Genomic DNA, 60,123 nt, shown 5'->3' on the forward strand with positions numbered 1-60,123 from the left:
CGGGCATTTTTAACTACTGCAATACTATTACAGTTTTTGAAAATACTGATTAACTATAGTGATATATATACCACCGTGTTTTTCTGGGTATTTTGGGAAAAATTCAATTTGCCAAACTGGGAAACTTTTAGTGCAAACGGGTAATAAATTGGGAAATGTTTTTAACCCAACCACACTCATCAAATGATTATAAGCTTTACGAAACTGTGACAGCATGGTCGAGATTGTGTTCTTTTTGATAAAGCATTACTGCAACATAGATTGATCACTTTCGGAATCCTCAGATGTGATAACACCACATATGAAGCACATCCGAGGTATTCCGACTGGGATTTGGTGCGAAAACTTCATAAAAAACGAAACTGGGAATTTTTTTTCTGGATTTAAAAAGTCGTCATAAAATTTTGGAAACTTTCAAGTTTTTGGGAAAAAATAATGCTTAAACGAATTGGGAATGGGATTGTTTGGCGCACTCAATTATATAGGCAGGAAAAACACTGAACCATCACTATAGCATTGCAATTTACTAATGGAAACTTACCAGAGATTAACGTGGCAATTCACTGTTTGTTCATTTTTATTTACTTAAAAAGTGCTTTGATGCTAACAAATTAAAGTACCAGTATGTTGTTTTGTTTTTTAAGAATCTGAAATGTCCCCTACTCAGCAACTGGTGACCAGTATTTAATTTTAAAGAGATGGACAGGGTGCATGATTTAAAACAAAACTGAACATTGTTTGATGCAAATTGGCTACAAAGAAGTCCGAGGAACAAGAACATTGAAAATTTAGCTATACACAGTAACTATGACCTTTATATGTATGGCAATCTAGAAAAAATATCTAATAGAAATCTAAGGTCAATACGTAGGTCGTAGTGACCTACTTTGGTACACGACATTGCCTCACCTAGGTCAAGCCATACCCTAAATTAATGAAGTTCCAACAAGTTTAAGAAATTGAACCCATTTTTTTATGTAGGTCAAAGTTCAAAATACCTTATAAACAAGATTCAAACACCAAAATACCTAGTATAATCAAAATGCCAGTCTAAGAAACAAAATTAACTAGTAGCAATAAAAATATATCTACCTGATGGTCTGGGGTCAGTTGGCTTTGACATTGGCCTCAGGACGGCAGGGCCTAATGTCCATCCTGAAAAAAATAATACACTTGATTAATCTCTAATCTAAGTAAAATCTAAATCTTTCATTATGACAATTTATATATACAATCTGTTATTTTCTAATCTTAAAATGATTACTTTCTAAAAATATGGGGTTAAAGTAAAAACGTAAAATTGTAGCAAACTGAAAATCGAAATAGAATAGTACAATAAACAAATAGCCCTGTAATCATTTTATAAATAAAAAGCTCTATAACCCTTTTATTTTAACAAATGACCTTAGACTGTACTAGTAATTGCTTCAAGAAAGAGTACTGAACCAAAATATCCCTTTATAAATTGATAATACAAATTTATGACCCTACAGATTTATCCAAGATGATATTTTGAAACAAAATAATTAAAATACCTACCAGTACCATTGACAGACTTCCGCCCCGTCATGGACCTGCAAAAATTAAAGACCAATTAGTGATGTTAAGAATTACAATTGAATAGCTTGTCATCAGACTAAATTAACCCAACTTGTAATTCATAATTTGTAAATAAAAATATACCGTATTTGTGCAGGGCGCGGGTAATTGACAGTGGGGGTGCCCTTATTAAGATTAGTTATTCTGAAGTTTTATGAAACAAACTATACCTTATAGCAGAATACGCAAGGCTGTGGAAACGATAAAATATTTAAAAAAAAATTTTTTTGAATATAAAAATATTCCAGATGAAAACATCTATTCATTATCATATATTAAGCTTAAAACATCACTTGAATATTCCTGTAAACTTGTAAACCATGACAGCTGATCTTTAGACCAGAGAACGTGTTCCACCATTCATGTTCAAATGGAATTCTTTGTTTTCTATTTATAGACAGGTGATTTTCCAGATCATATCAGACGTTTTCTTTGACCCAATAACTGATTTACAATGTATTTTTACTAGCTTTCTGTCCTGTACAAGTTATTTATCAACAAGAATACTTTTACTTCAAATAAAGATGGGAAGTTATTATTTGTGTGTTTAGTTTCAGTTGCTCTTTGCACCGACATGTCATCTGTAGAAATACACAAAACGTGGCGAAAACTTGTATTAATGTTACTTATTTTGCTGAAGAAAATTGAACACGAAGTCGCAAAATTTTTTACATGAATTATTATTTTTGAACACCATTTTGACACTTCAGTCGAAAGAGTTATTTCCTTGAAAAAGGTAGGGGTGCCCTTATTAGGTCAAAGTACGGTATAGATATATATCGCTGCTATAACAAAACATGTCAACAGTCTGCTTCGAGTATTTATAAGCTCGATTTTCATTGTGATTTTTGGCTTTTTTGCTTTTTTTTTAAGTAACAAAACTATACCACAATTGAGGTTTGACAGTCAAGTTTGTGCATTATACGAAAGTTGGTGGTTTTCCCCAGTGTGATTCTAATATGCAACTACATTTGTAGCTATAGGTTTCTCTACGCATGCGCAAGTTGGCCAATACCCTTATTTTTATATGGTATTATGTCTCAATTGACAGTCAGAACTTCAAACGCCTGTGAATTAAGACGATTCATCATATTTTCAAGTTGCTACTTCGACAGTTGCATGCTTTCGGCAAATTTTTTTTGGCGGGAAAATATAAAAAAAAATTTCAAGTAATTTAAGTCCATCGTACTAGGCGTCAACATGCCTACGTGCTTTTTTCGTTTGGTACGAGTTAAGCTTGGTCAATAGAATGGGTCATATAGGGAAAATATGCAGACACTTAAGACAAGTGCCGGGAACACACATATTCAACTACTCGGCATTCATACGCTTTCTGAGAAAACGACTTATTGAAATGAATGATAACAATGTGTGAATTCAGTTAATTAATGGCTAATAGACATGTTTAACAGAGAAAATGTCGATCAAAGTATCTTACCGAAACGATAGGTCTTTCTCGCTTGACGGTGGCGGGAATACTGACTTGGCTCTGTGAAAACCCGTGCAGTATTTTGGACGCTTGGTGAATTGGGGCACCTCGAGGGGAAATAACCTCCAATAACGTATACCATCAGAAGTGACTTGCTATTACAAGGAGCACAAACTGTCCTTCACCGAGGAGAAAACGCAGTTTTAATAGCAAAAAATCATTCTATTTTAACACCAAAAGCCACTAAGATTATAATATATATATATGGTCGATCGACCAAAGTCGTTACAGACTCTCCCGTCCGGCCCCTATAGTTGTTCCAAACCACATTCGGATTATCCTCGGGTTGGCTATACCTACCCAAGGAGTTCTAGATGGCTCAAACCAGTCCGTCGTTAGTACTAGTCCTGCCTGCCCAGAGTGGTTCAAACCGTTACTATATATAACGTAATTTTTGTGTCCGTCACCGTGGAACAATTACCTAATGTTCCTGTTAACTATAATTTTCCTTTTAGTTCAAGACTGATACAAATTTAGATAAATATTCAACGTTGTCATCGCTATGGCTTGTCAACCGTTGCATTATTCAGTAATTTAGTATTTAAACTCAATGTGTTTTCATTTATATTGTATATTTCCCATTTGTATTCAGTATGTTTAAATTTGCATTGTATATTATTTGTATTCTATATTTCATCAATTTCATCAATTCATCCATTTGTCGTTGCTATTCGGTATACAGGTTTAAGTTTTTTAATGTCACAAAAAAAGACTTTGACGTCACTTTTCCGTCGTCGGCGGCAACATATCAGATTTGAGTTTAGCACCGTTACCCAAAACGTATGCTTTGTAAGTCTGACTTCAAACAAATGTTTAGATCTATATATTTAGATCACGTATATTGTAGTCACCGTGTACAACCCCCACCCCGGGGCTGGCACAGTAAGCCACGGAAGTGAATGAAAACGAAGTCTGGTAAGAACAAGTTTCTATATCGCTCCTGGATGATACTTGTCCAACTTTCAATACAGCGCACGGACCCCACAGATGTTTTGAACGCCCATGTCTGTGACTGAATATGGCATGCTATTTCAAACACTTCGACATTGCTTCGCCAGTCGGAGCAAATTCCGAGATTTCAGTTTTGAAATGCGATTTTTTTTTCTGATAGCAATGCAATGTATATTGATAATCTGATTGATGTTAGGCTTATCCAACACTCAAAGAGTTTATTTTCAAATAGCCCTCAGTTGAGTCAGTTGAGGTAAGGCGTGTGTCATGATCATATACCAAACCTAGATCCTTTTGGCCTGATTTTTTTATATTTCACCCATCGGAGGAAGACAGGAGATCCAGAGAGATCTCAGTACCCTCCATTTAATGATTTTAATCGGTCCTATGAAGTACAAGACACGCGTGTCAATGTATAGTTATCACGTAGTAGATATGGGTCTATTTGTCATTCGTATGATTGGTTGGATCTACAAACGGGAATTTGGGCTAGTATATCATGATCACATAATGAAAGAATTTGCCCCTTGTGTTTCAAGGTATTGGCGACGAGTACATTTTTTTTTTCTGTAGGACTCAGTATGTCGAATTCTACAATTATACATTCCAAACTAGATCACTGTACATATTCCTGTCGGATAAAAATCAAAGATCTAAGTTTAAAGTATTTCTTGTGCAATTGTAATCGTGTTGTATTGTATATTGTATACATGTCACGAGAGTATACGACATTTCTTTGTATAACCTTCAATGTGTGGGTTTATAATTCAAAGTGCTGTTAATAAAGGCTCCAATACGGCTATCTTTACGAATACATTTTATTATATATACGACGTTTAAAAAAACAGTACCAACAGAACGGTGACAGCAACCTGAAACATAAAGAACAATATCTGACCGACACTATACAGACGCGTGTAAACGCTTTCACGGATATTTAAATAACCTATTTAATACTTTATTTAATACTTCAGGTCAGAAATTTATAGGTAATGCTGGATTTTTTTTTGGTCAGGGTTCTGGAGGTCAAAATTTCGGAAAATGAAATGATTAAAGCAAATTTTGATATTTTGGGAATAAGATTTTTCAATAAGGGTGTCGGGGGGGGGGGGGGGGGGGTCAACTCCTATCCAGGTTGTTGTTGTTGTTAGGCAAAGGCGTTTATTTAAGGCTTATTAAAAAAAAAATCTCATCCGCTAGTGAATGAGAGTTTCAGAATTTCTCCTCTGCCACAAGGCAGTTCACATAAGTAGCTGAAGAGATTTATTATTAATAGTTTAACAATCAGGAGTACACTTTGCTCACTACGACATACATCTTATGTGTCTCGTGTAATTTTGGTCAGATTTGTGAAATAAATCACAGGCGACTGCATCTAGTTAATATTTATAGAAAAAATTCCGTATACATGTAAATAAAACAATACGGATCTATATTCTTGTTTTGTAATGTCTCAGTATGTTTGTACACCTAATTTCTTTTGAGCGTTTTCAATTTTAGAGAAACACATTAAATCTCAGGGGTATTAATCAATTTAATAGTGGATTGATAAGCTTCATTAAAAACATAGTCACTTCTAGATAATTGATAATGATACAGTATCATCGCTGAAATTTGAAAGAAATTCGCATGGTACACTGTTGGAGTTACTCCCCTTTACACGTATCCGCGATACGATTGCAACACAGGCATCTGCCAATCGCAACATCTCGGTGAAATTTCCGGCAACACTCGGAAATCTACTCCTTCCGAGTGTTGCCGGAAATTTCACCGAGATGTTGCGATTGAGGCGTTTGCATCTGATTGGCATTTATAGAAAAACATCAGTCCTTACTCCAGGGGCTAATATTTTTTTCTATAACAGTAACAAGATGCAGACACCTATGATTGAAAGTCCAGGGAATGAAAACGGTTGTATTTCAAGTGTAAATCGTTGTGCCGACTGTACCATTTTTATAGACAACCCGGTTGCGAATGCTCACTCAACTGAAAGTCAAAACGGTGCAGTGCCAAGAGAGACATTGGAAAGAAGAAAGTTATTTAGGAACTTGAGAGAAAGACTTCAAAAATGTAATCGCCTCTAACGGTCATGCAATGGCGGTAGCAAGTACAGTTCCTATACCCTACCTACATGCCAGAGAAATATTTGTTGTTGCACGAGACTATTCAAATTAGAACGGGCGTAGGATAACGGTTTCAACGATAATCTTTGTTTTCATACATAATCATTATCACAGGCGCTTGCATAGAAAATGCGATTTTCATTTTTTTATATGACGGTGGTATGTGTACTCTGTAAAGTACAAGGTTGGCAACTCCGCCACGAGCGAAACGGCACCCCATCTCACTTCAATTGACTAAAAACACATTTATTCAAACTGACACGGCGCATACTACACTACCGTCATCTAGAAACATTCATCTTTAACCTACCGTGTCACTCAATACGAATTGTTACATCCAAAACACAATATCCGTGAAAACATCGCCGAATTCCTCCAACAAAACACCATTTTTCAAACTGCTCCCTCAGCCTATCCAGATTCTTCATTTACATACAGGGTTGAAAGGTCATGCGATTTTATAATCGACTGTCACCAGGTGCATTGTTTTGGGTCATCTCGACATACTTTGTTTTACAGGTTCATGTACAGGACTTTGTTTGCGAGATCACTGACTAATTAGATAGCACGTGTTAATGCCAGTGATGAGATCGTCCCTTCCTTTTCTTCAACTGCATAATTTCGGTAGTTGTTGAACTTCGTTTTGAAATCGAAAGATTGCATGTAACGGTGTTCAATAACTTGCTCAAGACAGGGCCGGGGCATTATACGTATACCATGAACTAGCAGTATATCTGTAAACACATTGAAACTTATCTTGGTTGGCAAAGATGCAAGAGGTTGTGGCTCTAAAAGCTAGAATTAGAGGCAATGGGTTTTTTTTGTGCAAGATCTAGACCACATTTCATTTATTTTATCTTATTGGGTTTATTTGGTATGGCAACGTTATGACTAATCAGCTAGGCCTAATAAAAATAGAATGATGTCTAAAAACTACTATGGATACATCTTCGCTAGCCAAGGGTTACTCTACGGTAAGATCCATTTCAATGTAGCTTAGTGTAGAGTAACCCTTGGTTAGCGAAGATGCTGGCACATATACATGTATGGTATCGAACGTTCTGGCGACGGCAAATTGTTGGGAAATATCTCCGTTTTAGAGAAAGAAATTCTTATCTGCAGTTGAAGACATCGTACATATATTGTAAATCAAATCAAAGGTAGGTCAGACGTGTCGGGACCAGACGTGTCGGGGTCAGACGTGTCGGGGTCAGACGTGTCGGGGCCAGACGTGCCGGGGTCAGACGTGTCGGGGTCAGACGTGTCGGGGTCATTGCAGACAATAAAGAGTTACAAAAAGTCAATACATGTAAAAGCACCGATGATATATATACATAACATGTATTCTGTACGAGTACATGTAGGACAGACATAACCTGTTGTGTTATAACGTTTATGTGAAATTCATGTTTGAAATAGAGAATGGCGATCAAATAATCTACTGGCTAATTATACTTGTTAAACAGAGATCAAGTCTTCATCATTGTGTAATAATCGTCCATTTTGAGTGTAAATTGTGAAGTTTTCGCTTTATTTTGATTATAACTACATCTGCGATTTAGACACGATTCACACCAGAGTAACAGTACAATTATACGATTGCAGATGATAAAATAAGTTTAAATATTAAGTGAATTATTCGGTGAAAAGTTATTAAACTTGTGGTAAGAGAGCTTAAATCAGTACCTGGTACTATGTCGCTCCGACATTAACTCTATACAGTAGTTAAATGACATCATTCTTTAATTTCAATACCAAGACATATATACGGTATGCAATATGCATGACTACCTAATGTAAATCTTCGACCCTTAGTTCACACACACGAGATCCTAGCAATACCAATTCCATGGGTATTTTGTTGGACACCAAATGTAACAGATGATACGATTAGCAAATCAATACAGGAAAATGATAAGCTGATGGCCGGGATAAACAAAATTTTTGTAAATTTGACATTGTTATGCTTAGATGCACAGGCAAACATATTAGACTACAGTTATTTTATTTTTTATTTTTTTAAGACAAAATAAATGTGAAAAAATAACTTTTTTCTTCAAAACGTTGCGCATTTGTAATTCAAACATAGTTTCAAATTATTCTTATCGATTGTTGATAAACTTTTATTTCTGATGGCTTCATATTGCAATTTTTTTTCTAAATTGTACTAGTCAGGCTACTTGATCCAGTTTGGTTGTCTGTATTTCTGGTTTTGTTTTTTTGGGGGGTTTTTTTTTAGTGAAAAGAAGTTTTCATTACAGCAAGAATGTGTCATAATCAAATTATGTGATAATAATTAAGTTCTAATAATGCAAACAAGCGAATATTATCTATGTTTTTTTTTCTAAACAAAGTTGGGAAATACATGCACGAGGTAAGGTCACTTATAGGTGGAAGGCCAATTTCGACCGCAGCATGATTACGAAACTGCGGCTACGCATACAAACATAGCTTTAGCGCAAGCGGAAGCGGTATTTCTGATTTTGTTGAAGTTGACAACCAACGTGAACGTGCAGTTATGAGTCTAGCACTAAGGTAACAGTTTGATAAGATGTCTTTTGCTGCAAATATTTTAATGCATCAAGCTCAGATATATCTGATTTAACTTAATATAGCAATTCCACTGGCATTTAATGCGTAATACCATTCAAAATTTGACTTTTATCGAATGCAAGTTTTCGTTTCACTTTCGACATGTTTAAACAAGTTTGTCAAGAAATGTTTACATATTTAACATCTCGCGTGCCTCCAAGGCAAAGCTTTCCATTTGTTTATTTACTTGTATTGTTTATTGCAAAAACATCAAAATACATTCTGGAAAGAATGTGACAGAATAAAAGGGCTTAAGGCGACCAAACTTTAACAGAAAATATAGGCCTGACAATAATTTAAAAAGATGCACTGTTTAAAACAAACCATCGAATGTCATGGGCCTTTTGATATCATGTAAATTGTATCTCGTTAAATGAATAACATTTGAAAAGTTGAATTTGGCATACAAAAATGGAGGAATGTTGAAAATATGAGAATGATCTCAGCTTATTTATTCATTCTTTGTTTAAAAGAAATATTGAAGCATGTGTGGCAGATATATTTATTGGGTTTGTATATTAGTGATTTTCATACTATCCTCTTCTTGCTTCATGCAGAGACGTATATACCCCTGATATACAAGTCTCTGCTTCATGTAAGGGATAATTTTTCTTGAGCTTGATCGGTAGAGCCTTTGTCTTTCTAGCCCTTTCCTCTGACCCTGACATTTTGCGGGGGCTAGAAACTTGGGCTACATGACATGTATAGTCCACCAGCAAGCAGACCAGATACTAATCCTATAAAGATTCTGACAACAGAATCACTTTTAAAGCTGCCTTGTGATGATCAGTGAGCATATGTATGTAACGCTAGTAAAAATTATATCTTACCTTTTAATTAATATATCCCTTTATGTGTATATACATGTCAGATTGAAGGGAATGGGGAGAAATGTTCTCACACACTTGAGAAGGGTCAGAAAAAATGCTCGTTTTCTGTATGTACGAAGTTCTGACCACTTCAAGTGTAAGCTATAGGAGACAAAAGGTTTTGTTGGAGTTATGTTAATGTGGCGTGTGTGTCCCCTTATAACTTCACAATTGAGGACTTTCCCATATTAAGTTTTATCGGTAGAATGGCAGACTGGCAAACCAAGGGTCATGGTTCAATTCCTCGAGAAGGCACCCTGCTAATTAGTATTATACATATACTATAAGTATATATTGTTCATGTTCATGTAAGTAAAGGATTTTTGTCCTGCACCAGAAATAATTCTAACAAATCTATATGATAACGATGTATACCATATACTGTTTCATACCCATATGTCCCTATGTTCAAAGGTACATAAATTTGTTTGAATTCTTTTCTATTTTTTTCTGACTTACAGAGCTGAGTTTGCACTGGAAAAGGGTAAGAAGAAAAAGAAGAGGGAGCTAGCTGAGGAACAGAAACAGGAAATCCGAGAGGCATTTGACTTGTTTGATACAGACAAAGACCGTGCCATTGATTACCATGAACTCAAGGTAAGGTTTTGTAGGGTTCAGTACTGGGTGATAGAGTTTTTCATGATTACCTGTACAGTACATGTGATTTTCCATTTGTATATCAGAAACTTGTTCATATCTTCTTTTTTATTTTCTATCAAGATATTTATATACCAATAAAAGCTAAGTTACTACATGTAGTCTGTACTTAAAAAAAAAATCCTGCTCTTTTGAAGTGAGGATTTAAGACTGCAGTTTTTGAACTTAGATTATCTTTCCTAATAATTGTACTTGTCAGAATGAATCTCTTGAACAAGTTTAATTAATATTTGATAATTCAATTATTACAAAGAGTGCTAAATTTTATCACATAACTGATATCTATGAGGGAAAAAAAAAAAAAAAAGATTTATGGATTTGGATACAAAATAATACATTTTTATCTACTATAGAGACACTATTGTGTTGTATTTTTTATTCATGACATCACAAAACAATAGTATTATTCCACAAAACGAGTCATAGGATATTGATGATCTTTGGCCTATTACATGTACAAGATTTACCTGGTGGACCAGACAAGTTACATTTGATAATACCATATTTATCCCAAATAAGCCTCTGTCCACAAATAAATCCCCATTCTCTCATCGGTTTTGAAATTGAAAGGTAAATGTGGTTCAAAAATATGTCTTCTCTAAAAGTTTAATAATACTATGATACTCCTGCATGGAACCTCTGAACTCAAGACGGACATTTCTGTATCACCCTCAGCATTTATTTTTTTCTGTCTTTCATGCTCATCCAGAGTTATCTTCCCTAACTACACTTCATTCTTTCTGTGACACTCCTTTAGGTGTCACCCCACTAGTAATACTATGATATTGTTTGTTTTTAAGTTTTTTATAAATAAATTATACACAGAAGGACCTCTTTGCTTGTTTGTTAGTATATAGTATATATGGATTGGACAATGTGGTAGAGAGAAGGTGTGGTGTCTATTTTGAATAGCATACCAAGTTGCTCTGATGGCGTTACGTAAACCATAAAATTGAGTGATTGGAGGGTAAAAATTGTGTTTGGCACAAAATATGTCGTACGATTGAATTAGACTACCATTCTCATCTAGTAGATCATATACATAAAAAATATCTCTATCTGGTCATCTCTTGAAGTAAATAGGTTTGTTATCTACCTTTATGTTATTATTGTACCATAGGTGTTGATATATGTTGTCATCTTCATCGACACAATTTGAAAAGATGTATAGATCAGAAAGTACCTCCTTCCAAAAAATATCTTTAATTACATTTGCCTTTTTATTTAAAAATTCTTTTCCGAATTTAAATATGGAGTTAATATTACTACCAATAATGCTTTCGAAGATGGCTTTAAAAACAAACAATAAATACATTACAAAATGGTCAGAAGAACTGAATTTGGTAGAAGATACAGTATGGTGGAAAAAAATAAACATAATCCCTTTTAAATCCACTATAGACTGTAAATTAAGATGGTTTCAATATAGAATAATACACAGGATTATAAGTACAAACAAATATCTACATATGATAAACCTAAAGGACTCTCCATTATGTACTTTTTGTAACCGTCATACAGAAACTATAGTCCACATTTTTTGGGAATGTAGACTAGTAGCAATCTTCTGGGAAGATTTCAAAGTATGGCTATATGATAATACTTTAACTAATTTACAATTACATGTTACTGATGTAATCTTGGGAAAGTTACATAAAGATCAAGAAGTCAAATATCTCAATACGTTAGTATTAATAGCAAAATTCCATATTTATAAACAAAAAATTAAAAATTGTCTCCCCTGTATTAATGGATTCATAAAAGAACTAGATATTTATCTAAAAACAGAGGAGGTAATTTACAAAAACAACATGGAGTATGATAGTTTTGTGAAAAAACGGTCCATATAAGTGAATAATTTTTCAGATTTTCTTCACACAACATATCAAAACATGTACTTAAAAGTAAGTCAAAAGTTTTTCTTTTTTTGTACCTTTATACACAATATATTGTAAAATGAGTGAAAGCGGGAGTGGAAGGTCGTTTGTTTGTCTCTGTATTCCAAAAAAACAACCAATCCTTTTCTTTTTCTCTATTCATCACTTAATACGTATTGTACATCTTACTGCTGTAATGATATGTCTGTATTATTATACCATGTAATATAATGTACCTGTATGTATAATATATGTAAAAGGATGAATAAAAAAGATTTCAAAACTGAAAAAAATACTATGATATTTTACAATAGGGATGTCGAGGGGTCTTATCTAGGATAGATACGATGATTTTTTACACTTAGGGTGATGCTTGTTTCAGGATAAATATGGTAACATTAATGTATTTGATTGTAGATGTGTCAGAAATGATTTTTTATTAACCAGCTTTGTTTTAACAGGTTGCTATGAGGGCACTAGGGTTTGATGTGAAGAAAGCAGATGTCCTGAAAATTCTACGCGATTATGATAGAGAGGGTACAGGCAAAATTTCCTTTGAAGATTTCAATGAAGTCAGTAAGTACAACTTGGTATATTAAAACAATCATTGAGGTCACTCGGTACATGAAATATAATTGTAAAGTTAAGACCTGGGCTGATAGGGTTCTCCCGAACTTCTGGAAAACTCAGAAGGGGACAGTAGGGATGGTATTCGTCGCTAACCCTGATAACCTTAAATTTGTTTTGTCACAGTGACGGATATGATGCTGGAGAGAGATCCGCAAGAGGAAGTACTGAAAGCATTCAAACTGTTTGATGATGATTCGTCTGGGAAGATCAGCCTCCGTAACCTCCGCAGAGTAGCTAGGTAATAACTAACACAATTGGTACCATCATTTGTTAGTCCCTGAGGAAGAGTCCTGGCCAATATATCCAGTCAAACAGTCATCCCATGCTGATGATTTCATCCAAGTATATTTATCACACTTAAGATGGCATATTTTACCTGATTTAAAACAACAGATCAACCTAACTTCTGGTGACTTAGACTTACTTGACTTAGGACAATAGATTTATCTTACATTATGTTAACTTGGCTAAGGATGACAGATCTACATGTACCAGACCAACTAAGGACAGATATATTACCTGAATTAAGGGTGACAGATTTATCTGACTTAAGGATGGCAGATTTACCTGACTTAAGGATGGCAGATTTACCTGACTTTAGGAGAACGGATTTACCTGACTTAGGGTGACAAATTTACCTGACTTAATGGTGACAAATTTACCTGACTTAGGACAATATTTTTACTCGACCTGAGTAAAGACAGGTTACAATTACCTGACTTATAGTTATAATTGTTTTCTGTTGTTTTACAGAGAGTTGGGAGAAAACATGACGGATGAGGAATTACGAGCTATGATTGATGAGTTTGATAGAGACGCAGATGGTGAAAGTAAGTTGTCATACATGTATAAAAAAGATTTTATCTAAGTATTGTTTATATCCTGCTGTTTATTTCAAAACAGGAAATATTAAAATGTTCATCTTTGAAGTGAGGTTTCAATCCCTAACCATCAGTGTTAAAGTTTCTCAGGAAGCTGACAAGTTTTAAATTCCATCTATATTGTACATGTATTTCCATTTCGTACGAAGTGGAAGAATAATGTGGATCTTTTTTATCATCAAAGTGTACAAATGTTACGTATATAGATTTGATTTCTCAAGTTGATTCAAGATACATTGGTAATAATACTTATCTTGTAGTAATTAATGCTTGTGAAATAGAATAGTGATAGATTTTATTCTTTTTTTTTGCTGTCAGGTCTTGTCTGTTAATCTGTTTCTCCCTCGTTTTTACAATATGTAGGTATACATGTTAATCTGTTTCTCCCTCGTTTTTATAGTCTGTAGGCATACATGTTAATCTGTTTCTCCCTCGTTTTTATAGTCTGTAGGTATACATGTTAATCTGTTTCTCCCTCGTTTTTACAATATGTAGGTATACATGTTAATCTGTTTCTCCCTCGTTTTTAAAATATGTAGGTATACATGTTAATCTGTTTCTCCCTCGTTTTTATGGTCTGTAGGTATTCATGTTAATCTGTTTCTCCCTCGTTTTTATAGTCTGTAGGTATACATGTTAATCTGTTTCTCCCTCGTTTTTACAATATGTAGGTATACATGTTAATCTGTTTCTCCCTCGTTTTTACAATATGTAGGTATACATGTTAATCTGTTTCTCCCTCGTTTTTATGGTCTGTAGGTATACATGTTAATCTGTTTCTCCCTCGTTTTTATAGTCTGTAGGTATACATGTTAATCTGTTTCTCCCTCGTTTTTACAATATGTAGGTATACATGTTAATCTGTTTCTCCCTCGTTTTTACAGTCTGTAGGTATACATGTTAATCTGTTTCTCCCTCGTTTTTATGGTCTGTAGGTATACATGTTAATCTGTTTCTCCCTCGTTTTTATGGTCTGTAGGTATACATGTTAATCTGTTTCTCCCTCGTTTTTATAGTCTGTAGGTATACATGTTAATCTGTTTCTCCCTCGTTTTTACAATATGTAGGTATACATGTTAATCTGTTTCTCCCTCGTTTTTACAATATGTAGGTATACATGTAATCAATGCAGTTTTGTTGTTTTATGGCCATGTAACAGGAAGATAATTCGCTAAAATATTTTTTATTATTTTGCAGTCAATGAGGATGAATTCATTGCCATTATGACCGGGGATACGTGAAAACCTACACAGTTTGGCCTACTATCAATATTTATTCAGTATATTGTGTGAAGAAATGGACCAAGAAATATTCAAAATGACAACAATTAAGATGTTTTATGATTGTTTAGGAGCATGAACAAACTGTATTGATCAGGGTATATGTGCATGTCTATTGAGAATACCACCTATTTATGTAGTTGATCAGTAAAACATTTAACAGATCTGATTTGATTATTCAGTGTAAGCCAACCTCCTACTTTTTAAATCAAAGTTTTAAGGTATCGCTCCCTGGGCTTATTTCACAATGGATATGTACGAATGATGAATTTGTATTGAAGCACAAAATATGTTGTTGTTTTTTGGCGGGGGGGGGGGGGGGGGGGGGGGGACCATCTAAGTCTTGTAAATGTTTACTTCTCAGGTTGATTGGCTCAGATTCTGTGATGTGCAGTTTAATTTCCAACACTTGCCTATTGCAAATAATTGATTTTATTATCTTTATTTGCATATTTACTCCCAGAACAAAATCATGGATATGATGAACTGGTATAAAAACATCGTCAAGAATTTGATATTTTAAACTGTGTATGTTTTATATATTATGTATTTCTCATTTCCAGCTGGTTGTCAATGCTCTTACACGTATATATATATACTAGATGTGCCTTGGTAACAGAATATTTACGATTTTGCCAACATTTTTCATGCCTGTTTCATGCAAGTACATGTTATCTCCTTTCTGAGTCCATACACATACATGTTAACTCATTTCTGAGTCCATACAAGTACATGTTAACTCATTTCTGAGTCCATACAAGTACATGTTAACTCATTTCTGAGTCCATACAAGTACATGTTAACTCATTTCTGAGTCCATACAAGTACATGTTAACTCATTTCTGAGTCCATACACGTACATGTTAACTCATTTCTTAGTTCATACAAGTACATGTTAACTCATTTTTTAGTTCATACAAGTATGTTAAGTATTTACATTCATGTTCAGGTGTGAGTCCGTATTATACAAGGTATGAGTGTCAGTGTGTTGTAGTATGAAAGGAACTGAAAGTTTGTTTGAAACTTGAAAGATGCGACAAGTTTTTGCATCCTCTGAGACCCACAGGGATGTGGCACGACTATCCAGCCCACCATCCATATAATGTATTATATACAATATATATGTATGGACTGTGTCTGTGGGCTGGGAGTTTGTGCCAAGCCCCTGTGCTGTGACTTTGTTTACGTTTTAGTGGATGAGGACGCTTTTTAGATGATGGCGAGTGTCAAGTGTGATTTTACGTATACAAAATGAAGGTAAATCTGTAGAAGAAATTACGTACTTGTCTGTACGTATTTAAGTAGATACATTGGTATATCTTACTGTAGTTTCTGTGATTTGATTCAGAATCAATAGATTTTTTATGTTCAATATATCAAATATCACTTTATCTCTAAAAATTGTGATTATTGTAAATACGTTTAAATGTCAAAATAAAATTTTTGAACTGAAATTTGTTTTCACTTCAATACAGTAGACACATGAATGCCACCATTCGTTCATAAGACATTTGTGCCATATACACTGTATATAATGGAGAGTTATCTAATAGCTCTAGATAATAGACGGACAGTTTCTGACAGATTTTATTTGTTAGCTTGGTTTACAGCCCTTTAATTAGCCAGGGTCATTTGAAGGCGGGGTCACCTTGTAGTAGTTGGTGACTACTTCACTGGACAATATAAGGGAGGCCTGTCGCATGCCATCCAGAGAAATTAGTGTAAAGTGATTTGCCCAATGACAACCATGACAGCACAGACAGGTCCGTTTATAAGTTTTCACAGAAACACAAACGGACACATTTAGGGAGGGTCAAATCATGCACCACGGATCTTCACTTGAGGTTATATATATGTGGCCATCACTCTAACCAGCTGAGCTATCGCAGCTCCTTCTGACAGCTGGTCATTGTCAGGAAGATTTGTAGGCAGGGTATGAATATTTGTTATAAGATATACAGCAATGTCTCCAATTCGTTCAAAAAATATTTTCATGAAATGATCCAATTTTCTACATTAACCAAAATGATAAAATTGGGGGATGGAGGGGGTTTGAGGAATAATTGAATTAGAGAAGGGAGGGATAGGATGGGGTGAAGGGAGTGCACTCCTTCTACATATTAACATGGGGATAGGGGTCAACATATTGGATTCCAACACATTTGGGCTCTAGCGTCAATGACAAGTTTTTTCTTATTTGATGCAATGTTCAGCTATTGCTGTATGCATTACAAAGTTGGGTTTTTTTTCTTAAGAGGTGCTCTTAAGTCTCAAGCGAGATTATTTGGAGCCTTAAACATTGAACTATTACCATGAATGCCATGTGTCTAAAGTCTTAAGAAAAGCTACACTGACTCAGGAAATACACAAAGTTAATGTTTAATTAGCTTACCATCATCAGATGGTGGGTACTGGGTATTTCAAATCACCTTGTGTCAGTGGTCCGTCTGTCCATTGTCCGTCTTCAGTTCTTTTCGTGATTTCTTAAGGACTGGTTGGATCTTTCTCAAATTGCGTATTAAGATTCCCCTTGGCCCCTAATTATGATGTGTATATTGCACAGCATCAACATCATGCTTCACATTACGCTTCACATTACGCTTCACATTGCTACGTGAAGTTTTTGTCATTGGTTATGTTTAATTTATATCATTTAACACCAACAGAGGTATTTTTTTGGTATTTCAACACCAGTAACTGACTAAGGGATGTCACCTCGCATGCTTAATTTGTAAATAATATTTCGTACCTTGGCCTTAAGAATTTAGTATTTATAAGTATGATTTTTTTTTCAAATTAAGTATGCAATTGTATTGCAATAATTAACTCGTATATTTTAATGTAACATTTTGATTAAAAACATGATCATGTCCACAAATACAAATATGGTCACTTGTCAGAAAAAAAAAATGTATACCGTTTCCTAAAACATCATAACATATTCGGGTCAACATGAAAATTGGAAGTACAGCGTAGTAAATTTGCCATAATCCTTAACTGTTAGCGACCCAGGCTCTCTTGGCACAATGAACATTTGTTACCACTTTTCGTGATGGACCTTCATCAAATTCATGTAGATTCCACTTGTCCCTAGTTGTGCCCTTTTAATTTTGGGTGGTAATCTTTTATTTTTAGCCCACTGTCGACAGATGTTTGGCTGTTCGTCCGTGGCATCACTCCCTCTGTCGTCCGTTCTTGGCGTCACTCCATCTGTCGTCCGTCCGTGGCGTCAATCCGTCTGTCGTCCGTCCGTGGCATCACTCTGTCTGTCGTCCGTCCGTGGCAGCACTCTGTCTGTCGTCCGTTCATTGCGTCACTCCCTCTGTCGTCCGTCCGTGGGGTCAATCCGTCTGTCGTCCGTCCGTGGGGTCACTCCGTCCGTGGCGTCAATCCGTCTGTCGTCCGTCCGTGGGGTCAATCCGTCTGTCGTCCGTCCGTGGGGTAACTCCGCCTGTCGTCCGTCCGTGGCGTCAATCCGTCTGTCGTCCGTCCGTGGGGTCAATCCGTCTGTCGTCCGTCCGTGGGGTCACTCCGTCTGTCGTCCGTCTGTGGCGTCAATCCGTCTGTCGTCCGTCCGTAAACAATCCTTGTTATTTCGGTTTCTCAGAGATTAATGGATCGTTCTCAAATTCCATAACAAGGTGGCCGAAAGGCGCGGAAACGATGTATCCCATTCCCCACCGTGTGACAGTGCGAAACAAAAATCGCTTAAGTGTTTTGGGCGAAACTTTATTTCATTATTCATGAAATAGGCGAGCTATATATGCTACTTTCGGAATGTCTCAGTTAAAATTTAAATGAAGCATAACATTATTTCTATCTATTTGCAAAACTTTTTTCAAGATATACTGCAGCCAGTGATAATGTATTTTCTGTCATCTGTTAATATATGTCGACACCCGCTGGATACAAGGGTACATTTGTACATGTAATCAGATGTCCCGAACAGGTGAGAATGAATGTGGAATTTCAGAATTAGATAATGATCAGAAACGCATGTTAGCGTGGCCAGAAAAAAAATACACACATGTTTTTAAAAATCACCGCTAAACAAATAGTTATTAGAAATACATGAATACGCTTGAACATCTCGGAAGAGCGACCGTCTTTTGCTTCATCAACAACATGCATGTTAACCTTCAGAAACGAAATAAACCGGTCTACATTTTAACTTGTTCATAGGTAACAAAATATATATTTGGTCGAAAATAAAGATTTATTTTGAAAATATTATTTGACATATTTACGGGCCACTTGGTCCATGTTCCAAAACATCAACAAATCGTGTATCCTTGCCTTCTGAGTTAATCGCCCTGCAGGCGTAGTGTCCGTAGTTATGTTCGGTCACAGGACCTATAGTTATGTCGGCACCGTTGTTCGACACTACGACATTTGTTGGTGATACATCGCCAATTGCCTGGATAAATAAAATAATACGTGTCAAGCGCCTGTGTAAATGAAATAATTTGTATGAAGTACATCGTAAATAAAATAGTCTGAATCGAGAGCCTGTGTAAATGTAATAAATTGAATCAAGAACCTGTGCAAATGAAATTGTTAATATCAATGATCGTCTATGTAAATAATAACTTAATTACAAGTACCCGCGATCGCGTGTGTAACTAAAATAATAAAATGATACGTACATTAGTTAATGTGCACGTTCAAAGAACTTCCGTGTAAATAATTAATGTCATTGACAAAAGCGCATACCATGAAAGGCCTGTGTAACTCTAATCCATAACCCCCATAACAAACCCATATATCGGAGCTGTGATTGGCTAGCGTTAGTCCCCATTATCTTTTAGTTGTGAAGTGACATTATTGCGTCACATATATGATGACGTCATAAAAACGAACATTTAAGGTTGTACTAATTTGCGATCGAATTCTTATATCGCAGACGTTAAAAATAAACTTGAATTTAATCAAAAAGTATTTAGGTGTTTTATTGATAGTCTTTATCATAAGAAAGAGCTGTTTTTTAATCACGAGCTGTTTTATCTGCACGGATGCGAGATAACTTAAATACTTTACAGCATAACTTTACAGAAATCGACAACATAACTTTACAGAAATCGACAACATAACTTTACATAAATACTTTACAGTATAACTTTACAGAAATACTCGACAGCATAACTTTACATAAATACTTTACAGCATAACTTTACATAAATACTTTTCAGTATAACTTTACAGAAACACTTTACAGCATAACTTTACAGAAATACTCGACAGCATAACTTTACAGAAATACTCGACAGCATAACTTCACAGAAACACTTTACAGCATAACTTTACATAAATACTTTGCAGCATAACTTTACATAAATATTCGACAACATATCTTTACAGAAATACTTTGCAGCATAACTTTACATAAATATTCGACAACATATCTTTACATAAATATTCGACAGCATAACTTTACATAAATACTTTACAACATAACTTTACAGAAATACTTTACAAAATAACTTTACAGAAATACTCGACAACATAACTTTACAGAAATACTTTACAACATTACTTTACATAAATACTTTACAGCGTAACTTTACAGAAATACTTTGCAGCATAACTTTACATAAATACTTTACAACATAACTTTACATAAATACTTTGCAGCATAACTTTACATAAATACTTTACAACATAACTTTACATGAATATTCGACAACATATCTTTACATAAATACTCGACAGCATAACTTTACAGAAACACTTTACAGCATAACTTTACAGAAATACTTTGCAGCATAACTTTACATAAATACTTTACAACATAACTTTACATAAATACTTTGCAGCATAACTTTACATAAATACTTTACAACATAACTTTACATAAATATTCGACAACATATCTTTACATAAATAATCGACAGCATAACTTTACAGAAACACTTTACAGCATAACTTAACAGCAATAAGACAGTAAGATCGCAACTCGAACAAGAAATATCTTTAAAAAAGATAAACGACATAGTTTTAATATAGGTGGTTATTATGTAAAACTGCAGGTGAAATAAATCAACGAACTACTGCGTTTTAGCACGGAAAACAAGATTATATCAGTTTGAATCATTTTTGGTGATAATTAGACTGCATTTGAATCAGGAATGTAATTTCATTAATGTGTCTTTTGAAATGAAAAGATCCACTTATTCAGCTTGCATTCAATTATAACTTTGTTTCGTTATTAACTGCATATATGCTTTTAGCATTTACCGCTACATTGACAATCACATACAAATGTACTTCATCTTGACCAGTAACGCCACCTGTCGCGTCATATCCGGGGCCAAAAGAATATTATACGATTATGCCGAAAAAGGGCTAAGAAAAGTGTTGCATACCCTACAAATGTTCTCAATTCATCTAACACCAATTCTTTTTGTTATTTTAAGTAGAAAAATGGAAAGAAAATTATTTTCTTACGAAGAAGTTCCAGAGGAGAGTTGGTGTTGGGTTACCAGTCGCGCTGCACGTGAGACGGAGGTATGATCCCTTCTTGACGTCGGTTGGTCTCGTCACAAACGTTATAACTGGTTTCGACACTGTAAGACCATGACATAAACAAATACAATCTTACCATTGTAACCAAATTCAATCTTACCATTGTAACCAAATTCAATCTTACCATTATAAACACATACAATCTTACCATTGTAAACAAATACAATCTTACCATTGTAACCAAATTCAATCTTACCATTGTAACCAAATTCAATCTTACCATTGTAACCAAATTCAATCTTACCATTGTAACCAAATTCAATCTTACCATTGTAACCAAATTCAATCTTACCATTGTAAACACATACAATTTTACCATTGTAACCAAATTCAATCTTACCATTATAAACATACAATCTTACCATTATAAACAAATAAATCTTACCATTGTAAACAAATAAATTTTACTATTATAAACAAATACAACCTTACCATTATAAACAAATACAACCTTACCATTATTTAAAATAGAGATATCTTTAATTGAATTAGAGATATCTGTAATTGAATAAGAGATATCTGTATTTAAAATGAAGACATCTCTATTTAAACAAAATTAAAGATATCTCTATTTAAAATAGGGATATCTTTAATTCAAATAGAGATATCTCTATTTTAAATAAAGATATCTTTAATTGTTGTAGAAATACAGATATCTCTATTTTAAATAAAGATAACTTTAATTGTTGTAGAAATACAGATATCTTTATTTTAAATACAAATATCTCTATTTGAATTAAAGATATCTGTAATTCAAATAGAGATATCTGAATTTGAAATAGAGATATCTGTAATTTAAAAGATATCTCTATTTTCAGTAGAAATAGAGATATCTGTATTTAAATTAGACATACCTTTATTTAAATACAGATATCTTTATTTAAATTACAGATATCTCTACTTAAATAGAGATATCTTCATTTTAAATAGAGATATCTTTAATTAAATAGAGATATCTTCATTTCAATAGGTAAAAACCCAAACGGCTTGCCATACACGTCTACTGAACTATGACGTCACAGAGCACTGTAGATTTTATTATAACTTTCTGGTACAGGAGACATGAAAGTGCTACTCAATGCTAGACATTTTCTCGTCCGATTCGAGACAGAAAACGTCATTTCATTCTTAAAGCAAATTCATATCAAATTGCCTGTTTGACGTATCAATTATAAGTTCAAGCTAGATGATATATTTATAAGTTCTTACCGGTCGAGATCGATTTTTCTCGGTGTCGGACAGACATGCATTCTCTAATATCCAATTGTCGGCCTCGTACGAGGTTTTATTACAGAACAATGTCAGTCCGGGACTGTGACATACCGTCCTCGATCGAAACTTTAACTGGTGGCGAAACCTTTCCGGTCTGAGAAAACACTGATTGCTTTGACGATATTTCAAATACACTATTCGTGTTGAGAACAAGTAATATAATCATAAACATACGTGGGGCATGCGTTTGGTGTGCTGGTGCATGCGTTTGGTGTGCTGGCGCATGCGTTTGGTGTGCTGGTGCATGCGTTTGGTGTGCTGGCGCATGCGTTTGATGTGCTGGTGCATGCGTTTGGTGTGCTGGCGCATGGGTATGCGGCAAATGTGTGGTTGTTTGTTTCGGTGCGTGCGTTGGCGCATGCGTCGGCGGTTTTGTATTACTCGGAGCTTGCGTTTGGTGACCAATTGTTGGCGGTGTGCACTGGGAATTACACAAACGGTCGGTTGCGCAGCATGACGCACACAGGTTGCCCGATTGTCTTTTGCCTACTATAGGAGCGAGAAGAGCATTCGTTGCAGCCAGAGTTTTACATTCCTGAAAAAATGATAATGATAAATAAATTAATAAAATGGGCCATGCTATTATAAGCATACGCCTCCCCCCCGGAAAAAAACCCCCCAAAAACTATACAAAAAATAAATAAATAAAAGAAAGGAAAACAGACAAAAGACAAAACAAAACAAAACAATACAAAACATCCCGTACTCAAATCCCGAAGATTGAAGGTTTCAGTATGGTACGTAGTTCGACACTCTCCGTGTATGTTTCTCCGGAAACTAAGAAAAGGATCGGCCTGTGCTGTCGCTGTTAGTTTAGCCAAATTGCCCTGGGTGGCATGTCATTGACCTCCCGGATATCTTATACAATGCGGTAGTCACCAACTACTACAAATATACCCCGCCTCGAAATGGCCTTGGCTGCTCAAGGGGCGATAAATTCGCCAAACAAACAACCCCTCGAGAAACAGTTACATATTTGTGACGTGTGGTCATCGTTATAGAAACACGTTGTGATATTTCAAATACATCATACGATATAAGAATTAGTATTTGATACGTTAATCCAAGAGATTTCTTTACAAGAGAAAATATGCTACGGCAAACATTTGCCTAAGAGATTTTTGTATTTGGCACATTTATCGAAGAAGACATTTGGTATTTTTCTAGTTTTATCGAAGACATTTAAAATTTTACATCTATTACAGAAGTAATTTGGTATTTTCCAGCTCTACAAAAATAATTTGTTATTTTACATCTCTACAGAAATAATTTGTTATTTTACATCTCTACAGAAATCATTTGTTATTTTACATCTCTACAGAAATAATTTGTTATTTTATATCTCTACAGAAATAATTTGATATTTTATATCTCTACAGAAATAATTTGGTATATTACATCTCTACAGAAATAATTTGTTATTTTACATCTCTACAGAAATAATTTGATATTTTACACCTCCACAGAAATAATTTGTAATTTTACATCTCTACAGAAATAATTTGGTATTTTACATCTCTACAGAATAATTTGTTATTTTACACCTCCACAGAAATAATTTGTAATTTTACATCTCCACAGAAATAATTTGATATTTTACACGTCCACAGAAATAATTTGTTATTTTACATCTCTACAGAAATAATTTGTTATTTTACATTTCTACAGAATAATTTGGTATTTTACACGTCCACAGAAATAATATGGTATTTTACACGTCCACAGAAATAATATGGTATTTATACCTTTTTCCAGGGACATTTTAAACTTCCGTAATTTGTGATCTACATTATACCAACATGCTTGGTGAAGCGAGTCTAAAAACTGTGTGGTCAATATTTATCAAATGCTTACATCGTTGCTTCAGCACCCTGTACAATTAAGATGATTCTCAATTGTCCTCTGGAGCTATGCTATTATATCGTGCAATGACACCACTCTTCAAATAACTCAATCGATATCACAAATATATCTAATTCAAATAAAATAAACCAACTTACTGTGGAGTTTTCGCCACATCTGCTCTCCCATAGCCAATGTCCAGACAGATCATTCTGCTTCTTTCCAATATAACATTGCTGGAACAATACAAACATTTACACAACATAGATAATATGTCTTCTACACAATGATAACCGAAGTCAGTGTTCACAAAACATTATAAATGCTATTTTAAGCTACAAACGAATACACTTGTGTTAAATACGTTCAAGATGCAGATAAAGTATTTTGGATAAGATCCGGCGACTGCTTAAAACAGGATTCGTTTACTTATATCAAGGTTCATATTTGGTACTGATGTCCTATGTCACTATGGAAATTTTATTCATGCGTGTAAAAACTGTAATTATTCGATGATTATGATTTATTAGTAGATAGGACATACGTCAATATTGCTAATTCCACATACATAACACATTAGTAAACATTGTAAACACCGTTATTGTTAATTCTATATACATAGGATTTTGTTTTCAAATTTTCGCTGAAGTGCTTTATTCATATATCTTTGTGATAAAAAATGAATATAAATAATAACAGAAATGTCGATGGATATTCTACCATCCAGAGCCGAGGCTTATTCACTTACAAGTAATATTACAACTTACTTGATAAATATCAAACGTTATTTAACAAACCATACCTTCTATACTACGCTTTGCAAGTCCTTCTTTCATGTCAAAGGAAATGAAATTCGTAATGTTGACTTAAAAAAATCAACAACCGGCAGAATATTGAATGCCAAGATATTGACGGCAGTATTAAAATAAATATTTCGTTTATCACTTACGTTGTCTATACCACATAGTTTTATTCTGTCACATCTATCGGGTTGTTCCATCTGCTCACAGTTATAACAGATCAGGGCTCCATATGTATTGAGTCCTGGAAGAAAAATACAATTAAAATACCATTAATTAAGACGACAGTAATTAAATATATTTTTAATGACGTCGATGAATGTACACGAATATAAGTATAAAATAAATCGTAATAATCAATTTCAGCAAATTAACATGTCGCGAGCTTTTATAGGTTGCCTATCAAAATATCTTATTGTTTGAATCAATCCAAGAATTAGTTCACATCAGTTTTTAATTCTATTTATCGCATGGAAAGAAGCGAAACAGTGACTTCCTTGTACGCGTGTTTTGATTCCGACAGCCGCTTTGTACTGCCAAGACAATAGATCCTTTAACACCACAATGACATTGTTATATGTCTGTTTTACCATACGACATTATTTATGACATTAGCGTATAGCATGGTAGACAAGTCAGTAATGTAATAAAAACAACCATGCTGGGTATTGCTAACGCAATGCATGTCCCCTACCAGCCAAGTAAGTGACATTGACCTTGACCCAAAACCCCTGGAACTCGAACGTGTCCGAGATATTACGATACTTTTCATTATCTTAAGTTTGATAAAAAAAAAATCACACAAGGAACGAGGCCGCTCGAGTACTGACAAACTTGGTGTTACGTGCGTATGTAAAACACGGGCGGAAAGGAAACCTACATGGTATGGTTCAACTAGTTTCATCGGTAGGGGGCTAATTATACATTTACTGGTTTTAGTTTTCTATTGTTTAACATTCTTTAACCAGCAAGTGTCCCTAAAGGACGACCTCTCCTGTGAGCGAGATGTAGGCGTGTTCTTTTGATAGCGCAGAACCGTTGCCGACGGTCTAGTGCTACCGCACTGAAGCATGCCGTCAAAGACATCCAGCAGGACACCCCACCCAGTCACATTATACTGACAAAGAGCAAATCACGTGTCCAACTCTCAATATGCTAAGCGTTAAGCGGGAGTAGTAACTAACATTTTATGGAGTCTCCTGTTTCAACCAGGGGACAGAAACCAAAGCCTTCCTAACACAGGCTTTTTAGAACGCGCGGAGAAGAGAAGATTCCGAATTTAGTCGCCTCTTACGGTTACACAATGGGAGTAGCATGTACATTGAAATCCACTGAAAAGTATGAGGAGAATAAGACCTGGAGTATCGGACAATGAAGCGTCTTTTACTTCATCGATGACTGGTTTGGTTTGTTTTTGTTTAACGTCCTATTAACAGCCAGAGTCATTTAAGGATGTTCCAGGTGTTGGAGGTGGAGGAAAGCAGGAGTACCCGGAGAAAAACCACCGGCCTATGGTCAGTACCTGGCAACTGCCCCACGTAGGTTTAGAACTCGCAACCCAGAGGCAGAGGGCTAGTGATAAAGTGTCGGAACACCAGCCATGCAGATATAGGTCAAATCCAAATGATATAATCAAAATAAGACACCTGTTGTGTTACAGTGTAATTATGTACTTACTTTGATAATTACAGAGCCCGTCTGTTGTGTTACACAGTGCAATTAATATGTTGTACTTACTTTGAGAATTACAGAGCCCGTCTGTTGTGTTACAGTGTAATCATGTTGTACTTACTTTGAGAATTACAGAGCCCGTCTATTGTGTTACACAGTGTAATCATGTTGTACTTACTTTGAGAATTACAGAGCCCGTCTATTGTGTTACAGTGTAATCATGTTGTACTTACTTTGAGAATTACAGAGCCCGTCTATTGTGTTACACAGTGTAATCATGTTGTACTTACTTTGAGAATTACAGAGCCCGTCTATTGTGTTACAGTGTAATCATGTTGTATTTACTTTGAGAATTACAGAGCCCGTCTATTGTGTTACAGTGTAATCATGTTGTACTTACTTTGAGAATTACAGAGCCCGTCTATTGTGTTACACAGTGTAATCATGTTGTACTTACTTTGAGAATTACAGAGCCCGTCTGTTGTGTTACAGTGTAATCATGTTGTACTTACTTTGAGAATTACAGAGCCCGTCTATTGTGTTACAGTGTAATCATGTTGTACTTACTTTGAGAATTACAGAGCCCGTCTATTGTGTTACACAGTGTAATCATGTTGTACTTACTTTGAGAATTACAGAGCCCGTCTATTGTGTTACACAGTGTAATCATGTTGTACTTACTTTGAGAATTACAGAGCCCGTCTATTGTGTTACACAGTGTAATCATGTCGTACTTACTTTGAGAATTACAGAGCCCGTCTATTGTGTTACACAGTGTAATCATGTCGTACTTACTTTGAGAATTACAGAGCCCGTCTATTGTGTTACACAGTGTAATCATGTTGTACTTACTTTGAGAATTACAGAGCCCGTCTATTGTGTTACACAGTGTAATCATGTTGTACTTACTTTGAGAATTACAGAGCCCGTCTATCGTGTTACACATCTTTGTGCTGTTACAACAAGTTTTACACAATGTAATTCTGTTGTCAAGACTCTTCTTTTCTCCACTTAAATCCAAGGTTGACTCTTCGGACCTTTTCCCTAGTCCATGGCATCTCTATAACATCAAAAAAAAATGTTTCATGGTAATTCTACGTTATCTAGGGTAAAGCTGGTAATATTCGCGGAAGGAATTCGTTTTGCAATATTCGAGGTCGTATAGCACGAACATAAAGACACCCGGCGAATGTAAAGAAGTGTTTTCTGAAGAATGTTTATGATCCGGTGTTACGCGAAATTCCATACTCGCGAACGAGGTCCGACTTGTACATGCACAACCGCCAAATATTAGTCCCGTGGTTTAACAACTTAAGAGTATGTAGTTTCATTTACTGTCGATAATCAGTTTCACCATATCTTAAGTCAAAGTTAACTCTTTGGTAGGTATTTTGCATAGAGTTATCGGTCTTGTTACTAATTCTAACATCCAAAATGGCGTTATAAACAGGCATGAGTTAACAAGGGAACGAGAGGGCATATATCGCTCACATGGATGGATTTGACCAACCGTCGAAATGATGTTCATGTTCAAATTGTTATATCCATATTTGTTGATTTCAAACATTGCTCTATATGGTTATGGGGTCCGGATCTCAATGGTTTTAACTAGTAGCAATTTGAATGATTTAACCCAATTTCCCCTATTGGGCCCTATCACCTCCTGCCCCAGGGGAGCCACATTCTGCATTTATACAACATTTGACCCCCTTTCCCCAAGAATGCTCCAGACTAAATTTCATCAAAAAACATTCAAGTGTTCAGCACTTAAGTAGGGATTTAAAGGATGTAACTCAATTGCCCATATTGGGCCCCGCCCCTCCGGCCCAGGGTATCCACACCCTCCGTTTGACAACGTTTGACCCCATTTGCCCAATAATGCTTCAGATCAAATGCCATCAAAATCGATTCAGGCGTTCAAGAAAGGAACTGTTGACGGACGACGGACGCTGCACCATGGCATAAGCCCACCGGCCCTTCGGGCCATGTGAGCTAAAACTGTTCTTCTTTTAAGGTACATGTACTACAGTTATCTGATACTAAATAGAAGTACAGGCCATTGCAACAACAGAGGATACTGAAATAATAACGAATCCGTAATTCTAACTCAAATGCTATAAAAGAAGGACAAAATTGGAACAGTCAATATAGATCTACAAGGTCATTTGAATGTCACAAAGAGGATATGACCAGATGTTTCGGCAGAGTCAGCATCTTCATCAGTAACACCCGCCACTTAAATCTAGTTCAAGTCCAAGTTAATTTACATTCTCAAAATGAGAACAATGATGGTGATAACGGAAACACTAGGTATACCAGACCGGTATGTTCGTGTTAAGTCTTCTTGTGATAGGCCGGAACTTTTGCCGATTTATAGTGCTACCTCACTGAAGTATACTGCCGAAGACACCTATCAGGCCACCCCACCCGGTCACATTATACTGAAATCAGGAAAACCAGTCGTCCCACTCCCAAACTTACTGAGCACAAAGCAGGAGTAGGAGTAGTGACTACCATTTTAAAGACTCTGTCTCGACCAGCGGATAAAAACAAAGCCTCTCCATGAGCGAACGCTCATCAGAAGAACAAAAATGAGGCTTTGTCAAGGGAAACATTAGGAGAAATAAATCATTTCATTCACTATAATTTTTACTGCATGTTTAATTTACTCATCAAAATTAAAATAGCACACCATCGGGGGGATTCCAAAATGGTTTCCGAGACTGACATTTTTTGCAGGGATTTCTGTGTTTTGTAATAGATAATTTAAGCTGCTGTAGAAATATAAGGTACCACAACTTATTATAAAGATGATGATAAAGCGCCATACTTACAAAAGATGACTCGCATCCTATATCGTACCGCTTGAGACCGGCAGGTGTCAGGTACTCGTGAACTAGACATTCCTGTAAGAACATCACACAGGCTGAATAACACCAGGTATTTTATTGGAGTTCAATATTTGTACTACTGCTTGGTTTTATGTACTAAGTCGGTTGATATATTGCCAATGCTAATGAGAATTTACTGTCCGCGGGGGCAGTATGATCGAATTTCCAGTGAATTTTGTGAAAGTGGGAATTATGATTAACTCGTGTGTTAAATCAGGGACATTTAGGACGGCCACCCCTGTGTATTGTTTAACGTCCTATCAACAGCTAAGGTCATTTAAGGACGGCCTTCCATGTGTATTGTTTAACGTCCTATCAATCAGCTAAGGCCATTTAAGGACGGCCGCCCCTGTGTGTCAGACTATTGATGTATGCGTGGTTTGGGAGGCTGCGTGATTTGGGAGACTGCGTGGTTGGAAGGCTGCGTGGTTTGTGAGGCTGCGTGGTTGGAAGGCTGCGTGGTTTGTGAGGCTGCGTTGTTTGGGAGGCTGCGGTATGTTCATGTTTGTCTCCTTCAGATAACACGAAACTGATGTCGACTTAATAGTGTTACCTCGTTGATTCAAACTGTTGACTACATTCAGCAGGACATCCCAACCGGTCACTTTACACTGACAACGGGCGAACACATGTTTTCTTTTTCATAAAAGGCGATATGAGTGACGATCTATGTATAATATTACCTCGTGGTCACCACATTCTGTCACGACGTTACAGTCACGTGGTTCAACAGTTAGGCTGCACGAGCCACATATCTGCCCAGCATCTGTAATGAAACAATGACAAGTAAGTTATTTCTCCTGTTCTTTAAGACGAACTGTAACAATTTCACTGCAACATGGCTTTTTTTCGTGATGGACATCGTAAACATTGTTGAGCATTTCTCCGAAATCAATCATAATGGACATTAAAGAAATATTACCTGTTAAGCCAAAAATGACAGCAAAACAGCACAAGGTGAGTCTGAAATGAGAAAATTGGAGTATGACATAATACTAACGGGATTTAACGAGATCTTATCTGCTAAAGCCACCCACGGAAATCCCGTTATACTCTTGTCCGAGGCGATTCCTGTCTTTAACTCAAAGAATGTAGACGTGGAGTGGCGTAGTCATTGTTCATAACGTCCTGACAATTTCTTACTTATTAAGGATATATGTAATGTTTTCAGCACAATAATTCACAAAGTCAAAGCTCTAATATTTCTGCCTTCACGTTGTTGATAATGTTATGACCTTATCGGTTGATATTTTGGTGATGATTGTGATTTTTTAATAAGTGCATATGTTTATATCCATGCTGGAAGTATATCAGCAAAAATAATAAAGAAATTATTTATATATTTTGAGAAGTTTTCACGTCAAAAATAAAGAAATATGTATCATACCTTATACTTATTTGCGAGTCCATTGTCAGTGATAGCAGGCTCTAGAGAGGGACGAAAGGCGATAACGAGACCCGGGGAAGTATCGCTCAGCGAGTACACTAGATTGAACTAAATAGATAAGGAAAGTGTGCCGGCGTTATCGAGTCTTTCAAATCAAGTGCACCGTATTGTTGTGCAATATCTCTGTACTTGTTTGGCTTTTCAAGTAGTAACATGAATATAGTTTTTGTTATGGAGTTATAACGCCAAACATCGGATTGACGAGAGTTCGCTCTGTTTGTTTGTGTTGTAGCTCCATAATATCAACATACTGTATATTCAAGTAAATCCTAATATGATATGATTACTTTACATAATCTCTGTGGAGAATCTTTCCTCTTAGAAACTTGGAGATTACACAGTTGTATTAGCCAATCAAAAGCGACGTTACAAACGGCGACGATATGTGTACAGTATGGTCTGATGAAATTGCTTGGTATAAGCAATATAAAATACATATTTGTGTTCGATTAATGATTTGGTCGTTTGTTACGTTCCCATTAATGTATTAGCAAATATGGATGTAAATAATCGGAAATAGCAAACAATTCATTTAATTATTTTAATCTATGACCCCGCCACCGTTTGAAATGATCCCGTTCTGCTATATAATGCATCCTCAAATTCTAAAATTGCCTGATATTTCAGGCATACTTAAATTCAATGTACGATTAACGTATGCTTTATTAAAATGTTAAACTCATTATAACATTTGTTGAATTAAAAAAGTGACATTAAGCTTGGTGATTATTTTTTATTGCCAATACATTTAAATGCTTGTTTTTTGAGACATTAAATTCAATTTTAACCACATGGCAAACATTAAGGGCAATGTATAGGCAGAACAAAAATTGTGTCAAATAGTTCTTTTAGTGTAAATTTCTTGCGAAGGTTTGTAAGGTGTAGCAATAGATAACACAAAGTCAACAGAACAAACAAGTGCTGAACTAGGACCTTGATAATGATAGGCGAATGTACTAACATATCATATATGATAAGAGAGGTTAACCAAAACTTAACACCAAAACTTAACATAATAACTTAACATCAAAAGAATTTAACACCAGAGTTTAACACAAAAACTTAACACCAAACCTTGACACCAAACCTTGACAACAAAACTGAACACCAAACCTTGACACCAAACCTTGACAACAAAACTGAACACCAAACCTTGACATCAAACTTTGACACCAAACCTTGACACCAAACCTTGACAACAAAACTGAACACCAAACCTTGACACCAAACCTTGACACCAAACCTTGACAACAAAACTGAACACCAAACCTTGACACCAAACCTTGACACCAAACCTTGACACCAAACCTTGACAACAAAACTGAACACCAAACCTTGACACCAAACTTTGACACCAAACCTTGACAACAAAACTGAACACCAAACCTTGACACCAAACCTTGACACCAAACCTTAACAACAAAACTTAACACCAAACCTTGACACCAAACCTTGACACCAAACCTTGACACCAAACCAAACCTTGACACCAAACCTTGACACCAAACCTTGACACCAAACCTTGACTCCAAACCTTAACACCAAACCTTAACACCAAACCTTAACAACAAAACTGAACACCAAACCTTGACACCAAACCTTGACACCAAACCTTGACACCAAACCTTGACAACAAACCTTGACACCAAACCTTGACACCAAACCTTAACAACAAAACTGAACACCAAACCTTGACACCAAACCTTGACACCAAACCTTGACAACAAACCTTGACACCAAACCTTAACAACAAAACTTAACACCAAACCTTGACACCAAACCTTGACACCAAACCTTGACACCAAACCTTGACACCAAACCTTGACACCAAACCTTGACTCCAAACCTTAACACCAAACCTTAACAACAAAACTGAACACCAAACCTTGACACCAAACCTTGACACCAAACCTTGACAACAAACCTTGACACCAAACCTTGACACCAAACCTTAACAACAAAACTGAACACCAAACCTTAACAACAAAACTGAACACCCAAACCTTGACACCAAACCTTGACACCAAACCTTGACAACAAACCTTGACTCCAAACCTTGACACCAAACCTTGACACCAAACCTTGACTCCAAACCTTGACACCAAACCTTGACACCAAACCTTGACAACAAAACTGAACACCAAACCTTGACACCAAACCTTGACAACAAAACTGAACACCAAACCTTAACACCAAACCTTAACACCAAACCTTGACAACAAACCTTGACTCCAAACCTTAACACCAAACCTTGACACCAAACCTTGACTCCAAACCTTGACACCAAACCTTGACACCAAACCTTGACAACAAAACTGAACACCAAACCTTAACACCAAACCTTGACAACAAACCTTGACAACAAAACTGAACACCAAACCTTAACAAGTGCAATCGATGATTGCAAAATCTCACAGTCCACAAAATGGTAAAATGCGAAAAAGTCACGATTTGTTTTCTGCATGATATTGCTATACTATCACTCCTAGACCTCTAATGAATGTATAAACCAAATAAGAAGGGTGTGAAGTGTGTACTTTTAGACTTACAAGCTTTCAAAAAACTTACCCCAAAAACTTTAAAGTGGGTTTTGGTGCCAAAAAAGTTAAGTTTACAAAATGGTAAAATGCAAAAAAATCATAATTTTTTTCTGCATGATATTGCTATACCATCACTCCTAGACCTCTAATGAATGTATAAACCATATAGAAGGGCGACAGCATTAGCTTAAAACTAAACTTAACATCAAATATTAACACAAGAACTTAACACCATAGCTTAACACTGTGTTTTTCACGATGACGGCCATCTTGGATATCGGACCGATCTGGATAATAACAACACTTGGTCAGGACTCTTATTGGTATCGATATAGTAGTACTAGTTAGAGCACAGTCCCTTGTGTGGAACTTGAGAAGTAGTTTGAAAAGAGACAAGTTTACGCATGACACCGGATGGACGAAGCACGATGAATATAGGTCCAAACAAAACTTAAAACCAACAACTATCACTAAAACGTAACAAAATATACCAACCTTTACTTAAACTTAACAAAAAACTTCCATTAAAACTTAATACTAAAAATGAACTTAAACTAAACAAAACTTAACACCAAAACGTAACAATACTTAACACTGAAACTCAATTAATACTTAGGTACCAAATCTTTACTCCGAAACTAAACTGATCCTTAACACCGAAAAGCAAACTTTGGTGTTTTCAAAGTGAATGCCTTTCATGATATGTAATGCCTATCAGTATGTTTCTAGATTTACTCAGATCTCAATACCACGACTTTCATTATGAGAACGCTACATTCTGTACTTGACTTAGACTAAGGCGTTTGTCCTGACGGATCACCTGGTGTTTCTTCTCATTGTATATTTTCCACAGTTTCGTTGATAGCTATAATTTGTTCATATTTCCTCTTATTTTATCAATTTTGAACTTGGGTTTAGACATATCGGTATTTTCTGTTTGTTAGTGGATTATTGCAATAAGAATTAAATTTTAGGATCGCAAAACAAAACGGATGACCAGTGTCCAACATGACGACAATGTAAGATACTGGTTTGAAATGAAATATTCAAATCCTAAAAGTGGCTTCTTATGAATGATTCTACAAAGAAAATTACCCAAAATAACGGTTCTTTATTTGTTTCAAATACCAACGACTGTTAATTTGTTTGTAGTGAAACTATTAGGTGTAATGTCCAGTTTCTTTTCTGATAGAAATATACGACAACTCAAAATAGAAATAATTTTGAAGTATCATCTCAGATAACACATTCAACCGATACATTCTGATGACGTCATGGCATGAGTAAGGAGTGTTAATATCACGGCCAGGCAAGCATTAAGTGGAGACATGTATAAATCTAAGCATGGAGCTATAAATAAGTCACAAGGTCAAATGTTATCTACGAATTCTCACGTTTTAATGACAAGGTCAGCTCACTCGCTATTGGATTAAACTCGACTACGTGTATCCTGTATAGGTAAAAAAAAAAAAAAATTTTTAAATTTAATTTTAATCACTAATTTAACAAAAACAAGACAAAAATAGTGCAATATGACACGTGGTTTATTTTTAGACAGATACTGTATACATGAAACATGATCTTTTCTTTAATTAATTTATTTTGTTTTGAAACTACTTATACAGCTTCGCTTACATATTTTGTGAGTTGGACGATTGGTACGCCCGTTTTCGGGATACACTGTTGGATGTCTTCGGCAGTATACTTCAGTGAGATAGCACTATAATGTCGACATCAGTTCAGTGCCATCATAAGGAGACAACATGAATATACTGCAGTCTTCAAAAATACATACGCACTCACCACACACTTGCATCTCGTAAACAGGGGAGGTCATCCTTATATGACAGCGGGGCATTTAACTAATCCACAACTAATCCAATAACTAAAACACAAAGACAGATGTCATTTTATTGATTTGAATTCAGTAGTATTTCAATTCTTCAAAGTAAATGGAATATGCATGTATACAATACCACAGAAAATGAAAATTCTCTCCTTCAAACTACACTGAAATAAGAAACTGATAATGTTGTCGAAAGTCGTTCCTTGACGGAACCAGTATGGCGGTTAAGTCTAAGCTTTTACAAAATATTATTACTACAAGACAACAATTAATTCAGATTCGAAAACCAAAGCTTTCAAAGTGCTCTGTATTTTACCGTAAAAAAATCAAGCAACCTCAGAGCGATAGCTGGATAATGATTGTATACTTCCCTATCCGTCACTAAGGGCGACGGCTGGATAATGACTGTATACTTCCCTACCTGTCACTAAGGGCAACGACTGGATAATGACTGTATACTTCCCTACCTGTCATTAGGGCAACGACTGGATAATGACTGTATACTTCCCTATCTGTCACTAAGGGCGACGGCTGGATAATGACTGTATACTTCCCTACCTGTCACTAAGGGTGACGGCTGGATAATGATTGTATACTTCCCTACCCGTCACTAAGGGCGACGGCTGGATAATGACTGTATACTTCCCTACCCGTCACTAAGGGCGACGGCTGGATAATGACTGTATACTTCCCTACCTGTCACTAAGGGCGACGGCTGGATAATGATTGTATACTTCCCTACCCGTCACTAAGGGTGACGACTGGATAATGTACTATATACGTCCCTACCCGTCACTAAGGGCGACGACTGGATAATGATTGTATACTTCCCTACACGCCAACTCGTACTTAGTAAGTATACCGCATGCAGCTGGTATTCAACATCGGAAAAGGACAAATAATGTCCTGTATTCTCTACGAAACGCATACATATTGGACCATTTTTGAAAAGAAAGTGATCTGCCTTTTAAACCCAATATCAGAGTAATTCAATGCAATAAATTGATATAATATTGATGTTATATATAGTGAGAAAAGGTCCATTTTGTAATGGCTGAACAAAGTGTAACAGTCTGTCCATATAAACAGTAAATTATTGATGTTTTCAGAAAGTACATTTCCAGACAAATATTTTGATGGTTCTATCACAATCTGTTGGGGATTTGCTCGTTTTTTTTAATTCAACAATAATTTTCTCTAAAGATGACCCCCAAAGTGTTGTTTTCTCATCAACGTCCATATACGATATGGTCATCTTTAAAACTTCAGAGTTTGCTTTGGTTTGTTTTTGTTTAACGTCTTATTAACAGCCAGGGTCATTTAAGGACGTGCCAGGTTTAGGAGGTGGAGGAAAGCCGGAGTACCCGGAGAAAAACCACCGACCTACTGTCAGTACCTGGCAACTGCCCCACGTAGGTTTCGAACTCGCAACACAGAGGTGGAGGGCTAGTGTTAAAGTGTCGGGACACTTTAACCACTCGGCCACCGCGGCCCCTAAAACTTCAGAGCCCTTGGATGTTCAAACGTATAAAGTATACACAGACTATTAATATGATCGCGTGAGGTACAGTATTACGACTGCAGTTGGCAGTAAAAGAATAACCAAAACCTTTCTCCTCTCTTCCGGATAGCGTTAACTCCATTAGGAACCTTGATCCTCCAGGAACTGCTCTGATACTCTAATGTCAAAGTCGTGTCCGTAGAAAAGACGTGTGGGCGGAGCTCGTGTTTGATTGACAACTTCTATCAACTCCATCAACCAAAAGGTAACCATGGAAACATGATGTGGTAATGCCATTATTTTGAAAGCTCAGGTCAATGAAGGCGAGTCTTATGTTATTGTTACTTATCACGTGGTAAAAACAATAGATGTCGTCGTTGTCCATACTAGGGTAATTTATAGACGATATATATTGTGTTCTATTGTCAAATTCAATGGTTCCACCACAATCTGGAAAAAATAAAATTTCACATCAATCTGAAACTATCTATGCATTTCAGGTCAAATATTGTTTCTTTCACTTACTCCATAACACAAGTCATAGTGCCATCCAAAGAAGTAAGAAACGCAGATTTGTGATGTATTGCGCATGAAACATGGCAAACATATCGTATCGACAATAATGGATCGAACGGTCAATAATCGGGAAACGAAATAAATATCAAGATATGAGACATTGCAGCAACGTTATAGCTGAAAGCATACAGCGAAATAAAATTTGCGCCAATTGAAATTACAGTTTCTTTTGATTATAGGGATGCGGAGGCGATTCCGGAATTTGAGGCCGGTCCTCGTTTTGTATTATAGACAAAATCATCACTATTCAAAATAACGTTTTCCGTTGTTCGTATTTTACTGCCATTAAAGATTGCACCTAAAACTGTGTTGAATTATTATATAACAACTCTTCAGCAAGCCACTCAGCATATACTTGTGTTATAAATTCAGTCACGGGCTAAAATTCGAGTGCGCCAAAATGTGTACGTTTACATAACACCGAAGCTATATTTACATGCACGTGTCGTGACAACCTTTGTGGAATTGCTATCGACAGCTTCACCCAGACTTTCCATCCAAACCTCGAACGTCACTCCAGGGCGATGACGTGTATTGATGACGTAGACAAAATCATCACTATTCAAAATAACGTTATCCCAGTCTTTGTCATTTGTCACTACGCTATCACTTGAATTCGATGTTATGATGCCTTGAATCCTACTGGAGTTCTGATGCCGATAGCTAATTCTGTATCCGGTGACGTAAGCAGGGTTCCGGTTTGGCGCAGTCCATCTAACAATGATGCCATATGTTGAAGATGTAACCCGAAGACGTTCTGGGATTTCTGGAGCAGGTGCTACAATAAAAAACAAAAACAAAAAAAATCTTGCGTACAGGATATGAATTTCAAACATGAATATTTAAAAAAAATTGTACGTTCGGTGTAAACTTTGGCCCGTTTACGGTTACTGGTGTATTCATTACCCTTTATTTGGTCTATTTTGCAAATTATTTCTTACTTTAGATTTTAATTATTTCCCTGTGTGCTCGTTTCCATTCATACATGTTACAGATTCAATATTGCCCAAACCTAGACAGTTATTTTCCTCCCTTTGTTGAAACACTTCCAAACTTTGTATATATACTCACCAACAGCTTTGACAGAAAATATGAACCCGTTGTCCTGTATGTGCCCGTTAGAAGCGAACACAATCACAATATATTTTTTCTTGTATAATAATGTATTTTGTATATTTGATCCGCAATGACGAAATCCATCGATCTCCAAAAAGTCCGACTCACAACCGGTTGAGTTTTCCAATTTAAAACTTTCAATGCTCATTTTGAGCCAATACAGTTCCATAGTTGATATTATCCATTTGCATACGACATCTGGCGGATAAATATTCTGACCATTTCTAGGGGAGATAACTAGCATTGTGTCCCGATGATGTAGTGTTCTATTCCCACCGCAATCTAAAAAATAAATGAAAATAAAAAACACACAAGTATAAGCTTTACAAGGGGGCTTCCAACAACATTACTTATTTGTAAGTGGTTATAGTAAAGTTTAAAATAGATGGCTATGTTGAAGCTTGCGTAGTTATACTGATGATTTGGTGTTAAGTGCGTGAACCTGATTTTATCAATTTCTGACCATAACCAAACAACAGCGCCACCTAGCGTGCAATAGTAGAACAATGTGCGACATTCATGTATGAAAATTCGGATCGCTTTAATTTTAACAATCTATTTTATTTGAAATAAATTCCCTCGTGTTACGTCTACAAATGGTGACATCACAGACAGTAGGTAACCAATCACTGCGTATAAATAAAGCTTGCGGGCCAATCAAAGTAGACAGACTATTTATATCCTTGTGGAGTCTCCACAGTATGGCTGATACAGCGACTGATTACATAGCTACCACCCTTGGATAGTAGCAATAAAAACGTACCGATGTAGGGAAGTGAACCTCATGCAAATAGTACCCGACACAATTCAGTTGTCTTGCATGAAAATCACTTCATTTCATCAATCCATGCAATCATTGAATATACCACACAACTCTTAAGACTATTAATTAATGACGTCATAGTAACATCAATATATTTCTGTAATTTTGATGAGGTATTGAAAGCGTATTTATTTTCGCTCAAGCATGTTTGCGTCCCGACACTTTATCACTAGCCCACCACCTCTGGGTTGCGAGTTCGAAATATACGTGGGGCAGTTGCCAGGTACTGACCGTAGGCCGGTGGTTTTCTCCGGGTACTCCGGCTTTCCTCCACCTTCAAACCTGGCACGTCCTTAAATGACTATGGCTGTTAATAGGACGTTAAACAAAAACAAACCAAAGTTTTGCCACAATGTATTGCCGTTGAACCCTATATGCAGACGAGATGAAAGTGTAACAATATTGCGATCAGTATCCATTATACATTGTCCAACGGAATATATACGGCGGCGTCAGAGAGGATACGTTGTTGACACTATTACTCCCCTGGACATTCAAAATCACTATATCTGTCGCTATTTTGATCATATGCCGAATTGATTTCAGTACCCCTTTCATTCTCCGATCCGCATGGCCTTAACATACATGTACGCGTATATGTTTATGATATATATCTATATCAGACTTACATGTTCGGACGTACACTGGTTTAGAAGTATTACTCCGACCGTCTTCCGTAACAGCCATGATACTGATTGTGATCAATCTTCCTTCGTAGCCTCGAATACTTAATAAATGCTGAGTGGATGAAGCGTTCACTCTGACCTCCTGACCTTCAACATCAGGTATGACGTCATACAGTATTACGTACTCGATGATGTCATCTTCACGTGGAGGTGCCTCCCAAGTAATAAATATGTCGCTTCCCGTCAAATGGACGTGTACATTCGTCGGTGATGAGGTTGGAGGAGCTATGTATAAATCATACATAATACATCAAAATGTATTTCAGATCATATGTCAAATTCATCACAATTGTTCGCTATGTTAACACATGCTATCCACTTTCTGATATAATTTGTATTTAAAATTTTGAAAGATAAAACAAATAGAAAAAAAGATTTTCTTTAAATCCAAAATGCTTTCAGGAAACTGGACCAATACCATAACATTGACGGAAATCTGGTGCGAGTGTTCCGTAACGTCACTGTAGTTTTACTTACTTAGTTCGGTCCGATGCCACAAAAGAGAATAAGGTTCTCATGTCTGTAATTTGAAATTAGTTGTCACGAGTATGTTTAAAGTCGGAACATTCGATCATAAAATGTGTAACGGTGGATGGGGAGTTACATTTATATCATACAGACGGGTCTTCCTGTTTTAAAAGGTGAGAATGAGTTAGGGAGGTACGATGTAAGTATAGTAGGATGTCGGGTGACGGTCACTTTCTCCCTGCGATAATTTCGATTTGGAGGACGTGTACCATAATTTGGCATGATTTGGAATAGTTTATTGTTTGTTTCCAGAGACCATCACTGTTGTCATGGTCCTTAATGGACACTATTCACCAATATTTGTTATAATCAAGTGTAATATGCTACATATAGACTCCATCTATTCTGTTAAAGTGATATTGCAAGATAGTAACAAAGACATTTAAATCGTAGTAATGGAGTTAAAAATCAATTAGTGGCAGTCATAATGCCGCTTTTGTGGCAAGATGAACTTTTTCATTACCAGTTTTTGTTTTTGTGTTTTTGTTTTTGTTTAGTTACAACAAAATTATTGTGTTAACAAAACGATCAGATAACAGACAATTGCTATATAAGTTCTCTCCTGAACAAGTATCGCCGCATTTCAAGAGTCCAATCAAAATATAAAACGTGACTACTTACTATCAGATTATATAGTAAAATTGGTATTTTTCGTATAGCGACTTTCTGTTTCTATCAGAGACGGTATTATGTCATACGCCACTGCAAGACAGATAGAGAGTCAGAACCGATCATTGCTCTCGGTTGTTTTGTATGCGTTCATTGGTAAGGTAACTATTGTTGGCTTCTCCAGAAAATATTGAAGAAGCATTTAAAACCTGCATCTGTTACAACCATACTCTACTGATTGTCTTTGGAATCACCAGGGAAGAACAATTTCAGCCAATCAGACAGCTTCCGTTAGGTTGCGCGAGAGTGCAATACAATGTTTTATAAAGATGTTGTATTTATGACATTGTGGTGAATGTTATGGAATGGGATCCAGTTTTAAAGGCATGGACATATACCTGTACAACTCTTTGTTTCTAGTTCTGATCCCAAACTATATTAAAATTCAGATAACCTATATCAACCTTGGCCGATCTTTGCTCCAAAAATCAGCGTATCGAACAAAGTACCATAACTGTATATTATCAATACAAATATACAATGATGTCTCTATGTAACAGTGATTCTAAAACAAGACAAAATTAAAACATACCGACAGATTTCACCATCATCCTTAATCCAGAGTATCGCTGACTGTCCGTACGTAATTGCAACTTTATAGAATTGCTTTTCATCACAAGTGGCCTCCTATCGCCGAGTACATGTGTGATGCTCTCATTGCGATTGATCACGGAAATAATTTTCCAGGACAAGTGCATGTCATATGATCCAACAGGATCCAAATATGATATCCTCAGATAGGACTGTGGTGATGTAGAGATACTCCAGGTACAGAGCGAGTATCTTTCGATGTCCCGAGGGAAATTGGGCGATCTCAGTGTTATTGATTGTCCATCATTTATGAGAAATGACTCATTACATTCTGAAATATTTGAGAAACAGTAGGATGTCTTTATAAATTATAAGTGAATAAAGGATAAGGATTATGGACATGGTCTTGAAGCCTACCTTAAAATCGATAGAACGATGACAAAATACAAATAATGAACACTACAAAGAGAAGACCGTGCGTTCCAGAAGGGTAAACGTCTTATGCTCAGTCGACGACATAGTGTCCAGCAAAATGCTTTTGATAACTGTGACAATTAATTCTTTCGTCATTGAATATCACAAGACAAGATCGATATATATATATATATATTTGTAATTTAAGTATTACAGATAATAAAGTGCAAACTTAAATCCCCTTTATGTAATGAAAACAAAGGTTAAATTAAATGTTGATGTTGAATATAAAATGCAGTCATATAATTCTTGTCATACCTGATCGGATGATCACGGCTATTGTTCTGTTACTTTTCCAATGAGGCATGCCTAGACACAGCGAGATGTTGAAGAGTTGACCTCTGTGACCTTTCACATCAATGTCATACTTGGACTTGTTTGAAGTCACGTGACTTTCTGTTTCAACTAGAGACGGTATTATATTATACGTCACTATGTATAACAGATTTGGCGCGCTTGGATTTTCATTCGTCCACGAAACGCGGATGACGTCATCAATATTCTGTGTTGAGAAGTTAGCAGGGGGCGTAAGTGATGGTATAGCTGAAAACATCAGAGTAAGTCGACATTTAAACGTAATCGTAAAGCCGACACAAAATAAAACGAGTAAACCCACTTCGCCCAAATCATTCGGCATGCAATTCTATGTCAAATCCAGTTGGTTCCATTTGGATTTTATTTGAGATATACTAACAAAAAATAAGAATTTACCTTCAAAAGTGAAGTTGAAAATTGCACCTGTAGATCTACCGACGAACTTCACAGAGGTGACATTTGCTGTGACGTAGAACACATTTCGTGCGGTTGATGACGTTGTACACAATATTGGCTGACCCGTTATGTTTATATATGTTTGACACGAATCACTTGGTAGTATAAGTTTATTTTGTGTAACTTTGAACCACGTGCCGGCAGAGCACGTATACGTCCATTTGCATATCGTCATTGACTGATAATTTTCTGGGTAATGTGGAGACGTCAGATAGGACACTTTGCCGTCTTTTATAAACTCACTACGTCCACATGCTGTAAATGAATACATTATAAAGTAAAATGAAAAAAAATCCATATAGTTATATAGTATGACATAATATATTAATTATAAACAAAAATAAAAAACAAACTAACAAAAAAGCTCGATAAAGTATTACCCTGATGACATACTATTGGCAAATCCATTGCATAACATGTTAATTATGTGACTATTATAACACGTTAATTATGTGACTATTATAACATGTTAATTATGTGACTAATATAACATGTTAATTATGTGACTATTATAATATTTTAGATCTTACCTGAGCGAACAAATCTGGTAACCAGGTTATGATCGTCCTTATAAAGCCTAACGAGGAAGAGCATGCCGGGATACGATGACGTAGAAATATTTGTATCAGTTTTTCCACTTTCCAATTGGATGACAGAATGTGACGTAATACCCATGATTTGGTAATACACGAGATACTCGGGAACACTTGAATTGCCGTCCACATCTTCCATTGATGACCAATCTAGATGTATGTAACCAGGGTGTACCAGAGTTTGTAGAATCGGGGAGGCATCTTGTGATCTTGATGCATGTCCTATAAATCGGATTTATTATTTAGATGGTTTGTTGTTTTTCGTGGCTACACTAGCGATTTAATTTGTTTTGAACTCGAGACCGAGAGGTTAGAACAATGTTTACTATTTTTGTTTAATTTATTCAGTGAATTAATTCTTTTCGATTTTCTCACTTTCATTCCAATTCCATGGGTTATCAATCATAAATTACGCGGAGTGTTGAATTTCGCTCAGAATAGAACTTTACGCCATATTGTTTTGATCAGAAACGGGGCGTGGCATAACACGATAGATCATGTTTCTATCGCAGATTAGAACATGGTCCGTAACCAATCAAAACACGCGTTACAAACGAATCGTGTTAGAATCGTGATTATTAGATACTGCAAATTCATATCTTTTAATGAATTTCAAATACGATCGATTGATGTCAGTGAGAAATAAAATCCAGTTTAAACGTGTTAAAATATAAAACAAAATTACACTGCTTGATAACAGAACATCTTCATCAAATTCAGATTGAATATTTACATTAAGTATATGCCACTACAAAAATATGTTGCAAATGAAATTTGTAAAAAAAAATAAATATTACCTTTGTATAAAAGAACCAGACAGATATATATTTCCCAAAGATGTTGAAGCATGAAGTTACTCAGGTACGCCATGGTATGGTAATGGAGTGAAGGTACTGGTAGACCTATTATCACCTATTATCTCGAGCAGACAGCAGGTGGTGTAGTAACAGGGTCCGGGTAATGTTACACCTGGTATCTCGACATAGAGGCCATATATTGTTACATCTGGTATCTCAGTCAGGCGACAGGTGGTGGTAGGTGATGGCACGAATATCTAATACCATATAGGTCGTACAGCTGGTGGTACAAATGTAGGTGATGTCACGAATATCTAATACCATATAGGTCGTAAGGGAGATTTCTATAAATAGGTTTATATTTTTCAAATATTACTGTAAATGCCATATTTGGTCATTGTGATGAAAAGAGTGTTTCGCGTTCAAGACTATACCATTTTATGTTATATACCTACTTGGCGAACAGTATACTCATAAGAATATGTATCTTAATTATATACGCAAATGCCCTATAAATGTTAACGCATGCATTTACCATATATTGCCAAATTACACTTGTTCACGAATTGGAGGTATGCAATATATTCAGTTTGTTGTTTGCAAACTGTATGAATCTGCGTAGCGGATTCTTACAGAAGTTTGCAAACAAAATTTGTTTCATACCCCGATGAAACTAAAAAAAATTGACATCAACGCTTATAATTAATTTTTGAAAATGATTTTCTAATTTAAAACATATTTATGTACAATTTTACTGGTTTTAAATGGGATTCTTTTTCTCAAATCAATACGCAACGTCAATTGTCGTATTGTGACGTCACATTTTTCGCGCCATTCTCGGAATTTCTTTCATAGAAGAATGAAAAGAATTTTTCGACCAATCACATTTGAGTATTTACCATGAAAACAAAGAAAAATTAATTATAGAAGAATGAAAAGAATTTTTCGACCAATCACATTTGAGCATTTACCATGAAAACAAAGAAAAATTAATTATATCGATATAAACCACACAGCATACCATATATCATTTATCCAAGTTTTTCTTAGAAGTTTTAATAGCTATAAAAGTGAAAATGGCCGAAACTCTGTAAGCTACATCAAATCAGTTGTTGAACTCAACCGACTTCTTAATGAAATAAAACTGCATACTAATTTTCATCAAAATCCATACAAGTCTTGTCAGCATGTTCACACAACCAAATGATAATGATAGTTATAAATACAAATGGCCAGAGCGCTGTCACTATCCATCAAATTAGTCTCATTGTTAATAATCTGGAACCATATTTGCATTAAACAGCATATGAAGCTTCATCAAAATTCATTCATTTTTATCAAAATTATCCTATTTTACCAAGTCCAAAAGTAGACAAAGTACTGTACATAACTCTCTAAGTAACAATGGAGTCGAACAAATCTGATGAAAATCTATTCATATTAACTCTAGTGATCGTGTTCAAAAGGTCAAATTGTATTAAACTAGAGACATAGCTCTGCAAATAGTCAATGAATCGACTCAATTTTCGAACGTTTTCGACATATTATGGATGTAAGTGTAACGCAATTGCGTTCCGTTTGCTCGTTTTTGGACTCATTCCGGAAATTGTAACATCCGGTTACGTAAGATACCCGTGCTGCTGTGGGGTCCATCACTTTTCGTCCGGGTGTCAGCATGGTAAGTTGTGTTAACTTTTAATCTGTGAAATTAATTAGTAAACCGTCGCCCATCCTTTCCTAAATTTCATATTAGTTTGTCTCCTGAATAATATTTGCCACTATCGTACATGTATTTTATTTTCACATGTATTATTTCTAAGTATTTTTGATGTAGAACTTTGTTTACTTTGAGTCTCGTGCGCCGGTGTCATGTTGGAAGTCAGGTTGTTGCTTGAAGGAATTATTCCAGTGAATATTTCCGCCTCTCGGGCTGTTTCTTTACCGGTTAAGTAGATACGGGAGAAAAGACATGTGGTTAGCAAATGTTGTATTGTGACCAGAAATGTCACGTGCTTGAGACTCGGGGTAGAACAGATTTATTTTATATATATTTTCATTTCCAATTGTTTATGTAAAACCGTCACTGTGCCTCGCGGGTATTTTTTTTTTGTACTTTGTTATTTTTACAAATGTTAATTAATTGTTGAACTTGATATTAGGAGTCTCTTTTCATTCTCACCAGTTTATTAAATATCGTTTATAGCTTCGTAATTCATTTGTATTTGGAATCTGCAAGCGAAAGCGGCAGTCGAACCCTGGGCAAAAACTTGGTAGCAGTCCGACACACGTGGCGCCCCTGTGGTACACTTGCTGCGCGTTACATTAGTCTTCATACTAGACATTATGAAAAATTCGTCCACATTTGCTCAAGTTATCGTGTCCATTAGGTCCAATGGCAATGAAACAACGAAGAGCCATATCACTGTAAGTTACGGTTTAATCAGCCCGATTGTCAACCTTAACCAAGATCTCACTAATATACTCAGTTATCATGTGCATACGGTACGATGGCAATACAACTACGAAGGGCCATAACTTTGATATTAAGGGGAATCGGCCCGATTATCGAATTAATCAAAAATTTTATAGATATCAGGCTGGATAATAAGTAAATTCCATTCATATTTTACTCAAGTTATCATAAATTCAAAGTCAAATGGCAATGCAACTACGAAGGGCAATGGCTGTAAATAACAATTGAATAGCCTTCTTGTTGACCTCATCAAAGATAGTATTGATAAAGAGTTGCAGACCAAGTTTTATGAAAATCCGTTAAAAATTGACTCAAGTTATTATCGTGTACACAAGGTCAATACGACTACGAAGGCCCATAACTCTGTAAGAAACAGTTGAATCGGCCCGATTGTGAAACTCATCTAAGATCGTATTAATATAAGGCTGCAGACAAACCTTCATGGAAATCCGTTCATATTTACTCAAGCTATCGTGTACAAAAGGTCCAATGGCAATGCAACTACAAAGGGCCATAACTCAGTAAGGTAAAGTTGTATACAGTTGATCCGTTAATATTGACTTAAGTAATCGTGTGCACATGGAAAACTTGAGCACGACTCATGACGACAGACAAAAGGTCATTGCAATATAATATAGGTCACCTATTAATATTGAGTCATTTAATAATGTACATTTCGTCCACACTGGATATAAAAGCCCGTACAGAAACATTTTCGTTCCAGTAAATCACCTGCTGTGTGACTGTGTGTGCCGATAACTGTTCTTGTTCTGTGTCGACAGACGGTATTTATCAATATTGCGAGTTTGAAATAACAGGGTATAGCCAGTCGCAAACGAAATAAAAGGCTTGTGTTTGTACTCTTTTACTTGTGTTTGTAGTGTTTTATTGTGTTAATGAATAGGTACCGATTTACTTCACGTAGATATCAGGAGGGTTTTCTTGAGCGTGTTATAATAATGCCTTTAATAATTCAACTGTGTCAATCGTAAGGCAACAGACGACTACTATTTGAAGTACACCCAACAATTACCGTACATGTATGTCTGAAATAAACCGGTTTACAAAATAAAATAGTGTTGGCGGCCTCCGACAGACAATCCGTGTTCAGAGCCGTTAAGATAATTGCCCTAACATATACCTAACTGAATGATTAAATCCGTGTTATTATCGACTGCTGTATAGACAGGTACGATCCTACAGTCGCACACATTTGTTCAGTTTCCAACTTCGAGGTAGGCATGACGGTCCACACTAACAGGCAGAGAAATTTGTAACATTTTTCATTTGGTGTTTTACTCAAAACATATCATGTTTCATAACATGAATCAAAATTTAGATAAACATCTGAACAGTTCAATTACAAATAGCAGAAAAAAAACCCAGGTATTTAGATATGTGTTTACAAAGTAGTTATGGTAAACAAACGCATCTATAATAGAGGCTTGTCTGGGAGAAATATGTCATGACGTAAATGTTTTCTTTTCAAGGTTTACAAGTTCAGATATTAAGTATACATGTAAAAGACTTTAAGGCGTAAATTAAGTGATCAGTGAAGATTGACGACGGATATAAAAGTAATTAAGAAATTATGTATCTACCTTGAACAATGGAATGCTGGTCACTATATGTTATTTCATTTCCATACTGTATCAACGCAAACACGAAAAGATAATGCAAAATGATGCATTGAATGTAACTACATGAAAAGCTTTGTACATTTAAAAATAAACACAGCCACGAGAAATGCATTAATTGCAGTTAATTATAAAACTATCAATCCCGTCTCATGGAATATTACAAGACAATACGAATGAAATACTTAGTATATCAACATTTGATAGATATTTAGCTAGATGCCATTAAAATTTTAAATCAATATTACAATTTTAATATGTTAACCAAATCACTATCTCTGAGAGGCATTGGCTATCACCAACATCTTTACTCAAACCTTTGTTTCCAAGACAACATAACACTCAACCTCTCATATTCATTTGAATTGTTAGTCAGACAATTAAGTAGTCGCCATGCACATATCAGTATTGTCAGTAGGATATGAGTGGTTTCCTACAAGGTGTCTACGGCAGTATGATTCGGTGAGGTAGCACTATAATGTCGGCGTCATTTCATCGCAAGGAGACCGCCACGAAGTTCTAGATAGAGAGTCGTTTCATTGTCCCCTTCTAGCCCTGCCCCTCAGACCCCGGGGTTCAAATAAAACCCAACACGTGTACAGTTTAGAATCCACACAACATAGGAATGCTTTCAGTCATATAAGTTGAGAAGGCATCGTTATTAGAAATTATTTTGACGACGTTCGACCGAGGAAGTACGGACGAGACAAATTGACATGGTATAGACTTACCTTTGGACAAGAGAACTAAAGATTATAATGTCAACGACAGTTACATGTAAGGTTTTTATTATGTGCTGATCGTTATTGAAATATAACTCTATAAATAAAACTTACACATGGATATATAAATTTAAGCAAAGAACATGTTTATCAATCTGTTACGTAGTAAACGTAGAAATGTAACGGTTGGTTTTAATCAGATTGCATATTCAACATATTTATTCCATTGTTGCCAGTAAATATACATATATATGTACAGAGGATATTGAATGGTTTCCCGTTTTATATAACATATTTTTCATGAGTAGGACAGAATATCTATATTTGCACGAGCACGAGTGAAAATATCGAAATATTCCATCCTACAAGTGAAATATATGTTATAGTCAACGGGAAATCATTCAGTTTTCTCTTTATTGCATTTTAAATACTTAAAAACAAAATTTAAAAATTACTGAAAAATAAATAGCGACAAAATATACGGGAATCAGTAACATAATTAATTTTGTTTGGAAAAATCTGCAGGTTTCAATTAAATGAATACAAAGGTTCGCTCTGATTGGTCAAAAACGAAAAAATTACATTTTCACTGCAAAATTTATTTTTTCCGTGCAAAATCTTATATTTTCACTGCTCATCGCTGACGTGAAATTTTAAGTTTTATTAGTTTGGTTAATTTCTATATTTCGCTAGCAAAAAAAATATAGAAAGAAAATTATCAAACTAATAAAACTTATACTTTCGCTGCAGCGATGAGTAGTGAAAATATAGTGAAAATATAAGATTCTGCAGTAAACGTATACGTTTTTCGTGTTTGACCAATCAGCGCGAACGTTTGAATTACCTCATTGAAACATGGCGATTTTTCCAATTAACGCGAAGATAGATCAATTGGTTATTTTGCTGTATGTCTGAAATATTCATTCTAGGTTTTAACAAAATACTCACTTGACGTTAGCTATTCATGCACATATTCTCCTATAACAGCAGAAAACGCTTAAATTACGTCAGTGTAGGAATACGTTATTAATTTAATTGCAAAATACTGTATCATCGTCCTCGTTGTGTATCCTGCAACAATACACGAATCATCGTTAATTATTTCTCTTAAATAACGTATCTATAAATACAACCGTCGAATGACCCTTTCTCTACTTGTCTTACTCTTCTCGCTCTCAGTCAATTGAAGACCAGAAGAACCTACATAATGAAGCTGAGAAAGATCCATCATGAGCTCTCTATGAAATTGAGACAGTAAAATCCAACTAATACAAGAGGAATTTAAATGACATTCAAGAAATATCCATGAAGAATTTAAAATTGAAAATGCACGGGTCAAGTGGAACTAAGAGTTGAAATTTGAAAAGAATGAAGATCTTTCAGGGAAATAGCGGCCAAAAACTTCAATTGTCAAAATGTCACAATTATGTACCATGGGAAATCTACAGGTGAAGTCTGAGACAGATCAATGGAGTCATTTCTGTAAAATAGCAATGAAAACAACTTCAACTGTCGAAATTCATAATGTCAATCTTCGGTCATATTCTTTTCTAAACTGTCTGAAAATAGAACATGTACACCTACAGACCATGGAGAACCTTCAGATGAAATCGTAGAAAAATCCACGAAAACGTTCTTAAAAATGGCCACAAGAATTACCTACGAGCGGGTGGACGGATACGTGACGGATGCCCGAAGAAGAGCGATTCGATCCCCCCGATTTATCAGAGGGTGGACGAAAAGTATATATATATATATCTGTAAATAGCATACAGATACGAACATAACATGTATAAATATATGTCTTTGAATATAACATATCTATAAATACATGTATGAAATATCTTTAAATATAGCATATATATTTATATAAACATATCTATGAATAAAACATATCAATAAATCTATATATTTGTAAATACATATCTATAAATACAGTATTTGTGTTAATACACCAATATTTCATCTATCAATATAGAAGTAATTCAAATGTAACATATATCTATAAATATATCTCTCAATACAAGTAGATTTTAACACAACATACCTATACATTTGTGTTTACAATATATAGTTATTCAATTAATATAATATCTCTACGAAAGAGTTTACAACCCTTATCTGTAAAGGGACTAATAACATTATACCTTCCTCGGTTCGTGTGTTGATATTGATAAAAGGTATGGTTTTTTGTTCTGAATTGTAAATGTGAATGACACAAATCGAACAGATAGCAAACTACAGATATAACACGAGGATTTGTTGTTCTTTTCCTGTTACACGATCTTATTAGTCTTATTAGTCTGAATTAGCTAACCTACACATACAAATGTCCGAACTCTTCACGAGCATATAATGGACACTTTCTAGTCAGATACAGTATCTGATTTGTTTCATGTAATTTGAAGCGCATTGCCATAAGACGTAATGTCAAATACTTGAGTCAACTTTAACCCTAAAGTACACAACACCAAATCTACTGACCACTATTAAACCGATCAAATAATTCGAATAGTGTGACATCGGGTTCATAGTCCTTTACAGTATCTTTCACGAAGGGCATTCGCAGCATTCATGTAATCAAGATCCACCTCCTTCATTCCTTGAAGAATTCCCCTGATAGTAGCATCTTCAAGTTTGCTCCAGGTCAGGAGGAGGTCAAAAATGATTTTCGCTACACCAGTGTTCGATGCTTTATGTGATTTTATGGTAGACGAATTTAATCCAAGGAAAATGAAAAAAAGTTCACACTCCGCAGGGATGTAATGGTGGCTTAAAAAAGCCAGCATGTTTTCAGTGGGTTGTGAATCGAGGATATCATCAGGGAGTCTGTAATCTGGAAAAAAATGGATGTCATTTAAAGGAAAACAAGAACAGAACAATCACGATGAAACGTATTTAGAGTTGAGGTTACAGAGTGTGATACTATTTAACGTTCTGGTATAACTGAACAGTATTGGACATACAGTAAAATTCAGCGCATTCGGTTCTAAGCGAATTCATGCGTTGCGCTTTAATTTTAACCGGATGATATATGTAACATTCACGGTTCACTCTTCATTTTAACACACGGTGTTATATTTTTTAGGTTGACAAACGAACGATCACTGTATAATTTTCACAATAAACTTTCATTGTAATATGCACTCCAACTCAAATCGAATATATCACACCATGCCCATTGCCTTGTATTCAATCCAAATTATGAGGATATGTTTAAAGATAAACCAATACGTATGCCATCGTTTGGAAATCGCATTTTTTCAGAAACTGTTAAAGTCGACACAAACGTATTTCTTTGACAAATGGAAATTTCTCCATTCTATAAATCAACAAAAAATTATCGTTCTAGTCATAAGTAGCGGCAACTATGACTACGACAAATGCAGCCTTGAGATGACGGATTCCAAATGATGCTTCAATATTCTATGCAGAAGCCCATCCTGCATCTTCGAACATGTAAAAACTCAATCTATAACAATATATCTATTTTGACTCTCTATCATCTGTCTTACAGTCTTACCAACATACATCTGGATAGTGCCTTACCACGAAAATGACAAATTTTACTACATAACATTGCCTCAAATTGTTATATTATATTTTGCTAGGTTCTAGGACATGCCGGAATACCTGGTAATGAAAAAGCAGACCGCGCCGCAAAAGCGGCATCATCACTCCCACCAACTGATTTTAAACTTCATTTTACCGATTGTAAACAATTTGTTGCTATTTTCGCCTTTCACAGAGTCAGTTTGTTGATAAAAATTACACCCGATTAAAGCAAGCATCGGTGAAAGGTCTCCTTACTTCAGAGGCAATCGCCGAGGTGAAGTTGTCCGTGTACGTCTTCAGATAGGTCATACATAACTAACGTACTCCTACTTACTGAGTCGCAAGGACCAGCCTATATATGTGTATAGCATTTTATGACAGTTAAAGTTTTTGTTCAATCGCAGCGATGTACATCCTACCCGAGAATTTTTTCAACAGCATGGCAAGTCTAGAAATCATGTTCAAACCTGTTAGCGTATACAGAAGTATGAAATATCTGAAAGCCGTTGATCTCTATCACAAGGTTTTGGGTTCTGTCCCCTGGCCGAGACATACCAGGGTCTTTAAAAATTGTAGTTGCTCCTCCCGCTTAGCGCTCAGCATATTAGGAGTGAGACGACTGGTTCACCCGTTGTCAGTATAATGTGACCGGGTGGATCGTCCTGCTTGGTGTCTTCGGTAGTATGCTCCACTGAGGTAACACTATAAATCGGCAAAAGTTCCGGCCTACCACAAGGAGACTTCACACAAACATACCGTAGCCCCCAAAAACACACATAGGCACTCACCACACGCATGCATGTCGCACGCAAGGGAGGCCGTCCTTAAATGACCTTAGCTGTTAATAGGACGTTAAACAAAATAAACCAAACTAACATCAACATCACTGGATGATACTTTTACCTTTGACTGACAGATCCCCTAGCATTAACATGCTGAAACGCTATGAAGTAACATGGTCAAGTTTCAACATCCTTCCTTTCTTAAGTGGGAATAATTTTCAAGGGACGTATTACAAAATTGAAGAAAAGTCTCTTCGCTAATATTTTGCCCTTTAGTAAAAAAAATGCCTTCGATGGCATTGTATGTTTTGTATGTTTTAGGAACGTTGATGAATCCATGTCCTGATGGCACCTTAAGACATTTTATTGAATATCATACTCATTGAAGTATTCCCTCTTTGTTGTGCCATTCATGTCGAGAGCAGAATTATTCAAGTTGGACTTTACGCAAATCAACGAAAAAACTAAAGCTTGCCCTGCGTACACGAAGGCAATGGAAGCTTCCCCTAGTCAAGTAACACATTAAGAAATGTAACAAAACTCACCCGTGCCCGATTTCCATTTGGTCTGTAAAGAGATATGAAAATTCGACAGTGAAATACATTGTGACGATGTTGTATATATGAATTGTTTACTTTCTGAATACGTGTCTAGAGTAATGAATATATTATTCGAGGCTCATCCAGCCGGAAATGAATATTCGGGAGGATTCAAATTCCTCACTTTTTAAGGAGTTTTATAACTACATGTAACTTTGAAGTAGTGTATAATGTCTATAGATAACTTGAGTCATTAGTGCCCAACAACAAGAGACTTGAATAACGTTCTTACATAAACTAAAACTTAAAATATAGTTACCCTTATCTAATCTTTCCTGGTTCTTCTTAATTACTAGAAGTGATACCAATTTACATTACCGAGAGGCCAATTTGGCGTCACCCCTTTACCTCTTACTAATATCATATTCAAAGGCATGTGACTATTTTTCTTACTTTCACTAGTAGCCGTTTTTATGTTTAAAGATTAAAGAGTTTTTTATAATCTTTATTACACTACCGTACTTTGGGATATTTTGGATGTGGCTATATTTTGGTTAATTTGGCGCCTGGGGTGAATGAGCCAAAATTAAACACGCCAAAATTTCACGAAATCAATTGTCGGAAGATAGTAACCGTCTTCCCGTTCATTTACTACATAGCCGTTACTCGCTTCCGCGATCTTTGTTGATGTCTATTGGAATGTAGCTTTTTTTTTTATAAAAATGCGCCAATAAAGGTATGTCTTCATGTAACTGTGTCATACATTTCATTCGGGTTGTATCATATTGATTGTTTTATTAGCTGAGTTCAAGGATAAGTCGCGTCGCGATTGATCGATTAACTTGTGTAGCTTACAAAGCGAATATACTGCATGTTTTCCTGTGCAGCCAGGTGAGACGAAATACAAAAGGTTTATACAGTATACCGATATGTTCTCAGAAAATACATATTCAAACGAAGGCTATATCTCAGGTAGGTGATCGAGTCCTGCCACCTAGCCACAGAGCTTTTAATCCCTGTGTACACGTATCCACACGACACGGCTTCTAAATATGTAGACTTTCGTAGCGTAATGAACAAAACATCAATTACATAATTACAGGCAAGTGCCAAAATTTAACACACTTGATGGTAAACGCCCAAATTTGACGCACCAATATTTAACCACCATATTTTGAACAAAAAAGGCCAAAATATCCCAAAGTACGGTAACTGAATACTATTTATAAAACAAATACTTATTCTCCAATTCGGTGGCATTGCATTGACCATTTAAAATTAACTAATGCGCTAAAATAAATTTGAGCTTTTTTAATATACTTGTTTTCTTACTTTTGTCGGTTCCATCCAAGACTCTGCTTCCGAACTTTGGAGCCAATGTGTATCATCCGACGAGCTTTCGCTTTCGCAGCAAAGCACTCGCTTTTCCCTTCTGATGTCCGACAACGGAACCGGACAGGTATCGCTGCAAATTTCGTGTTTACAATGTAAACACAGTTCATATACGAGGTTCCCGTGCTGAAACTGCGTAAAAATCTGTTTTAAAATATCGCTTAATAATGATCGTACAAATGAACGTTTCCTTGTGAAATCTGTCTCGCCGTTCTTGTTGATAAGAGTACAGCTAACAACGGCTCCGGTACAGCTCATTAAAAGATCGCACGCTCGGCTTATCATAAAACATGCAGATCCTCTTTGCACAAGATTTTGTTTTTCTTTATTCTTTTTAGATTTAAGGCCTGATGAAAGACATACCGCTAACAGTTTGTCATAGATTGCAGGAGGGAGTTTTGATTTGAATACAAAGCACAAGGTTTTAGATGCAACTGCATGTTGATGGGATAGTACGTCCATGAAGAGTGCAGCATCTCTCGGCGGAAGCAAACTTGGAACTATCCATGTACGATTCTCTGTCTTCTCTGTCACGGCAACCAGCAGATGCAAGCGCTGCATAATCTCAATAAGAATATCTTGATGGTCCCGGTATCTTCCCCAGAGCCTTTCCAGTAATCCCAAAGTCAGAATGCCAGATTTATGAAATTGTCTGATATGTAGATTTGTACTATCATCTTCGTGCGTGTCTATAAATCTAATTGCTTTGATAATACAACGAAGTGCATCAACTATCCATTGAGGATGTGTGACTACGAAAGGTTCCTGATCATCATCACCCTCTGCTTCATTTTCAAAAAACAGAATGTTTCCCGTCAAATGCATGTATCTGTAGTAAACAAATAGACAATGGAATGTGTTACATATCTTTTCATTGTGCAATAAACATTTACATATACACTTATTTCAGTGTAAAATGGTAAAAATGAATAAACAATTAACTACACTACATCATGCACCCATTTCGTGAAATAAGGATAAATCAGTTATTGTTGCTAGCGTTACCTGGTGATAACTTTGAGGCAATAGAAGTAAAATAAAATCATTCAAAGTGATATAAAAATTGTCCCATAGGACATATTTTTATAATTTTCACAACGGATCACTAACGGTCATCAAACATATATGCAGATGATAAAGCTAGAGTGAGATAGTTTCATCAAAGACCTTATTTTCCTCTCTTCTGTCATGGACTTTTGTTTACGTTTTGTGTCCTTGTTTTTGGTTTGAAATAAAATTGGAAGGTTCTTAAATAACCTGCCAAATGACTCGAGAATATTTTTATTTCCAGTTTATTTTGCCCTATGATCATGAATCATTATATCACGAAAATAAACAATGCTTAATGTATACGGCCAATCAGTCGCGTCATTTAAAACTTGATGGTAAATAAACAAAATTTTCTTTCAGCTATCCCCAATCGGACATGAAAAGGTATGCGAGTCACTTGCTCGACCACGTTGGTTATCTGAGCTTACTACAGATTTTTTCCAACAACATGTGATAAGTGATTTGAATACGTTTTTATATCTGATGTGCAGTTTTTGTGAAATAAAAGAAGTTGTTAAACATACGACATTGCAACGAAATTTTTGGCTCTCAATCGACAAAGGCAAACTACAATGATATATATATTTACACTGAAACCTTTCAAAAAGTGTCTGGAGAATAAGACCAGGTAACCGGGAGACGGAGCGTTTTCTATGTCACTGACAACACCCGTCAAATCTAACTCCAATTCGGATTAAATCACATTCTCCAACTAACAGCTAGGCTTGTGACAACAAAACTGCAAGGCATATCAACAAGTATCGAACACGTCTAAATTCATATCGCAGAAGAAAATTTGGACAATGATATCGTGTCAACGAAGAAATATTTCCGTGATTTTTATTTTTTTTTTTTCAAATTAAAAGAATATATATTATGTACACAAAATGTACGTCGTAGTGTATATCGCCGATTCCATTCAGTAAACATTATTATATTACCTCAAACAGCATTTTAGTTCCCCTGAGTCACCAACGGAAACTTCGTTCCTTTTGTCAATATCTCTGACTTCAGAAAATTTGATGATGTATTGATTCTGTTGTTTCAGCATTCGTAGATCCATATCGAGGCTCACCCAAGTAGCTGGTATCGGCCTGTTCCAATTTTGTTGACATGGTGCCAGTTTCACTATCCCGTCCCTGATTCGCTGGATAGCAGGGTCGTCTTTGCTTGTGTTGTCTATGAAATATAGTTGACAGTCGCTAGAAGTGTCCTCCATTAAGTCAAACAGTTTGAATTTGCATTCCTTCCTCTCTTGCTTCTGAAAAACAATGGTAATATTCAAAGCATAAAAAGGTCATGGATAGAGGAGATACATGTGTCAGAACTAAATATCAATTCGAGTGCGGAAAAGGTTATTCAAATTCGAATCAAATCAACAAAGGGACATTGACCCATAGCAATGGAGAATATGGGAAAATGGCAACACTGCAATTCTTACTCGAAATCGTTATTATCAAAGTCCATAGGCCCAAACGGGCACTTGAGTTTTAAAACATTTCAGGCCTTTTGATCAATTATGGCCCTGTCCTGTGTCATTCAGGGCCAATATGTGTTCAACATAAAAATGATTTCCCATAAAAGCATCTGGTTCTACACTGTACCTGATTGAAGTCTGGGAAGACGTTTTAAAATTTCAGTTCATTTGGAGTTGTGGGCAATTTTATTGACAATTTCGTTTGGCATTAGGCCGTGGAAGATGACATTTCATTAAACGGATTTCTGAGAATTGTTTACGGACGCACGGCGAACAACGACCAAAGGCGATTTGAATAGGTCACTTGAGACTTCGTCTTACAAGCTTTTCAACCGCGAACAAAAGACAGGACCCCGAATCAAAGAACAGGTAATAGGAAAAAAATAGAAGAGCGTTTATAACGGTATTATTGAAAGTAACAATATTGTAACAATTAGCCGAAGCAAATATAAAGAATGGTATTAATATCAAAGTACATTAAAGAAAATAAATTACACCAAAACCAAATAATGAATATGGGAATAATTTGATAATTCATCTTCAACAATATTTGATTTAATTTCAATGTGTAGCTGGCTAATTTTAATACTTTTATAAACTAATATCGTTAACCATATGATAATAGACAGAGCTTTCTAAGTGAAATCCATATAATGTCACGTCACGAAAGGGAGTACAATTTTCTAAATATCAATTATATAGCGAGCACACAGCATTTGAAGAAAACATTAATCTGGTGAGTCATGCACAAAAATGATCTGACTTACAAAGCGTATACTGCACAGCTGGTAATATTTGAAGTGTTTAATTTGACTATATTCGGTGTCATTAAATAAAGCGTAAAATAAATAGCTGATATTGACGATACAAAGCCATGTTCAGAAACGACATTTAATACCCGTTAAATAGTTCCGACTGGACATAGGAGACCCGCGAAATACTAGCCCTGTGCATTATTTTGCTTTGCTTTTGTATTGTTTAACGTCTTATCAACATCGGACACATGCAAATATTTGCCCTGCATACATTATGATGATACATACTGTTTTTCCGAACTTGTCCAGATGGGATCCTACAAGTATGATTGGCGGCGTCTTGTTGGGTTTTCCCTTTTCCGCGGGTTCCGTGGAATAGGTTCTTATCACATCTTGCCAGGTGTTTAGTTTTTCTATTAAGATTAATTAGAAAAAATCAAATCAATACAGAAACCGTTTAAAGTCAAGGCTTTCCTTCATGAAGGGTTTTTGGTTAGAAAAATACCGCAAGAGTTGTTTTGCACTCCGGGGTAGATAAGCGTGTCATGAAAAAACATTTTGACCCTCAAGAATTCTAAATGCATCTACACCTTAATATTCATATTCCCGGAAAGTTAAATCATCAGATGGTAAAATGTAAACATTACCCAGGGTTTTTAATCGTTTTACCCGTCTGTTTATCAAATTATCTTTTTATACCCCGCAACGAAGTTAGGGGGGTATACTGGAATCAGGTTGTCTGTCCGTCCGTCCGTCCGTCCGTCCGTCTGTCTGTAGACGCATTTGGTCCGGACAACTCCTCCTAAACCGATGGGCCAATTCCAATGAAACTTCACACAAATATTAATGATCATGTGTAGATGTGCATGCCACTTTCTTTTTCTCAAAATTATGGTT

General features: G+C 35.8%; 4 protein-coding genes and 1 long non-coding RNA gene across 7 annotated transcripts in view; 1 reads left to right on the forward strand and 4 right to left on the reverse strand.

Moving 5' to 3' along the window:
• Nucleotides 1–3,116, reverse strand: part of LOC117315729 — a 13,519-nt gene extending 10,403 nt beyond the window's left edge. For 2 of the 3 annotated variants that reach the window (XR_004529755.1, XR_004529753.1), the window contains exons 1-3: nt 3,038–3,116; nt 1,540–1,574; nt 1,093–1,155 (exon numbers count right to left, since the gene is read on the reverse strand). This is a non-coding gene — a long non-coding RNA (uncharacterized LOC117315729). Of the gene's footprint in view, nt 1–1,092; nt 1,156–1,539; nt 1,575–1,892; nt 2,261–3,037 lie in introns of those variants that run through there. The other variant, XR_004529754.1, reaches the window with a different exon arrangement.
• A 5,494-nt stretch (nt 3,117–8,610) lies between these two features.
• On the forward strand, nt 8,611–16,402 carry LOC117315563 (centrin-3). The gene is made up of 6 exons (XM_033869803.1): nt 8,611–8,697; nt 10,085–10,220; nt 12,619–12,733; nt 12,911–13,025; nt 13,541–13,617; nt 14,866–16,402. Exons 1-6 carry the CDS (start codon nt 8,681–8,683, stop codon nt 14,907–14,909), a joined length of 504 nt encoding a protein of 167 aa, XP_033725694.1. The 5' UTR covers nt 8,611–8,680; the 3' UTR covers nt 14,910–16,402.
• A 2,743-nt stretch (nt 16,403–19,145) lies between these two features.
• Nucleotides 19,146–31,643, reverse strand: LOC117315840. Its single transcript, XM_033870243.1, has 10 exons — nt 31,334–31,643; nt 30,869–30,909; nt 30,630–30,712; nt 29,890–29,961; nt 27,965–28,115; nt 25,534–25,628; nt 24,743–24,820; nt 22,917–23,277; nt 21,393–21,511; nt 19,146–19,365 (listed from the first exon to the last, which is right to left on the reverse strand). The coding sequence occupies exons 1-10, from the start codon at nt 31,354–31,356 to the stop codon at nt 19,192–19,194; spliced, it is 1,197 nt and encodes a 398-aa protein (XP_033726134.1). The 5' UTR covers nt 31,357–31,643; the 3' UTR covers nt 19,146–19,191.
• Nucleotides 31,644–37,190: 5,547 nt separating this feature from the next.
• On the reverse strand, nt 37,191–44,923 carry LOC117314954. The gene is made up of 9 exons (XM_033869060.1): nt 44,845–44,923; nt 43,985–44,269; nt 43,395–43,709; nt 42,942–43,226; nt 42,211–42,540; nt 40,425–40,706; nt 38,928–39,254; nt 38,293–38,634; nt 37,191–37,730 (listed from the first exon to the last, which is right to left on the reverse strand). The coding sequence occupies exons 1-9, from the start codon at nt 44,915–44,917 to the stop codon at nt 37,465–37,467; spliced, it is 2,505 nt and encodes an 834-aa protein (XP_033724951.1). The 5' UTR covers nt 44,918–44,923; the 3' UTR covers nt 37,191–37,464.
• A 6,656-nt stretch (nt 44,924–51,579) lies between these two features.
• LOC117314965 lies at nt 51,580–58,227 on the reverse strand. Its single transcript, XM_033869079.1, has 4 exons — nt 57,936–58,227; nt 55,885–56,773; nt 54,559–54,580; nt 51,580–52,512 (listed from the first exon to the last, which is right to left on the reverse strand). The coding sequence occupies exons 1-4, from the start codon at nt 58,211–58,213 to the stop codon at nt 52,205–52,207; spliced, it is 1,497 nt and encodes a 498-aa protein (XP_033724970.1). The 5' UTR covers nt 58,214–58,227; the 3' UTR covers nt 51,580–52,204.
• Nucleotides 58,228–60,123: the final 1,896 nt, after the last annotated feature.

Source organism: Pecten maximus, chromosome 17 (assembly GCF_902652985.1).
Source record: "Pecten maximus chromosome 17, xPecMax1.1, whole genome shotgun sequence".
Classification (NCBI taxonomy): Eukaryota; Metazoa; Mollusca; class Bivalvia; order Pectinida; family Pectinidae; genus Pecten; species Pecten maximus.

Excerpts from the sequence above, each read along its gene's own strand:
- LOC117314954 (XM_033869060.1), bottom strand. The coding sequence starts at position 44,917 with ATGGCGTACCTGAGTAACTTCATGCTTCAACATCTTTGGGAAATATAT. Across the intron at positions 42,541-42,941 it reads AGCCGTGATCATCCGATCAG|AATGTAATGAGTCATTTCTC; the intron begins GTATGACAAGAA and ends CAAATATTTCAG. Across the intron at positions 38,635-38,927 it reads ATTTTCTGTCAAAGCTGTTG|CACCTGCTCCAGAAATCCCA; the intron begins GTGAGTATATAT and ends TTTTTATTGTAG.
- LOC117314965 (XM_033869079.1), bottom strand. The coding sequence starts at position 58,213 with ATGGAGGACACTTCTAGCGACTGTCAACTATATTTCATAGACAACACA. Across the intron at positions 56,774-57,935 it reads GAACTAAAATGCTGTTTGAG|ATACATGCATTTGACGGGAA; the intron begins GTAATATAATAA and ends TGTTTACTACAG. Across the intron at positions 54,581-55,884 it reads CTTGGATGGAACCGACAAAA|ACCAAATGGAAATCGGGCAC; the intron begins GTAAGAAAACAA and ends ATCTCTTTACAG.
- LOC117315840 (XM_033870243.1), bottom strand. The coding sequence starts at position 31,356 with ATGGACTCGCAAATAAGTATAAG. Across the intron at positions 30,910-31,333 it reads GACTCGCAAATAAGTATAAG|ACTCACCTTGTGCTGTTTTG; the intron begins GTATGATACATA and ends TTCTCATTTCAG. Across the intron at positions 19,366-21,392 it reads CTCTCCTCTGGAACTTCTTC|GCAATTGGCGATGTATCACC; the intron begins GTAAGAAAATAA and ends TTATTTATCCAG.
- LOC117315563 (XM_033869803.1), top strand. Across the intron at positions 10,221-12,618 it reads TTGATTACCATGAACTCAAG|GTTGCTATGAGGGCACTAGG; the intron begins GTAAGGTTTTGT and ends TTGTTTTAACAG. Across the intron at positions 13,618-14,865 it reads TAGAGACGCAGATGGTGAAA|TCAATGAGGATGAATTCATT; the intron begins GTAAGTTGTCAT and ends ATTATTTTGCAG.